The 72,089-nt window shown below is 36.0% G+C and overlaps 2 protein-coding genes and 2 long non-coding RNA genes across 9 annotated transcripts; 3 read left to right on the forward strand and 1 right to left on the reverse strand.

Moving 5' to 3' along the window:
• The first annotated feature begins 2,849 nt into the window (after nt 1–2,849).
• Nucleotides 2,850–3,650, forward strand: LOC104092273 (uncharacterized). The gene is made up of 2 exons (XR_685404.4): nt 2,850–3,337; nt 3,456–3,650. It is a non-coding gene; the product is annotated as an uncharacterized lncRNA (long non-coding RNA).
• A 10,646-nt stretch (nt 3,651–14,296) lies between these two features.
• Nucleotides 14,297–16,482, forward strand: LOC104092274 (uncharacterized). 5 transcript variants are annotated; one of them, XR_011414969.1, is made up of 7 exons: nt 14,297–14,562; nt 15,345–15,441; nt 15,529–15,653; nt 15,736–15,820; nt 15,994–16,050; nt 16,149–16,298; nt 16,387–16,482. XR_011414969.1 is itself a non-coding variant. In XM_070197558.1 (6 exons), exons 1-5 carry the CDS (start codon nt 14,358–14,360, stop codon nt 16,007–16,009), a joined length of 528 nt encoding a protein of 175 aa, XP_070053659.1. In that variant the 5' UTR covers nt 14,297–14,357; the 3' UTR covers nt 16,010–16,046; nt 16,387–16,482. The 5 variants fall into 5 exon arrangements, 1 of the variants encoding a protein (XP_070053659.1); XR_011414970.1 differs by having other exon boundaries at nt 15,994–16,046; XR_011414971.1 differs by having other exon boundaries at nt 15,529–15,610.
• Nucleotides 16,483–18,045: 1,563 nt separating this feature from the next.
• LOC138906887 (uncharacterized) lies at nt 18,046–18,995 on the forward strand. Of its 2 annotated transcripts, XR_011414509.1 has the most exons (3): nt 18,046–18,371; nt 18,454–18,504; nt 18,647–18,995. It is a non-coding gene; the product is annotated as an uncharacterized lncRNA (long non-coding RNA). The 2 variants fall into 2 exon arrangements; XR_011414508.1 differs by having other exon boundaries at nt 18,046–18,504.
• A 2,604-nt stretch (nt 18,996–21,599) lies between these two features.
• On the reverse strand, nt 21,600–22,729 carry LOC138908458 (uncharacterized). The gene is made up of 2 exons (XM_070199124.1): nt 22,595–22,729; nt 21,600–22,412 (listed from the first exon to the last, which is right to left on the reverse strand). Exons 1-2 carry the CDS (start codon nt 22,727–22,729, stop codon nt 21,600–21,602), a joined length of 948 nt encoding a protein of 315 aa, XP_070055225.1.
• Between the last annotated feature and the right edge of the window lie 49,360 nt (nt 22,730–72,089).

Genomic DNA, 72,089 nt, shown 5'->3' on the forward strand with positions numbered 1-72,089 from the left:
TGACCTCATCTTTTGCGGCCACTTCACCTTCGGTCCGAGCTTCTCTAAGGCGTGGACTATCTCTGTAGGTGACACACAAAAATTGTGAACGGATAATAAAAAGGGCATACCTCTCTCGTTTCGGTGAGTCCTCATTCTCGATCGGGGTGGGCCCTCTTCATGGCGGGATGAAGATGCAGCGGTGGTCCTGACATATGGGAGATGTCGTTCCCGGTTAGGTGGTGAGACCGCGAGATCCCTTCTGACATCATTTCTTCGATCCTTCCTGGATTCTTCCTGCACCGAAGTCAGTCGATGGGTTGGCCCATTGAGGTCGTCCTCGCCTGCTCGGACTTCGGCGCAATATGCATTATGTATTTCGTCTGAAGTCGTTGGGGGGGGGGGGACTTCATAAGCCGACTCAATAACTTTCTTGTTGCCCTTGAACCATTTCTGCTCAACCCGTTTTGGAAAGCTGCGACGGCCATCCCTTCCGATACATTCAGTAAGGTCATTCTTACTCGGTTGAATTGGGCGAGGAAGTCGCTCAATCCCTCTCCCAGTGACTATTTGATGGCGAATATGTTGTTTACTCTCGCCTCTGTCTTTTTGGCCCCAACATGGGCTGTTATGAACTTGTCAGCCAGTTCTTTGAATGTTTCGATGGAACGCGCGGGCAGCTACGAATACCACGTTAATGCTCCTCCAGTGAGGGTCTCGTCGAATATGTTTAGCAAAATGGAGGATACTTGTTATTTGGCGAGGTTATTGCCTTTCACGGCGGTACATAGTGGGTCACATGGTACTCGGGGTCGGTCGTGTCGTCATACATTTTCAAGTAGGGCAGCATTTTCAAGGTCTTTGGTATGACATGTGGGGCGGCGACGTCGCTATATGGCTGCCCTACGAACCGACTGGCGTCTCTCTTCGGCAAGATCTTGGGAGCGCCCGGTACTTTATCGACCCTCTCTTGGTGTTCTCTCATTTGGTCTCGAAGTAGCTTGTTCTCATTTTCCATTTCCTCCATCCTTTTCAGAACGCCTGTGAGAGCGTCATTGCCTGCATTTCCAATAACAGTGTGAGTAATATCTATCGTTGCGGGAAGAGGGGGAAGTTGATCATGTTGCTCGTCCACTGGTGGCATAACACAAGTTCTTGTGTTTTCTGTGGCCGTATCCCGAACGGACTTATGGAGGATGCTGGTTAGCGTATCAGTTAGCCAGGCCTCAAGGAGCTTCTTTATTGTTGGCGGCGCCTCCTCTACCGCGGATGTGGAGGCTGTCTTACCAAGAGATTTTGTGATGCTGCAGTGGGGAGGGGGTGACCCACCTCGCCTGGGGGAGGCATTGGGCGTAGCGTCCTCGTCCACTGCTTCAGAGCTCTCATGGATGATGTTTATGAGGTTGGTTGGGAGGTCGCTCATTATTCTCGGTCTTTCTTCTCTGTTACCTGCCATATTAGATCTATGTATGAAGAGAGAAGGAAAAACAATATTCTTGTTCTTGTTTTGTTGTTTTTATTTTTACGTTAGTGACTAGTGTCAGTTGTAGATCTAGAAGAAACTCAAAGAGTTAACTAGACACTCCCCACAGACGGCACCAAATTGTTTAACCAAAAAATATAACTTTCGGCTAAACTATTAAATTTATGTAATAACGGGTTAAATCTAGTTAATGATAATAACTCTAGATGTGAATTTTGAAAAAGTGTGTGAGATGGGACAGATCCAATGAAGTGTTGGCAATGATGAACACAAAACGTTCATAAAGAATTAACAATAAATAGCAATAAATGACATTTAAGTAAATATAAGAAATGATTCACTTAAAGGATAGATATTCTCCTGACAATGATGAATGACATATAAATCCAAGGTTTGTTCGAATTATTCTCGGATCTGGTGTAAAAATATGGAATAATATGGGTAAGAATCTTGATAAAAAGGTAGTCTTTGTATCTTTACCAGTGAGAGAATCCTCTTCTGAAAAGTGTTCTTATCAAGTGCATATAATGCCTCCCTCCCCTATTACATGCCCCCTTTTTCCTCCCCCTTTCCTATTTATTTGAGACATGTATCTAACAAACCCTAGTAGTACATGTGCAGAGAATATTTACTTTAATATCCTATTTCAAAAACTAGTTGTTGCTGTTTTGTCAACGATGCTCGACCTCGGCCATTGTTGCCATCTCTACCACGAACCTCGTTGTTCCATGGCCGACCTCGACTGATTCTTTTCTTAACGCTGTATTATCCTAAATATATTAGGGCGGATTTTGACCTATACAAGATTCAGCTGTCAAAACTATCTAGCTTAGTTGAATTTTATTTTGCCAACACAACCAGGAACTTATTTACATTAGAAAATATCCTTGTCTTTCTTTGTATATTTGATTTAATAAGTAGTATACTAATTGTGTTATAATCAAAACTATGTTTATCGCCTGAATGTTTGAAGTTTACTCAGGATTATCGATTTTCCAATGAACTGAATTTGAGAGCCAAAGGCACGAAGAAATGTACATGGGCATCAACTACCACCACACCGACACTTGCATTTTTCACGTTCTTTTAACATCGGCATTAATAAACAACAATATCTCCTCCTGACAAAACATCAGTCCCACGTTATTCCAGTAAAAGAATATTATTAGGATATTCTTTATTTCTTTTATGATGCTTAGTAAAATTTCATTTACCTATTGTTCTGACTCTCCAAAAGTGCTACTACATTCGTGTCGTATTCTTCAAAAATATATTAAATTTGAAAGATTCGACACGTACCCAACAATATTTTTAAAGAGTTCGAGTAACATAGCATTACAGGATTGCATTAAAACAAAGAAATCTTTCATCCTACTATATAAAATGTAGTAGTATATTAGAAAAACAGATTAACTTTCCATGATAGGGAAAGGGCAATAATAAAATGTGGGGGGACCGGAGTATTGAACAAGTCACGAATAAGAAGAGTACGAGAATGCTTATCCAAATGTCAAGTCCACACTATTAACAGGTCAGCTTCCTAGTCCTTTCCGCCACACCACACTTTGTGTCCTGGACCTGCACTCCTCCTTCAATTCCCTTATAAAAAGTCTCGCTTCTGCATTCATTAATTCACATACACAAAGTAGGTTGGGTGAGGTTGGGGGTGGGTGGAGATGTGAGTTTAGCAGATCTGAAATGGGAGATGAGTTTATCCGGAAAACTACGGGGATTGGTGGGTTGGAAAGCTTTTCACTTCTGATTAAACGCTTTCCAATTCCACCCATTCCTATGGTTTTTCAATAATCTCTCCCTTTTCTGATGCTTTGGTTTTCTCACTTCAGAGATCATACCGATGAGCTTTGAATGGAAAAGGTAAAATTTAATTCTTCGAAAACACATTTTTTTTTTCACCTTGGCCATCTAACAAGTATCGATTGAGAACTAATTAAGCTGTCCTTATTGAAACATTTGAACATTCATGTGTTTGCAGATACTGTCATTTTCTTGCCCTCTAAATGTGATGATGTACATTCGTGTATTTCGGTCTCTCAAACAAACACATCTAAGTTTACTGGGATTGTTGTAGAAAAATCGTTGGTTTTCCTTACAATATCGTTATCTTGTGATCACTTTGTTACGCTCTTTATTTATTAAAGGTTAATAGTACTCTATTTTAATTTTGCAAGTGATATTGTGAAAGCAATCTTATATCGGGGTGGGCGTTCGGGGAGTGTTGATTGCTTGTGAAAATTTCGGTTTCAGATCCAATCCAACTAAGTTCGGATTAGATCGTATTTTTCTAGTTCGGTTTCGGATTAATCGGTTTGGATATTTTTTGAATTTTCGATTTTGAGGTTATAATAAGTTGAGATGTTGGGCCAAATATAACCCTGTACTTTCGAAAATGGTCTAAGAATATCCCTCGTTATACTATTGGTACCCCTCCCGTCATACTTTAGAACAAAAATACTTTTATTTTGGATGGAGTGCCACGTATCAGTACCAGATGAAAACGACTCATTTTTTTTTTACCCGATCCGTTTTAAAAAACCTTTTTACCCGAGGCTAAACTTAGCATCTTTTGTTCTAAATAATTTTTTTTGTAAAAACTGAAAAGAAAATGCTTTAAAAAAATATTTGACAAATGCATTGGTTTTAAAAAAATAATATTTTGTATTTTTTTTTTTACAAAACAAAATGCTTAAAACAAAACTGAAAAAAATGAAAAATATTTTTTTAAAGTATTTTTTTAAACTGAAAAATAATAATTAAAAAGACCCATATTGTCACGGCCCGGAATTTTTTACCGACGGGACCGTGATGACGTCTAACATTTCACTTGCTAGGCAAGCCAATGTTAGAGAATTATTAAACTAATTCTTTATTTTCATTCAGTGATTAACAATAATTAACTAAGATGAAATATAATAAATGCGGAATATCATAAAACTGTATTCATTACTACCACCCGGATCTGGAGTCACAATTCACGAGCATTTTAAAGTTTACTACAAGTAATAGTCTGAAAGAAATACAACTGTCTGAATGAAGGAAACAGTAAAACAGAAAAGATAGACGGGGACTTCAAGGTCTGTGAACGCCGACAGATCTACCTTGAGTCTCCGGACAGCGGACCAATAGCAAAATTTCGATCAACCCGAACCGGTATCAAAATCTACATAGAAAGTGTAGAGTGCAGTATCAGTACAACCGACCCCATGTACTGGTAAGTGTCGAGCCTAACCTCGACGAAGTAGTGACGAGGCTAAGGCAAGGCACCTACAAATCAACCTGTACAATTTAACAGTGTATATACAAATAACAGAAATGAAGAACTAAACAGAAAATGTCGGGAGAAAAATATACTGAGGGGAATACGAGATAAAGAATTACAACAGAATGATAACCGGAGCAGTCAATATACCATGAATCAACAGGAATCGTGAAAACAGTAAAGGAAAAATGCACGGCATCACCCTTTGTCCTTTTACTCTCAATCTCGCCATAAAATTAATAGAAATAGCACGACATCACCCTTCATGCATTAACTCTCATATCATGGCACGGCATCACCCTTCGTGCATTAACACTCACAATATAGCACGGCATCACCCTTCGTGCATTAACACTCACAATATGGCACGACATCACCCTTTGTGCATTGACACTCACAATATGGCACGGCATTACCCTTCGTGCATTAACACTCTCCCTTACCATATTGCAATACATAAATAACAACAGAGAGATAGAATAACAATTACAAACCTTACTTCAACATTTGGTTCTATAACATCAATCTCAACTTTGAAATAAAAACTCAATTATCACCAGAAAATCCGTAAACATGATAAGAACGATAAATTGAACAACACTAGTATAACACATAGCAATTAGGCATAAGAATGAGATAATATAAGAAAAACTGAGAAACATGGAAAACAGGCAAATTGGAAGCGCATAAGTACTCGTCACCTCACATATACGCCGCTCATATAAATTTCACTTAGCAAGTAATCTAAGGTTCCTAATTCCCTCAAGTCAGGGTTAGACACAACACTTACCTCGCTATGAAGACCACTTAATTCTCAATCACAGCTTTTTCTCTAGAAGTCACTTCCAAACCACTCGTATCTATTCAAAAATGACTCAATAATATCAAATATTGCTAAAGGAATCAATTACATTACATAAATTTAGATTTCCCAAATTTTCCTCCAAAAAGTCGAAAATCGACCCCGGGCCCGCTTGGTCAAAACCCAAGGTTCGGACCAAAATCCATTTACTCATTCACCCCCGAGCCCGAATATATAATTGGTTTTGGAATCCGACCTCAAATTGAGGTCTAAATCCCCAAATTTCTGAAATCCCTAGTTTCTACCCAAAACCCCTAATTCTGCCATGAAAACCTTAGATTTTAGGTTGAAATCATGTAAAATGTAGTGAAAGATTGAAAAAAACCAGTTTAGAATCACTTACCTATGATTTGGGGAAGAAATGGTCTTTGGAAAATCGCCTCTTGTGTTTTAGGTCTTGAAAATTTGGGAAATGAATGAAATTTCCCGTCCAAAAGTCATTTTGATCAGCTGCAGATGTCGCATTTGCGATGAAAAGCTCGCAAATGCGAACCTCTCAGAGGTCGCAATTTGCGATGCCTGATCTCGCAAATGCGAGATCAGAGGCCTGCAATAATATCAAATGCCCAACAGTGTTTTCCAAGCCAAATCTCACCCCGTAGCCTATCCGAAACTCACCCGAGCCCTCGGGGCTCCAAACCAAACATGCACACAAGTCTAAAAATATCATACGAGCTTGCTCGCGCGATCAAATCGCCAAAATAACACCTAGAACTACGAATTTAGTACCAAATCAAATAAAATTCTCAAGAACACTTTAAAAATTCTATTTTCTCAACTGGACGTCCGAACCACGTCAAATCAACTCCATTTCTCACCAAATTTTACAGACAAGTCTTAAATATCATAATGAACCTGTACCGGACTGCGGAACCAAAATACAGACCCGATACTAACAATGCCAAATATCGATCAATTCTTAAAAACAAATAATTTTCAAACTTTTAATTTTCATCAAAAAATTATAACTCAAGCTAGGGACCTCCGAATTCGATTTCGGGCATATGCCCAGGTCCCATAATTCGATACAGACCTACCGGGACCGTCAAAGTACGGATCCGGACCCGTTTACTAAAAATATTAACCGAAGTCAACTAAAATTAACTTTTAAGGCAAAAAAATTTATTTTCATTAGTTCTCAACATAAAAGCTTTTCGAAAACCGGCCTGAACTGCACACGCAAATCGAGGAGGGTAAAAATATAATTTTTAAGGCTTAAGAGCGCAGATTCAAGTTCTAAAACATAAGATGACCTTTTGGGTCATCACACATATCCATAACCATACACATTACCCATAAACGAAAAGTAATTTTTTAAATAAATTATTTTGTAAAAACTGGAAAAAAAAATCAACAAAATATGTTCGTTTTTAAACTAATGCACCTGTAGTTCACTACTTTAGGAAAGTCTTTTTGTTTTCCAATTTTTACAATTTGTTTTTAGTTTTTACAAAAAAAATACTTTAAAAAACTGGAAAAAAATATATTTTACAAATTCTTTTTTTTTTAGTTTTTACAAAAAAAAAATCCAGTTTTTACAAAATATATGATTTAAAAAAAACTGAAAAAACTGATTTTGTTTTTTATTTTTTGTAAAAACTGAAGAAAAAAAAAAGACTTTCTTAAAGCAATGGACTACAGGTGCATTAGTTTTAAAAAAACGCAAATATTTTGCAAAATCCTTTTGTTTTCAATTTTTACAAAAAAATTGCTTTAGAACAAAAGATGCTAAGTTTAGCCTTGAGTGAAAATTGAGTCGGGTAGTAGGTTTTTAAAAACGGATCGGGTAAAAAAAAGAAATGGGTCATTTTCATCTGGTGCTGCCACGTGACACTCCATCCAAAAAAAGATTATTTTTATTCCAAAGTATAACGGGAGGGGTATAGATAACCCAATATTATAACGAGGGGTATTCTTAGACCATTTTCGAAAGTACAGGGTATATTTGGCCCTTTGCCATTACAAAAATGAATATCCAAATGAAGCATTCGTATTAAATTGCCCAATAGTTTCTCATTTTTATCGCAATCAATCAAATGAAATATTCAAGCAATGGAATTATTATCTAAAAAGATATAATAGACACATTAATACGGACGATAAGAAGTACAAATATTAAAAACATATCCAAATAGAAATTATTTTCACAGTAACTTAGTGGCGTTTGGACATAGAAAATGTAAAATTCCAAAAAAGAAATTAAATTTTTTTAAAAGTGAAAACAGTATTTGAAATTAGAATTGTGTTTGGACATGAATATAATATTGAGTTGTTTTTGAAGTTTTGTGAGTGATATGAGTGAAAATTTTAAAAAATAACCTTTTGGAGTTTTTCAAATTTTTAAAAAATTTCAAAATTATCTTCGCGTGAAAATTAAAAATTTTATGGCCAAACACCGATTTCGAAAAAAATAAAATTATTTCGGAAAAAAGTAATTTTTTTTATGTTCAAATAGGCTCTTAGTAATTAATATGAATATATAGATAATATCTAATGAGTATGATATTAAACTTATTACTATCGACATATCGATAAAGAACTAAATATAAAATATAAGAATTTCAGATTTTCGGATATTCAAAAATTTGAAGTACCAAATCCAATATCCAATTTGAATCCAAAAATTTTAAAAATTAAATTCAAAATTCAATCGGTAATCCGAAAATTCAAACCAAAAAAATCTAAAACAATTACGATTTTGGTTTTGATATCGAGTTTACCGAAACTATTCCCACCCCTAATCTTATCTCCTATAAAGATGTACTAGTATACGTACACGCACGATGTGCGGATCAATTCAAAGAAAACAAAAGAGCGAAAAAGAGATAGTAAAAACATATGTATATTGCAGATTTAATTTAGTGATCGCAATCAAAACAATTAAGAGAAAAAACAAATAGATAAATTTCATGAGGTTGTCTCTATATTATTTTATTGCCAAGGACTACCAATTACAAGTGGCTTGTTAAAAAAGGGCAAGAGTTAAAAACTTAGCAGCAAGAGAAGAAGAAAAAGAAGAAGAAAATTAATCTCAAAAAGTTTAATTTCTTCGTAAGACGAAAAACCAGCTAACTCATTTAGCTTTGCTAATATATCCAGTGGCTTGCCACTTTCTTTTAATAGGCTACCTGAAAACAAAAAAAAAATTAAAGAGAGACAAAATAAATACTCCCACTAATCCATAAGGACTTAAAGTATGCTTCTACATTAGTTGATCAAATAAATCGACCAACTTACTTGAATTACCATCAATAGAATTTTTAAGTACCTCAAATATCAGGGGTTAAATTGGATAAGAACTACTTCATTATAGTCTGCTATATTGAAGGCTATAGTCTACTTAGAATCTTGTAACCACAACAACTGCTAGTGGCATATGGAGCATATCCGATATTAAAGAATAGATGTGATTTACTGGAGAAGACGAATCTCCAGTAAATCATCCAACATTTTGCAATTGTCTTTTCAATCCATTCTTCATCAACGATATCAACTAACGTTGAAAGAATAACACTTGTCTGCAAGAAATACTCTGCAATTTGTGGAAAGCAAAAAACATGATTAAATAACAAATAATACAAGACTGCAATTTGCAATTCAGTCTATAACATAAGATTTACATCACCATCATTCAATTGGAATACTAAAAATATGAAGCAAATGAATTGGTTTAATAGAATTGCAAATAAATAGTCCAGGATGAGATTTAAACCTCCAACTTCACTTGTAAAGGTGCACCAAATCTATATTTACTTAAAAGGAAGAAAATCAGCCCTGAAATTTTGCCAAGTGTCATGTGTATAAAATGCCATGTAGCAATTTAGGACAAATCAGTTAATATAGTTAAAATTAGTTTCTCTTTCAAAATTTTGAATTTGAAAACAGTTAAATAGGTATATTATTTTTTAAATAGTCTGTAGTTTCCACTGTTTTTAAAATTCAGTAATTTCTACTATTTTTAAAATACTGTATTGTTTTTTATAAGAAAGAGGAATTGGGACTTCGGTGCTTCAATCCCACGCCATTAGTTAGTTTAGGTCAAATTAGTTTCTTTTTTAAAATTTTGAATTTAAAAATAATTAAATATGTATATTATTTTATTAAAGAACAAGTACTTTCTACTGTTTTTAAAAACCTGTATTTTTTTTATAAGAAATAGGAATTGGGAATTCGGCACTTTAGTCTCACGCCCTTCTTTCGCCTATTTGCCCTACAAATAGTCCTACAAATTCGGCTTCAATCACACGATATCTCACCACGATTTCAACTCCTCGACCACGAATTCTTCTATCTTAGATTCTCAGTAACATGATTTCACAGTTTTCTCAAATCAGTTTTCTACTTTTACAATATATACTTCTATTCTTTCTCCCCATGTGCATATCAAACTGCAACTCTGGACTATAAGAGGTGATTGATATGATTTGTATTTCATGAACAATCTTTATTCATGTTGAGATTGTATTACTGGAACATATTATTTCTGTGAAGTTTGTTGACGGCGTAACTTCTATGGCAACTGTTGTTTACCAATCTTAAGGTTATACCACAAATTCTTGCTGATGACTTTTTGGAGAATCATCAGCAATAAGTCAATTATTTCACATGATCTCTTGCTTCATATTTCACTAGTGGTGAATACCCTCCACTTCCAACTAAGAGGTTCTGAGTTCGAGTCACCCCAAGAGAAAAATGGGGAGTTCTTGGAGGGAGGGAGCCGAGGGTCTATCGGAAATAACCTCTCCACCCTAGGGTAGGGGTAAGGTCTGCGTATACACTACCCTCCCGAGACCCCACTAGTGAGATTTATACTGGGTTGTTATTATTGTTGTTGATCTCTTGCTTCATATGTGTTTCTATAAGCATTTTGTTTGAGTTTCTACTTATATTTATGAATACCTTTCTCTATTTTCAGGACTTAATGGTGGCTGAAATAAATTTCGTTAGCGAAATTAACATCAAGTCAATGAATTAAAAATTAAAGGATCGTGTTGTCAGGCTTTAGAAAAATCCAGATCGCGACTGATACCCTTTTTCTATTGAGATTATTATTATGGATGAAAAAGTATTGTTTTAAACTTTACGATTACTTTCTATTTTGCATTGTTTACATATGCGTAAGTATATTATAGTCATATACAAATAACTTAGAGGGTGTTTGGATAAGCTTATAAGCTGGTCAAACTGGCTTATTGTCACGACCCAAAATTCTAACATGTCGTGATGGCGCCTATCTCAATACTAGGCAAGCCGACAACCTCAATAAGCCACATTTTCTCTTAAGTTTGAAAACATAATATTTGAATTTCATAGAAAACCACACAAATCACTCACATAAAATACATTCCCAAAATCTGATTTCATTGAGTACATGAGCATCTAAATGATAATAAAGTCTGACTAATAAAAATATTGACTGAAAAATATAGAACAATACAACAACTGAAAAGAAGAGAGTCAAGGTCTGCAGACGCCAAGAAGCTACCTCGATAGTTTTCACAAATAAAGCTCCGAAAAACTAGCGACCGTCGTGTCCGGAGGTACCTGGATCTGCACACGAGGTACAGGGTGTAGTATAAGTACAACCAACTCAGCAAGTAACAATACTAAATAAAGAGCTGATGATAGTGACAAGCTTCACAACTGAGTCCAATTACAGTAATTTCTAACATAAAATTTAGGGCATGCTTTCATGTTCAACATTTAACACTCAACAATAATTTCATATCAAGTTTGACTGAAAAAGAAGATAATATCTTTGAGAAATCTCCAACACAGTAATATATGATAATTGTAGTGCAATAAGAATGAAATCATATGCATCCTCTCAAGACCACGATCACTCAGCCATTTCATTCACTCAGCACTCATCACTCACACTCAGTATGTGCATGCGCTCACTGGGGGTGTACAGACTCCGGAGTGGCTCCTTCAACCCAAGCGTTAAATCAGCACGAATAATTCACGTGCTGCATGAACAACTCATGTGCTATAGTATAAATATCTGGACCCGCACGGACAACTCAGTGCTATAATATCAATATCTGGATCTTCACGGACAACTCACGTGCTGCACGGACAACTCACGTGCTATAATATCAATATCTGGATTTGAACGGACAACTCACGTGCTGCACGGACAACTCACGTGCTATAGTATCAATATCTCACAATCAGGCCCTCAGCCTCACTCAGTCATAAATCTCCCCAATCTCTCGGGCTCTCAGTAATCATGAAAATCGGCCCAAAATGATGATATGATGTATCAATAAATAGCAACAGAGATTGAGATATGATATGAAATGAATGAACATGATTGAGTGTGAAATTTACAATTTAAACAATTAATTTAACAGAAATATGACCTCTGTGGGTCTCAATAATACTGGCATATAGCCTCAACATGATTTTTAACATGATTCTCGGCTAAATTTCTTTAACACATAAAAGTACATTGACAATGTCAAGATTATTTGACTATACAATTCCATAAAATTTGACCAAGTCTCAATTCCTACGGTGCGCGCCCACACACCCGTCACCTAACGTGTGCATCACCTCAAAACCAATTACATAACACAAAAATCTGGGGTTTCATACCCTCAGAACCAAATTTAGAACTGTTAGTTACCTCGAACTGTGTAATTCTTTATTCTGCTATGCCTTTGCCTCGCGAATCGGCCTCCGAATGCTTCAAATCTAGCTACAGTTAATTCAATTCAGTCAATACTAATTATAGGAATTAATTCCATATGAAAAGACTAATTTTCCAACAAAATCCAAAATTTAACTCAAAAACGTCTCGGAATCCGATAAAACTCACAAAATCCGACAACCCATTCGATTACTAGTCCAACCATACCAATTTTATCAAATTCCGATAACTCTACCTCCAAATCTAACATTTTCATTCTTGAAAAGTTTTGCAAAAAACTTGATTTCTTCCATTTAAATCCGAAATAAATGATGAATCTAACCATAGATTTATGAAATATAATCACTTTTGGATATTGAACACTTACCCAAGTCGAAGTCGTGAAGAAACCCTCAAAATCTCTCAAGAACCGTGCTACAAAAATCCAAAATAAAATGAAGGAAATGACCATTTTTGGTCCTTAAGTTTCTACCCATCCGTCACTAAAAGTCCATTTTCCGTTACTAAAAGTTCACACTAGAATTTGCTTGCACCAACAGTTATTTTGTTTCACTAAATGGCTCTAAATCCATCATACCAACTAGGAATCTTATTTCTATGAGTCACAAATAATAATACGAACCTAGTCGTTCAATCGAAACTCAATTCAGAGCTCATTTGCTCAATGCGATACCAATTTTGCTCGTTAAACAATTAGCTCATGTTTCGCGCTAAAAACCCAATTGCGACTTGATGAAATTAGACAAAACTTTTCAGATTACTCCTATAATTCATTATCAAAATCCAGGAAGTCTCGAAATCGAATTTCGATCTCTAAAACTAAAAATGGACCTTTGGATCATTACATGCTTATTCTCAAAATACCAAACTCTTTCAAAAACTCATCCGAGCCCATGTGACCCCAACCAAGTATACTAGCAAGTCCCATAATATGACACAAACCTAGTCGATGCCTCAAATTATATTGAACAACACTAAAACACGAATCAGACCCCAATTCAAGCATATTCAAAACTAACAAATTTCAAATTCTACATTCGAAGCAAAAACCTATCAAATCAATTCCGATTGACCTCAAATTTTGTACACAAGTTATAAATGACATAACGAACCTATTCAAATTCCCAGAATCGAATTCCGACCCCAATATAAAAAAGTCAACCCCCCGGTCAAACTTCCCAAAAATTCAACTTACGCCATTTCAAGCCTAATTCTACTACGGACCTCCAATAAATTTTTCGGACACGCTCCTAAGCCCAAAATCACCATACAGAGCTATTGAAATTATCAGAATTCAAATCTGAGGTCGTTTACACATAAGTCAACATCCGATTGACTTTTTTCCTACTTAAGTTTTCAATTTTTTTTTAGATTAAGTGTCTCATTTCACTTCGAAATCCTTCCGGAACCAAACCAACTAACTAGGTAAGTCATAAAGCAACTGTAAAGCATAACTTGAGCAGTAAATGAGAGAACGAGGTTATAATATTCAAAATGACCGGCCGGGTCGTTACATTTATAAGCATTTTTTGGCTTATTTACGCGTTTGGTAAATACCCAAAGTGCTTATAAGCCAAGTGCTTATAAGCTAAAATCGGACATAGGTTGGTCAACCCCAACTTATGGCTTTTTAGCTTATAAGCACTTTTAGTTTGACAAGGCTTTTACTAGTTTATCCTTAATAGCATTTTCTAATTCACAAAATATTTTTCTCAAAATAAACTTTCTAACTTTCTTTTCATTTCATATTCGTTGTTATATTTTTCTTTACAAAAAAAACCTTTCAATTTATAATCTTTTGTAAAGTTTTTAAAGATATTTTAATCATTTTAATTAATAAAAGAATTACTTATCAGTTTTTTTCTACCAAACACATCAACTGCTTATTATCAGTTTCAGCACGTCTATCCAAATTCCAAACACATAAATACTTATTTAAAAAATCAGTTTCAGCACTTCAAGCTTATCAGCTATTTAGAATCAGCTAATTCAAAAGGGGTTCTTAGTCATTTTAACTAATTGACTATTTTTTTAGGGCGCCCGCATTCACGCAAGTATTGGCAAGTCTTTTATCCAAAGGTTCCAACAACAAATTAAGAAAATGGGTTTGTACATCATGAAAAATTTCGTGGTTTATCCAAATAATATGAAACTGAAGACTAAAGACCACAAGTTTAAGTTGATGTTCACGCATAAGACTACTTTTGAGGATATGCATGATCCACATTTCAACATGTATATCTTCAAATTTAGAACCTATGAGCAGCTGTCAAATCCCCAAGAATTTGACAATACTGAGTTATTCGGTAATTACATTTCTCTCATTTTTTCCAGTTTCAATTTACTTTTCCTTATTTGTTATCTATCTTATGAGTGCTAAGTGAGAAGTAAATCAATACTAATTACAGTACATAAGATTAAAGCTTAAGTTTTAGATTAAAGCTGAATTTGTTGACATTGAGATACAAGATTATGAGTAAGGTTTATGTGAATCAAAACCTTCTGATTAATGTCTGTTTTCGTTACATCAAAATGTGTTCAAACAAAATATTCAGGGCGATGTTCTCTTCACATGGAATTCCACTTCTGTATCTGACACTAATTTATTTGAAGAGAATTAACAACTATCTAACTTAACTAGCATCTTTTCTGACAAGTAAACTAATAGTTCGGTTCACCTAAGAATGGCACCCATTGCCTTAAACTAACAGCTTGGTTCACCTAAGAGTAAATGCAGATGGTATGTTAGGCAAGATGCTCATAGTCAAATTCCTGCCAAATATTTTACTTAAAGTTGTTATACATATCTGAAAGCTAACTACTTGCTTTTGTTGTAACCGATGAAAAGTAATTGTAAAATTGAGGCGTCCTCTATCAAAAATGACAATCTGATTTCTGTCTTATAAGAATACAATTTTCAGTTTCAGTTAATATTCTATAATCTCTTTTCTTTCTTATATGTTTGGTATACCAATTGCTATATCTTAGGTATTTCATATAAATTTAATAATTCTTTTATAATCTTCATTTATATTGTCCATAATGATTACTAATTTTGTACATATTTCCTTGGTCAATGTTATTGTAGATGTTATTGGCGAAATTGTGAGCTATGAGGACATACAATCTATCAAACAAGATGATAGCATCCGTATGTTCATGAACATTGAGATACAAGATTATGCGTAAGCTCGCCACAATTTATTAAACTAAGTAAATATTTCAACAATTCTTAATTTTGATGTCTATGCTTAACCTTATAATAATTGTAGGAGCAATAACATTTCTGCAACTCTTTGGGGAGACTTTATCGAACAGGTCAAGCCACATTTGAATGGATCCAATGATAAGCCTGTTGTCGTCGTCACGCAGTTGATTAGAGCACATCCATATCGAGGTTATTAAATTATCTACTTACTTTACAATACAATTTTTCTATACAATTAGTAAACTCTTAAAAATTACTTTTATGTGTGCAGAACAATATTCGGTGAGGAACACTTGGCACGCATCGAAACTTTGGATCAATTCAAATCTTCCTCAAGTTGTTGACTTTTGCTCCAGGTCTATAAGTTATACTTAATTTAAGGATATTTCAAATTAAATTTTAGTCTTAATATTTATTAACGTATCTCAACTTAAAAAATAAAACAAAATAGTTTCTGTGCGTGGAGAAAGCTCATAAAGAATTACTCAAATTTCATCTCACAAAACTCATTCTGTTGCTGATGACCTAGCATCCGGAAGTATTGAAGTTAAAACTATTGAGGATTTGAGTGACTGTAAGCATGTGAGTACCTACTTTTTAATTTTGTTAATTTTTAATTTATACAACTTTTATCTTATCTTTCTCTACATAACATTTGTATATATAATTTTTATGCGCATCCAGGAAATTTCTGGATTGTAGCAACTATTGTACACGTAGAATTAGACCGTGGATGGTGTTATTAGCATACAAAAATTGCGCAAAGAAAGTAGAGAAAGAGGGGGAAAAATTCTATTGTAAAAAATGCGAGCAAATTCAATCTGCCACTCATAGGTATGGCCATAATTTATAGTTTTTTTTTTAGTTTTTTTTTTTTACTATTATTAAAAATTAAAAATTTAAAAACACAAACTCTTTCTAGGTACAAGCTACAAGTTAAGGTGATGGATTGCACCGGTACAATTTCTTTGTTGTTGTGGGATAAGGATGCAACTAAGATTATCGGAAAGTCGGCAAATTATTTAAAGGATGTTGTATTTGAGGTATAATACAATTGCTTAGAAAAATAAGACCATCAACGTTGAAAGAAGTGGTACATGATCCATTCCCCTGCATCTCCTTTCCATCTTATTTATGGGATAGTTGACTTTGTGTCTATATGCATGTGAGGTCTGATATACTTGAAAGAACTTTAGGTTAACAAATAACGTCAAAGTTCTTTTAAGTGTAAGTTACAAAGTCATTAAGATATGATTTTTAAATTTCAAATGAGCTTATTGCTAAATCTGTATGCCTTTGCTCTTGTTAGATTTACTTGAGAGGTTTGATAAGTTTGAACTTTGAAATGATGGTAATAGTTCTCTGATTTTAGGTGTCCCTAGTTTCGCTAAATTTAAGATAGTTGTAGTTAATCACTGAAAAAGTTAAGTTCTGTTTTTAATAGTTCTCTGATTTTAGCTTATCGCTAAAGTTTCACTTTGTTTTGAAGTTCTTTAAATATGGGTTTGTTCTTTTGCAGTTAAACACTTAAAAAGCAATATAGACTCAAAAAATCTACTTTTGTTTACAAGTGTTGTATGAAAGCTAGAATAATTTTGACATTAACACTAGCTATTCAATCTTTATAAGACAGTGATTAACAAACAAAACAAGAAAAAATGGTTCAATCTCTGATGACGATGGTGCTGAATTTGAGGTTACAAAATATTATTAAAATGGTTGGAGTTTGGCGGCAGCACAGTGCAAAATTCAGCAAGTATTAATGAACGAAGAGGCATTTTGCATCAGAAAATTTATGCTTATATTTTAGTTTCCCATCTTCTGCTTTAGTCTTTTTATATTAATAGCTTTATTTAGTGTATTATTCCTCACATTTAGCTTATGTTTAATAACACACTTACTATGAGAATTGAAGTATGGGCGTATCTAGGGGTTCCATGGGGCACATGAACCCATGCTCCCGCCCTAAATAATGTATAGAAATATTATATATTTTTAAAAAATATTAAAATATATGTGTGTGCACTCATACTCAAAGTATTATATGCTGTGATGATTATTAAGTGTAATTCTCTAAGTGAGATTGTGAGTTCAAATCTTATGTCAATCTTGTTATTTTTTCCTTCTTTTTTTTCCTAGAAGTACACGCCCATGGGAGATGGGCATGTCTGGTGTTATTTTTTGCGTATTAATTAAGTACTTTTTCTTTTTATTTCTTTTTTTATTTGGTTAATTCTTTCAAAATTTTCAAACATTGAAATTCCTATTCTTCTTTTGTCGCTGTAAAATCTTATATGATTAAACAAAATGTGTATATTAAAACTAATAGCAGTGTATGATGTAGCATATAGTCAATGGGTTCAAGTAATCTCAATATTTTCAGCATGAAAAATAGATATAGATGTAAGAATATTACTATTTAAAAAAAACAAAAATTTGAACTATAATTCCAAAAGTGAAATGGGTACGCAATCGTAAGAATTAAAGGTTAAAGGTTTAACACGTAGAATTTCTATTCTGAATCCAGTTCTTCTTAATAGTGCACCCACCCTGCCAAAATCCTGAATCCGCCTCTGAATTGAAGCATCATCTTTTTAACAATTTAATCCATTCTAATAAGGAACAAACAAAATGTGTACACCGTATTACATTTACTTTTTACTTTAGTTGTTCTAGCTTCTATTAACCACAGTCATTATGTCTTTTTGTTAGACTTCTGGTGCTGCAGGCGATTCTTTATGTCCAATGGAGATAGAAAATATTGTTGAAAAAAGGTGCATGTTTAAAGTTGAGGTTAAGAGTTCCAACAATCAGAATAAAGATAAAATCTTAAAAGTTATTATGCTTAGTGACGACGAGTAAATTATAAAGAAATATATTCCTTCTCCACAAGAAGAGACGTTCAAAGTATGTTTATATACTCAATTTTTCTCGATTTTCCTATTTGTGATTGAATTAAATTTTAATTATGATACACATTTTTTTGTAGGATCCATATTTCAATAAAAACGAAGTCAGTCATGAAGATAACGAAATCACGGTGATTTTACAACTCATTATAAATATTATTTTACATAATTCATTCTTTTAATTTAATGATTGGCAGGTTGTAAAATAATAAAGCAACAAGAACTATAGATTAGGTATTGATTTTCACAAGTTTTTGTGTTTTAAATATGTAGGATTCCACCAAAGATAATGAGTTGATCGATGTTGCAAATACACCTGCCAAGATAGGTATAACTAATCCTGCATCAGTGGTTGAAGAAGATTCGAATGCACAGTTATCTGGATATAAGATCAAGAGAGTATTTAAAAAGAAGAAGATAGCATAAGTTGTTTGCATATGTAACAGTTGGAGAATTAAGAACTGTCTGATTAGTTAGTTTATTAGTTTTATTAGTTATGAACAAGATGTTTGAATCATTTCATGTTTTTCTTGGTATTGAACTTTTCCTGTTTAGTTAGTTTGGTATTTTCATTTGCTATGGACAAGATATTTGAATCAGTTCATGGTTCTTTCAGTTGTTATATTTTTCCTATATAGATACGTAAGACAGTCCACAGAGTTTTAAAGCTCCATTGATTTTTTACTTAGGCTATGAAACAGTGTTGTTTGTTTTTTGACCCATTTCACTGTTATGTTGGTTTTATATGTAGTCGAAGCATTTTTTTTTGCATTCTTGGTTGATATATTTCTCCATTAAGCTATCTATAATTGATGTGAGAGTGAAGCTTTGATGTGCGACAAGCAATCTTGAATTCATGTGAGTGTGAAGTTATCTCATTTTGTTGATAGATTTTTACATTAAACCATTGATAGCTTGCATCTCCTCCGGGGATGGATCATAAAGTTAATTCTACATGACTCGAAAAAAGGAAGAAATTTATTCTCTTCATGTCAGGTATATTTTCTTAGGTCTGGTGAGAGCTTTGGAGTCGTTACAATCAGTACTGATCTCAAGGCTACTGGATCTAATTTGTATTAAATAGTTTTAATTATTTTTCTATTACTTGATAGGACCATATTTTGTAAAATCAACTTAGAGTTAGAGATACTCTAAGTTGGTCATGACACCAAGTACAATTGTGGTGGAAATAGGAGATTCTGTTTCAAGAAATTCAATGGCAACATGTAAACGACAAGGAGCCAGGCCAACAGGTTGAGATGGGGGTAAAAGTAAAGATAGTGTCTTTTTTGCATTCGTAGTTGCTTATTTTATTCATCCAAAATACAAAACACCAAGAAAAAATATTTATCATATTTGAACCACATAAATGAACAAAATGTAACTTTTTCTTTTGGATAGGCAACTAAGAATTGTAAAAGTTGACCTTAAGAGAACATAATGGACACATAGATTCAGCATAAAACTAGCCAAACTCTTAATTGAGCACAAGGCATCACTTTGATCGACCATCCTATCATAATCAGAAAGAGGGCTGATCTTCGACTTTCTGTTGTTGAATTTGGTATTGCTATGTTTCGATGAATTGAGGATCTAAAAAAAGGGTAGCATATTGGTTAGTAAGAGGAAGCCAAAGGAATTGACTTACCAAGTTTTGGGAGCTAAACTGTAATCGTGCAGAAAACTATTTAAGATCAGTATAAGAATTGACAATCATTACTAACATAGAATGATCAATAGACGATGCACCTTTTTAATGGCAGTATCAATCAACATCGATGAGTCCATTATTGTCTTAACATCAAGTTGACATCTAAAGACAATAGCAAAGAAAAGAGGAGATTATGAGGTTCTATGCCAGGCTTGCTTGTTATGATACAAGTGAATTGTAAAGCTTCTTCTCTAAAGCCTTGGAATTACATTCTTTACCAGATTCTTATGCTCTGTCTTGCATCAACTGAAGCTTCATCTCCTTTGTAGCTTCTGAATTTAAGTTTTGAACAAACTGTCAAGAAAGAAAATTTGTTATATATTTTAAAGCTAGAGGAAAAAAGTAAAGTTGCAGTTGTAAGTTTAAGCACAAATATTATGACAGTGAAAAGATGAGTCAGTACATCTTTACGGACATAACATTCAAGGGAATTTCCAAATCTCTCGGTAAATACACTTCTTAGTTGGCATAATTCTGACACATCGGCGAATCTTGCTGCTACAAAAATCAAGGATGATACATCTTCTCTACACTCCTCAGGACATTCCCTATGAACAAAAAATGGCAAGAATGAACTAACAGGTGATAAATCATCTTGTATTGAGAAGGGAAAAAAAGGTAGTTGAAATCAGTTATGAAAATTTTCTGCACAACCTTTGTATAAAGCAACAGTCATTGTACCTAAATCTTGTATTGAATTTGTTAACTAAATCTTCTACGTATGAGATGAAAAGATACTCGATCATTTGTAACATGCTCATGTAGGACAACATCAAGACAGAACTCATACTTCTTAATAAGCAGTGAAGCCCACCTTCTATAATACAACCAAACATCAGTTCCTCTCAATAGCAATCTCTGTTCCACGATTATTTTGATCTATCAGCAGTATAATTTATGGTGTTTTCATGTTCTCTGGCCTTGTCCAACATTCATGATCTTTTATTAGATCTCCAACCTTAAAAAAATGCACAATTAAATGTTTAACATTTAACAAACATATGTTGCTGGAAACTTAGAATAAAATTAATTCTCAATATTCTTGAAAACTATTGGGACTAACATGGATATAGAGGCGATTATGCTTGGAACTGGATTTCAATAAATAACCAGTGCCCCATTTGATGCCATATTGAAAATATTTTAGTTCCCCAGCAGCTTGGAGTTGTGATTGATAAGCGATAGTATTACTCCTTTTATATATTTTTTAATAAAATTCTTTCCAAGTAATATTTCATACCTAGTAGCGGCCGATGAATGGAAATGATGGTTGGTAATCCATATTCTTGTAACTCCACAATTTAATTGAATTGATTGACTGAAAATATAGATAGATAATTTAACAAATAAAAGTACATGTGACTAAAAAACAGTTAAGCTGCAACACATATCAAAGTAAAGTAAATTTAGAAGAATGTTTACCCCATTCAACTTTATCTTTCTCTGTAGTATGAGCAACTATATACTGAGTATGTACACTGAACTTGTTGTTGCTGCTGCTCATTTTATATTTACTCATTCAAAACTTCTATCCTCTAAATTTTGGAAAACTTCTTTATAAACTATATTTGTAGCTTCATTTGTTATTTTCCCATCTTCATCATAACATAAGATCTTCAACCCTTTTCTACTTGTTGCTCTTGAAAGTGCAACATATAGTTGTCCATGTGCAAACACATGCTTCTTCAAAAATAATCCCACATTACATAATGATTGGCATTGACTTTTATTGATTGTCATGGCAAAAGATAGAATGACTAGAAATTGCCTTCTTTGGAACTTAAAAGGAATTCTTGTATCGGATGGAGTAAGTGTCATTCTTGGTATAAAAACTTTGTCTCCAGCCATTTTTCCTAATAATACTTTGGCTTCAATTACCCGATTTTCAAGTTTTGTGATGATCAATCTTGTACCATTACACAATCCTGACGATTGATCTATATTTCTTAACAACATCACAGGAACACCTACTTTCAAAGCGATAGAGTGATTTGGAATACCTGAACATTTAATACTATTTAGGAATTCAGGTGCATGTACATGTTCCAAAGATGTAAATGCATGATCAGACATGCAAATTGTATCCGAACTTAAATATGATTTATCATGACTATTGTTGAGAGAAACCATGTAATCATTCACCGACTCCACCATCTGAAGAGTTGGCGCAAGAATTGCTCTTTCTTGAAGGTATTTTATATCTGTGAAATGTCTCAAGAAATCAGAATATGTACTTTCTACAATTCCATGTATTGGATCATCACAATTATGTGTGAGCAGATCGTCAGGTATTTCTACTTTCTCAATGCCATCAATGGAACATCCAATCTTTCCATCACATATTGCCAAAATCCAATCAGAAAATTATTTTAAATCATCCAAATCTTCACCGGATATATTTACTTGCAATCTCATATTTGTTGTTAGCTTTAAAATCTGGCAGTGGGGCCACACATATGAAGAATTTAGAGTCGTTTTAACATCTCTTGCCTAGTACCTTTTGTAATTACATGCAAGATTTGTCTGAAGTCACCTCCAAAAATAATTGTTTTACCTCCAAATGGCCGATCTAAAATTGACGGATCTTTAAATCTTAGAATATCTCTAAGAGTTTGATCAAGAGCTGCAAAACAGTATTTATGCATCATTGATGCCTCATCCCAAATGATCAATTTTGCCTTCACAATTTACTTTGCTAAAGGACTACCTTGTTTTATATTGCATGTTGAATCTTTAGTTGGATTTAGAAGGATCGCAAATCTTGAATGTGCAGTTCGACCTCCTGGTAACAAAAGAGAAGCAATACTACTTGAAGCAACATTTATCACTATATCGCATTTAGATCGTACGCCAAAAGACAATGTTTTCTAGATAAAAGTTTTGCCAGTTCCTCCATGACCATATAAAAAGAACGAAAAAGGGCCAAAACTACCCTTGAAGTATCGAAATTGGTACAAAAATGCCCTCCGTCCACCTATTTGAATAAAAATGCCCCTATCGTTATTTTTTTGGCTCAACATTGCCCTTATTACTAACAGAAAATTCTAGAAGAAAAAAATATTTAATAAATATCCATGTGTCACCGTTCCATTGACCTAACTTAAACTTCAACTAAAATATAACTAAACTTACCCTTAACCCGTCCGAATATTGAATATAACAATCAAAATAAGAAAATAAATACTGAAAAAATTATCTTAAAAAATTGTTAACTATTATTAGTACATCATATATGAACCCAGTGTGTATGAAATGTGATAATTGCACAATACTCATTAACGGATAAGAAAAGCTTACATATTAATTGAATAAATAGTGAAATAAATAAAAAATAAAAATACACATCACATAAATAATAAAAAAAATTGAAAAACAAATCCTCAAATTTTCACGGAGGAATGACAAAAAATAGTGAAGCAACCCTCCCACAAATTTCAAATAAAGAATACCCATTGCATAAACAAAAAGAATCTAAACTTTTTGCATAAGAAGAATATGACAATTTCTTCCATCTTCCATAAAAATAATCTAATAGAGAGCTCAATTTTGAGTTTGCCTCATGAATAATAGTAGACATATACTCGTAAGTAAATGCTCACTAATAAGAAATAGCGAAGAACGAGAGAGAGAGAGAGAGAGAGAGAGAGAGAGAGAGAGAGAGAGAGAGAGAGAGTTATGCTTTAAATTTGGGGCGGGTCAATATTTGGGCGAGTTACGGGTTGAGGTTTATGTTAGACCAATGGGACGGTGACACGTGGATATTATTTAATTTTTTTTTTATTATGAATTTTTTGTTAGTAATAAGGGCAATGTTGAGCCAAAAAAATAACGATAGGGGCATTTTTATTCAAATAGGTGGACGGAGGGCATTTTTGTACCAATTTCGATACTTCAGGGCAGTTTTGGCCCTTTTTCGTAAAAAGAATAACCCTCCTTTGTCTTCATTCACTACAGATATAATTTTATCATAACCAGACTTCTGCTCGACTGTTAATTTCATCACTAATTATTGATGTTCATGTGTCAAAGAGCGCCTATTATGGTACAATTCCTCATTAATTAGTCTGTTAGCACCATCAAATTCTTCCTCATCGTAATATAGTCTTGGCATTGTCGGAAAATCGTTAAAGCTTTTTTCACAACTTTTTAAAATCCTGTCCAGCTTTTTCAAGCAACGAATTTTCAATTCATCATCTGTTAACTCTGCCTCTTGACATAAAAATGTTAGAGTTCAAAATAAAATATACACTCATATTTAAAACTCAACCATGTAGTTTGTTCATGTTAGCATCCAGATCATTGATTTTTTTTTTTTAGAATAACATATCTAAGCATTGATCGAGAGTACTATATTTTAGTTCTTTTAACTACATGTATTACAATAAGTCAAAAGAGAAAGCTGCAATTTGTGATGTCGTTTAGAACATTAAAAAACAAAATGTAGTGAGAAAAAATTGTTATTTTAAATTAATCAAATTAACTTTATCAATATTTAAAAATAGAGAGTTGTCTTCATCTATATGAATACCAAATTCAACAAAGTAGAATATTATAGAAGTTATCATGTATTAACATTTCTTCCTTGTTTAACATATAGCACTAAAAAAATATTTTAATCTAATAATTTTATCTTTTAATATCTGGATTACTCAATACTTGCAAAATAGATCAATTATGCATGATATGAGGAATGCGACATCTCAGTGAAAAGACCTCATGTGCTACTGATTACAAATCATTTGGTCATTCGGTACTGTTTATGGACAATCCATACCAGGTATATTCCATCCCATATATATTTACACATCAACTAACAGTCAGTAACTCAGTACCGTATAAGGCCAATCCAGCCCTGTGGTAATTTATCCCGAAATGTAAATGATATAGACAAGATCCATGTCCAAGAAAAATTCATCACAATATAAATAAGTAAGGTAAGTCCATGCCCTGGAAAATCCATCCTGAGTATATAATCATCTACGCTCACTGGGGGGTGCGTACAGACTCCGGAGAGGCTCCTTTAGTCCAAACGTGATATAAAGTCGATGTGGCCTGCTGCAGGTGGGCAGCCCCGATCCATATAATAATAAAGCCAATAAGGCCTGCTGCGGCGTGCAGTCCGATCTCATAATAATAAAGCCTATAAGGCCTGATGCGGCGTGCAACCCCGATCCAGAAAAATAAAACCTATAAGGCCTGCTACGACATACAGCCCGATCCCATAATAATAAATAATATATATATATATATATATATATATATATATATATAGCTGATATGGCCTGCTGCAGGCGAGCAACCCCGATCCCATAAATATCCTCACAATTGGTGAGCATGACTGAGTATGAAATGTACATTTTAAAATAATTAATTCAACAGCAACACGACTTTATGGGTCCCAAAATATCGGCACGTAGCCTAAACATGATCTTTAATACGAGTCTCGACTCAATTTCTCTAACACGTGGAGGATACGCGGATAATAACATTAATTTTACAACTCCACCGCATTTTATTTAAGTCATAATTTCTATGGTGCACGCCCACACGCTCGTCAACTAGCATGTGCGACACCTCCAACAATTGATATAACACAAAATTTGGGGATTCATATCCTCGGAACCAAGATTAGCAATGTTACTTACCTCAAACCGTGTAATTTCTTACTCTGCAATGCCTTTGCCTCGCGCATCGGCCTTCAAACGCCTCGAATATAATCATAAATAATTCGGTTCAGTCAAAACAAATTATAAGAATTAATTTTATATGAAAATAAAGATTTCCCATCAAAATCTGAAATTTTACCCAAAATTCTCCCGTGGGGCCCACATCTCGGAAACCGACAAACGTTACAAAATTCGAAAGCCTATTCAACCACGAGTCTAACCATACCAATTATACCAAATTCTGACATCAACTTGAACTCCAAATCCTCAAATCTTATTTTCAAATCCCTAGGTCCAAATCCCCGATTTTCACCTCAAACTCATGTAATCTAGTCGGATTGTTCGATGATAATTTAATTTTATGGAGTAAAAATGATCACAAGTGACTTACCTCAAGATTTCTTGTAATTTCTTGCTCAAAAATGCCCCAAAAATTTTGAAATGAGAAAAAAAAAAACAGAACTGCTTAATAAAAATACTATTCTAGTCGCTAAAGGCCCAATTCTCATCGCTAAAAGTGCCAAATCTAGTCGCTAAAGGTGCGCAGTAGAACCTGTTGCACCACCAATATTTATTTTAACTAAAAAGTCTCTAACTCCATCATACGAACTCGAAATTCGACAATTCTTGTTCCTTTGAGTCAAATATAATAATACGAACATAGTCTTTCAATCGAAACTCAATTAGGAGCTCATTTTCTCAATGCGATACCAATTTCGCTCGTTAAACAATTAATTCATGTTTTATGTTAATAACCCAATCGCGACTTGATGAAATTAGAACAAACTTTCCAGATCATTCCTATAATTCATTATCAAACTCTAAGAAGTCTCAAAATAGAATTTTGATCTCTAGAACTAAAAAAATGGACCTTTGGATCATTACATGCTTATGCTGAAAACATCAAACTCTTCCCCAATAGCTTGTAATATATCAACCATAACTTCTTTTACCTAACTCCAACTGCCAAATGGTTTAAATTTCTGAAAACTAGATACAAAGGGTTACAACTTTTATTTTTGGATCATTGCCAAATTCATTATAGATTACGAGATATAAGCTTCCAAAGTCAGTCTTGTGTAACAAATATTTCTGTGATGCACACTGCTGTAGCAGAAAAACAATTAGTTAAAAATGGCTTAGAAATGGTCCGAAACCACTCTGAAACTCACCTGAGTCCCTCGGGACCCCGTCCGAACATACCAACAAGTCTCAAAATATATTACGGACTTAGTCGAGGCCTCAAATCACATCAAACAATACTAAAACCACAAATCGCACCCAATTCAAGCTTAATGAAACTAAGAAATTCCAAATTCTACATTTGATGTCGAAACCTATCAAATCAACTTTGATTGACCTCAAATTTTTCACACAAGTCATAAATAACATAACTGAGTTGTTTCAATTTCCAGAATCGAATTTCGATCCCGATATCAAAAAGTCAACTTCCCGATCAAACTTCCAAACTTAAATTTTTTATTTTCGTCATTTCAAGCCTAATTTAGCTACAGACCTCAAAATAAATATACGGACACACTTCTAAGACTGAAACTGCCATATGGAGCTATTGAAACTATCATATTTCCATTTCGGGGTCATTTACACATAATTCACCATCCGGTCAATTATTTCAACTTAAGCTTCCAAAACTAGAATTGTTCTTTCAATTAAATCCTGAATCATCGGAAAACCAAACTTGACCACCCTCGCAAGTCATAATACACATTTCAAATCTGCTCGAGACCTTAATCCACCGAACGGAATGCTAATTCTCAAAATGACAAGTCGGGTCGTTACATTCTCCCCCACTTAAACATACGTTCTTCCTCGAACGTGCCAAGAGTTGTTTCTAAACATTCAAATCACTATTTCATCATATCACGCACATACTCGGGGTGATCCCACGCCACCTTATTCCATATATAGGCCTGACGATACCACATAACTGAAAATTACTTATTTAGCATTACCCATAAACCTTGGAATCTAATTTCCAACATCCAAAAATTTTTTTTCAAGACCCGAATCTCACATCTACACTCTATATGAGTCTTAACAAGCTGTATTAAGCCTTAGCCATAACTCCAGATGTAGTCACATGATATACCATACAACCCGCATACTCGCAATAGCTTCTAATCACTGTAGCTGCTAAAAAAAAACTCGATACCGGTATTAAACACTATATCAAATCACACCTCATTCCAAAACCTTCGTACACTGTCGATAATGAAAGAAACACGCGAAATTTCATGACCACTTACCAAATCAACAAGTCACGGAGCTTTCCCTCGTTCAACAAGTACCATAGCAAATTATTTAAGCCGAATTCTAAATTATTCTTCCAACACGCTGTAATCAAACCTGATAGCATCCATTCTAGGTCCAATGACCTTATATCACCAAACACAACTATGCTATTCTGGTGTAATCTTGCCTTTTCGGCACAGAACATTATTTAAAACCAACTCATCAAATTTTGTGAGAAGAAAATGTGTGTGTGCATGTGCACATTTTTTTCCTTCTCAAATTGCCCTGATTAGGCGATAGCATAGCATGTAGAGGAATGAAACAATTAATCAGATAAATGATCAAGGAAATGGAAATTCCATACACTGCACGGACAACTCACGTGCTAACAATAGAACCCGCACGTATAACTCACGTGCCAATAATATAATCCGCCTGGTATAGTCCAAGGCCTCCAGTCCAAATATATCATATAAGAGCATTTAAATAGGTATACATGTATATGATGAGTATGATAAGATTCTCATGTTCCTGGACTGTTATAAATGACATGCTAAAGTGTATGCATGTACACAGTGTGCTATCGTAGCTCAAATCGAAAATCTTTTATTACTGAGGTATTTATCAAGTTCATTCAGGGATTTTAACTCCTATGTAGCTTCAATCACGACCTAAATAGCTCGCTCAATGTTACATATATGAGAAACATCATAGCTTAAAGCTCAACGGTCGATTCCAGGCTTATTATAGCCCAAGCACAATCTGAGCATGGATAAATAGCCCTATAAAAAGTCCTCAATGACTTAACCATAACACATACTATTATCTAGTTAACTTGGCCACACCTTCACAGTCCGCAGCCCCGAATCAATTCTCTTTTGAGAACTCCCAATCCCCAAATTTGTAGAACACATGAACCACCGTAACTGATCACAACTCCAGCACTCGAATGACTAAAACATCCTTCATGCGCGATCATCCCACTAGGAATACTTCCATAATTCTTCTGTGCCACATAACAATAATTTAAATATAAGAAGGCTATCAACCAGGTGAGTACCGCAATACCAATGAATATCCGTAAGTCAAAACACAATGCACCTTCTGAAATGCGCACCATTCTCAGGAATTACCGAGCAGTTATAACATTCATCTAAATGTCTGAAACTGGCCATGTTGTCTATAATTCATGAACTTCCCTTCGAAACTGAACTGCCACCTTGTACATACAATTCTCAGTCCCACGGGATACACCGCCTCTATTAGACCACCATACAAAACGTACGTGAATTTCATATCAACTCGGAGTCACCGGTAGAATACATACCCGATTAGTTAGAAATATTCCATTTGCTCCCTCCCATGAGGAAATCACAATACACAACATGTTCCTCACACCGGTAGAAAATATGTAGATCAAACCATGGTAGAAACCATCAAGAACACTTTGAAATCTGTTTGCACATAACCAATCTATCAAAACTGAATTCCTCTAACTCGACCAAGCCACGCAGGTTACCAAACCCAAGAATATTGCCACCAAAATATCTGTAGAGCCTTACCACATCATAATTACCCCAAAAGAACCATCATGCCATTACCATACTGGTCTAGCCTACTACCCAGTTGCCCTATTTACTTCGAGTTTCTTCTGAATTACCCTCAAGTTGATACTTCTCCTTGTCAGAACTCCACGATCCTTACCCAAAGCTCAGTACAAGACATCCTAAACATAAAGCCACACCGCCCTAATACCCATAAGCCATTGTATTCTTCTTAAGCACCACAAAGTATCACAACTGAGACACCTACTCTGAAGGACCTTATGTGAATTTAAAATTGTTTTTCTTTCCTTTCTTATATTAAAATGTAGAATCTATAGTCATACATAATTACCGCAAGTCCCGACACCATCCAATGTAAATAACCGATTATAGCGATATACGAATTCGAAAAATTTTCAATTGCCACATATACATTTTGAATCTATTAGAACCCTCTCGAAAGTCACCCACTTTGCTCAAATCCAAATTGCACCGCCCAAACAGGCCAAAAGACATGTACCTCATTAGCACAACAACACACAAAGAAGTAAACCTGCCTTAATACTACCAATCAAATTCATACTTTGTGCGCACTACATCCTTCAAATAACAACTTATTCATTCCATAATTTTCATATACTCATAAAATGCAATATAACCTGTATTTAGGAATTTCTTTACTCGAGTTATTTTCGATCTCAATCTCTGCAAGTCATAACCGATTCACATGTATCCCTCAAATTGAAACCAGTACAACACAACCATGAAATCAAATCGTCAATAGCAGGCTCCCCCACTTGACTCAAAGCCATAGAACAAAACATTTCATAACTCACAATATCCATACTCTATAACTTCCATAATACTACAGTCAGTTCAACGAAAATTCTTCAGAAGCTCAGGTAACACAAATCATAAAATACCGCAATCATCTGCTAAGCTTACATTCATTCTCTTGACACTCAAGTCAACTTTCTCAACCAGATTCAGATTCAAATCTCATCACCTACGCTCCGCTGGCAGAAAAGAAACTCTCCACTCAATATTATAAGGAACACACCTACGTAGATTACTCCGCAAGAGATAACCCACATGCTTAGTCTCAAATTGGCATCTTGTTATACCCTTTCGCAGCCATAATTACTACGCAATCACTTAATCTTTCTGAGTCTAAACTCATTAACAAGACATGAGAATTTAATTTGTCCCACAATTTAACAACGTGAAAGATTCCTCAATATACTCACAACTCAAGACTATACGTCAAATCAAGACAGAAATCAAGTACCCAATAGCAAACTCTTGAGACACAAGTAAACTTTATTCGTCACATTCAACCCATCTGAACACATCCCGCAATCACATTATACTTATCATATAGCCATTTAACCACTCATCATGCCATAAATTCTACTCATAGGGACACTACCGGACTTATGAGTCCAAATGTACAAGTTCACACAACTGAAGCTGCTGACCTTAAGCTGCGGGCTAACCCTGGCTTCAAGTCCTCCAGACTGGCCCATCACCAAAACACAGAATACATATCATGAATCTCATTCATGGAATCACAAGCCGGTGATGCACAACTGATATCGAGCGCTCACATGCGCACACGGATGCGTGAAAGGAATTCAAAGAGTTATATTTCAAGTAGAATTAATTCCACACGATAGAATACAAGAAAGTGAAATTTTCCTAAGGGTTCGACAACCTCTCGAAGATAAGTATAGACGTCTCTGTACCGATCCGCAAGATTCTACTAAATCGGCTCATGACTCGTGAAACCTATGTAACCTAAAGCTTTGATACCAACTTGTCATGACCCAAAATCTCACCTGTCGTGATGGTGCCTATCTCAATACTAGGCAAACTGACAATATCAATAAAACGCCATATATTTTAAATTTGAAAACATAATATTTAAATTCAGCGGAAGAAATCTCACAAATATAGATATAAACACTCCTAAAACCCGGTGTCACTAAGTACATGAGCATCTAATATGAATACAAAGTTGGACTGATAAAAACACTGTCTGACAGTATCGAACAATACAATAACTGAGACAAAGAGAGAGTCAAGGTCAGCGGACGCCAGGCAACTACCTTGATAGTCTCCAACAGATTGCACTCTGAGATCTAACCGTTGCCGTGTCCGAAAGCACCTGGATCTTCACACGAGGTGCAGAGTGTAGTATGAGTACAACCAATTCAATAAGTAACAAGACTAACCTCTAGGTTGAAAGTAGTGACGAGCTCCACAGGTATAGTCCAGTGGAAAGACCTCATGTGGTACTAGCAAAATAGATCAATTATGCATGATATGAGGAATGTGACATCTCAGTGGAAAGACCTCATGTGGTACTGATCACTAATCATTCGGTCACTCGGTACTGTTTATGGCCAATCCAGCCTAGGGATATTCCATCTTGTATATATATACATATCGACTAACAGTCAGTAACTCAGTATCGTATAAGGCCAATCTAGCCCTGGGTAATTTATCCCCAAATATAAATGATACAGACAAGATCCATGTCCAGGGAAAATTCATCACAATACAAATAAGTAAGTTAAGTCCATGCCCTGGGAAGTCCATCCCGAATATATAATCATATACGCTCACTGGGGGGTGTATACAGACTTCGGAAGGGTCCTTCAGCCCAAGCGTGATATAAAGCCGATGTGGCTTACTGCAGGCGGGCAACCCCGATCCATATATTGATGAAGCCAATAAGGCCTTCTGCGGCGTACAGCCCCGATCCAGAATAATAAAGCATATAAGGCCTGCTGCGGCATGCAGCCCGATCCATACTAATAAATCCTATAAGGCCTGTTGTGGCGTGCAACCCCGATACAGAACAATAAAGCCTATAAGGCCTGCTGCGACGTGCAGCCTGATCCCATAATAATAGATAATATATATAAAGCCGATATGGCCTGCTGCAGGCGGGCAACCCCGATCCCATAAATATCCTCACAATGGATGAGCATGACTAAGTATGAAATATTGGCACACGACCGTATGGGTTCCAAAATATTGGCACGCATCCTAAATATGATCTTTAATACGATCCTCGGTTCAATTTCTCTAACACGTGGAGGATACGCGGATAATAACATGATTCTTTAATTTTACAACTCCACATCATTTATTTAAGTCATATTTTCTATGGTGCACGCCCACACACTCGTCACTTATCATGTGCGTCACCTCCAACAATTGATATAACACAAAATTCGGGGATTCATACCCTCGAAACCAAGTTTAGAAATATTACTTACCTCAAACCGTGTAATATCTTACTCTACAATGCCTTTGCCTCGCGTATCGGCCTTCAAATGCCTCGAATCTAGTCATAAATAATTTGATTCAGTCAAAACAAATTAAAGGAATTACTTCCATATGAAAATACAGATTTCCCATCAAAATCCAAAATTTAACCCAAAAGGCATCCATGGGGCCCACGTCTCAGAACCCGACAAAAGTTATAAAATTCGAAAGCCCATTCAACCACGAGTCTAACCATACCAATTTTACCAAATTCCCACATCAACTTGACCTCCAAATCCTCAAATCTTATTTTCAAATTCCTAGGTCCAAATGCCCGATTTACACCTCAAAATCATGTAATCTAGTCGGATTGTTCGATGATAATTCAATATTATGGAGTAGAAATGATCACAAGTGACTTACCTCAAGATTTTCCGTGATTTTCTGCTCACAAATCACCCCAAGCCGTGGTTTTTCATCCAAAAATGTTGAAATGAGAAAAAAAAAAACAGAGATGCTCAATAAAAACAATTTTTTGGTTGCTAAAAGCCCAATTCCCGTCGCTAAAAGTGCCCAATCTGGTAGCTACAGGTGCGCACCAGAACCTGTTTCACCAACAATATTTATTTTCACTAAAAAGGCTCTAACTCCATCATACGAACTCAGAATTCGACGATTCTTATTCCTATGAGTCACAAATAATAATACGAACCTTGTCCTTCAATCAAAATTCAATTAGGAGCTCATTTGCTCAATGCGATACTAATTTCGCTCATTAAAAAATTAACTCATATTTCGCGCTAAAAACCCAATCGCGACTTGATGAATTTAGACCAAACTTTCCAGATAATTCCTATAATTCATTATCAAACTCCCAGAAGTCTCAAAATAAAATTTCGATCTCTAGAACTAAAAATGGACCTTTGAATCATTACATGCTTATGTTGAAAATATCAAAATCTTCCAAAACTCTTCTCCGATTGCCTGTAGTGTATCAACTATAACTTCTTGTACCCAACTCCAACTACCAAATGGTTTAAATTTATGAAAACTAGATACAAAGAGCTACAACTTTTATTTTTGGATTATCGCCAAATTCCTTATAGATTACGAGATATAAGCTTCCAAATTCAATCCTGTGCATCAGACATTTCTGCGATGCACACTGCTGTAGCAAAAACACCAACAGTTAAAAATAGCCTTGAAATGGTCCAAAACTACTCCGAAACTCACATGAACCCCTCGAGACACCGTCCGAACATATCAACAAGTCTCAAAATATATTACGGACTTAGTCGATGGCTCAAATCATATCAAACAACACTAAAACCACGAACCACACCCCAATTCAAGTCTAATGAAACTAAAAAATTCCAAATTCTACATTTAATGCCGAAACCTAACAAATCAACTCCGATTGACCTCAAATTGTGCACACAAGTCAGTAATGACATAACAAAGTTGTTCCAATTTCCAAAATTGAATTTCGATCCCGATATCAAAAAGTCAACTCCCCGGTCAAACTTCCAAACTTAAATTTCCTATTTTCGCCATTTCAAGCCTAATTTAGCTACAAGCCTCAAAATAAATATCCGGACACACTTCTAAGTCTGAAATCACCATACGGAGCTATCAGAACCATCAGACTTCCATTCCGGGATCGTTTACACACAATTCACCATCCGGTCAATTATTCAACTTAAGCTTCCAAAACTAAAATTGTACTTTCAATTAAATCGTGAATCATCCAAAAACCAAACTTGACCACCCTCGCAAGTCATAATACACATTTCAAAGCTGCTCGAGACCTTAAACCACCGAACGAAACGCTAATTCTCAAAATGACAAGTCCGGACGTTACAATATGAGCATGAGGCAGTCTTTGTTTTTGGAACTCAATGGTATAAATCATTGCATTGGAAATTAAGCAAGTTTATTAGAAAAGAAATTGTCTGAATCATATAAAAAATCATATAAATTATCATCTTTATTTAAATTAAAATGTAAATGTTGTATACCTGCTTTTACATGTCCAAAAACTTGATTATCTCTCTATTCCTTTATTAAGCGGTCCAATTTGATTTTGAACACCCTACTTAAAATGTCTGGACGATCTTCAAGATTCAAGTTTTTGCTCTCCACAAATATAGTAATCTCTCGCCACTTAGGATTGCAAGTAAATGTGATAAAAAGATGAGGGTACCCATCCCATTTACATATTGCCATAGTATCTTGATAATTCTGAACCATATATGGTGCATCCCCTGTAAATCTTGAAGGTAGAATTATCCTTTTACCTTGGGATGAAGGATAGATTTCACCATGCAAAATAGCATCTGCTAGGACTTTATAAGAATCAACTCTTAATTGCTTTTGATGAGTCTTGATAAACTTCAACCGAGAAGATTCTATCATTGTATAGCCATCAACTAAAAATTGTTGAAATAATCTTCCTAAAGATACAATGGTGGGAACTTCATCTTTTCTTTCCTGAATTCTATAAGCGAAAAATTCTCGCATGCTAACACATTGCCTTCCTCTCGATGATTCATCGCCTTGACTTAAAGAAATATCCTCTCTGTACCCATCTTCACCATAAGGAAAAAGCAAAGGATATTGTAGACCTAAATATGCAGCATTTAGTTCATTTATCCTTTGTAGCTTTCTAGATTGTATTTCTATAATGATATCGCGATCACTTCCAGAAACTTCAAAATCACCAACCACCAAAGCAGCTACTTCTGGTATTGTTGGTAAGTTGTATCTTCTGCCATCAGTACCTCTTTTCCCTATTATTTTGAGCTTAACATTGGAGTCTATATTCTCATGGAATCGATCTCTAACCATCCTAAATGTCTTTGCCAAAACATTATTGTCATTAAGCATTTGTTTCAGATCAGAAACAATTTCAGCATGAAGTTTATTAATATCTTGGCCACGACTGAAAAAATATATGATATCAATAAAGGTTTTTAAATTAATTGTTATTTTCATAGTATTATATAATAATTGTATAAGACTAACCTGATAGCGTTAATTCTATTTGTAACTTCATTCTCTGTATCATATGACAAGGTGGGTTACTCTGATGGTAAGCGCCCTCCACTTCCAACCAAGAGGTTGTGAGTTCGAGTCACCCCAAGAAAGGTGGGAGTTCTTGGAGGGAAGGATGTCGAAGGTCTATTGGAAACAGCCTCTCTATCTCAAGGTAGGGGTAAGGTCTGCATACACACTACCCTCCCCAGACCCCACTAGTGGGATTATACTGGGTTGTTGTTGTTGTTGTTGTTGTTGTTGTATTCTCTGTATCATATATATATATATATATATATATATATATATATATATATATATATATATATATATATATATATATAACTGTGCAAATTTTGGAGTAGATCCTTCAGGAGGTAGTAAGCTCCCAATTTGATGATAGTTTTGACCACATAATATGAACGTTCTTGGCCCTCTTTTCTGGTTGATAGAAACACCAACCTTACCCCATTGACGTAAATGAGAAGATAGAGTTATAACTCCTAATATTTTCTCGAAAATGGCTACCTTTAGGACTTATATTAAAACCATTGCAAAATGATAAATGTGAATATAAGCCGATTTGAACATGTTGATATTAAAAGTTATAATTCCTCTAACCTGGTCCAAATAAAAGTTGTTCCAACACTTCAGGAGGCTTCTTAAAACCTGGAAGCTTTATTTTTCCACGATCACAACACATTGTGAAAATAGGTTTTTTGAGTTGTAATGCTTGCGGATTCTTTCTTCATACCAAAAAAGAGCACCGCACTTTTCGCATTCATATGTAGCATCTCCTATATCCCAGTAATCTATACTTGCAATAATATATAAAATCAAAGATAGAGATTATTCATTTGTTTTATCCAACTGTGTTGAGTGAATAAGGAGTTTCTCATAAGTACCTTCAGTATAGATTTCGTCACATTCAACATCCACATCCACATCTAAGAAAGTATTAGTTAAATCAATTAATAGGGATGGAGTATTAATATATACATCTATGTTTGTCAATATAGATTCTTCTTTAATAATAACAGAAACGTGCAAAGGTATGGTTGTCATACCTGGATACTCTTCATCATCTTCATATCCTATGTTATTTTGCAACTGCCCTATTACATGTATAATTTGTAAGTGTATATTGATCTAAGACTATTACTACTGCTACTTCTACTCCCCTGATCATCCATAGGCTCTCCTAGAGAAGCTTCCCCTCATTGCACACTCTACTTGTAGTCTATACAGACATACTAAGTTGTCTAGTCAGTTAAGACTTCAATGGAACCCTGCCATTCTTTTTAATTTACAACGATTCATAAACATTAGAGGACGAGACGTGAAAGTTGAATCCAGAATTCAAGTATTGGTATAGACCACTCAACAGTCTCCATTATTACATCAAGATGATACAGTTCGTTAAAAGAACATCCAATCACGTACAGTATCTCGACATATACTCCTAAACTTACAACTTTTAGTTGCCAATTCACTTCTTAGTATACTGTCATTCTGAAAACAAATAGTTCCTATATTCCGGGTGTTAGAACTTGAAACAATGCCAAAATATTTCTCTTGAAGATAGTCAATTAAGTAACTTTATATTCATATATCCACATCCTGTAACGACCCGATCGGTCGTTTTGAACATTTGCACTTCGCTCGGCAGTTAGAGGGCATGAGTAGCTTCGTATGATGAATTAGGACTTGTGTGAATCATCGGTTTTGGTTTTTAGATTATTCAGAATTGATTTGGAAAAACGATTCTCAACTAGGAAGCTTTAAGTTGAAAGAGTTGACCAAGTTTAACTTTTACGAATTTGACCTCCGAACAGAGTTTTGATGATTCCAATAGCTCCGTATGGTGATTTTGGACATAAGAGCGTGTTCGAAAAATTATTTGGAAGTCTGTAGTTAAATTAGGCTTGAAGTGACTAAAATAGAAATTTAAGTTTGTAAGTTTGACCAAGGAGTTGACTTTTTGATATCGGGGTCGGAATCCAGTTCTGAAATTTTTTATAGGTACGTTATGTCATTTATGACTTGTGTGCAAAATTTGAGGTCAATCGAACTTGATTTGATAGGTTTCAGCATCGAATGTAGAAATTGGAATTTCTTAGTTTCGTTAAGCTTGAATTGAGGTATGATTCGTGATTTTAGTATTGTTTGATGTGATTTGAGGTTTCGACTAAGTTTGTATCGTGTTTTAAGATTTGTTGGTGTGATTGAATGGGGTGCCGAGTGGCTCGGGTGTGTTTTGGATCACCGGTTGAGAAACTAGTTAAGGATTTGAAGTTTGACCATGGTAAATATCAGGTCAAGATGACCTCTTTTCGGTGTTTTTAGTGCGCGATCAGGTTCGTAGCATGTTTTATGATTGAAACTGTAACACACCGAAAAAAAAAATTCGAAGAGTTTTAAGACCATTAAGGAGATTGGTGGGTGCTAATTATATTAATTCGGGTATGAACAAGACTGATAATTTGAATGATATCAATTGATAATGATAATATATGTATGAGGTGCATTAAAAATGATTTATGGTCTAAGAAGAGCCCTAAGGCTAAGTCAAGTTGAGAATTATATGATGGGATAAAGTTTCAAATGAGTTCGCACACGACCTAACTTCAAACGCGCATAACTCTCAAGATATGAGTTATATAGTGTATAAAAAAGGAAAGGTATATGTGTCTAAGTTTTAATGCTTCAAACCGTTTATCATTTGGAGATTTCTACAAAAAGTTATGATATTTTTACTAAAGGGTGGCAGAACAGCTACGCGAGTCTTGCGTAGCCTACGCACCATTGCGTAGGCAAATCCAGTAGCTTCAAGGGTCATTTTAAGAGCTGAAAACATGAGTTTAGAGAGAGAATGTGTTAGTTCTTCATCTTGGAAGGGATTTCTAAAGAGAAGGAGGAGATCTTCCACTATGGATACACTTCAAGGCAAGTTATTTTGGTATAAGGATGATTATATAACATCATTTAGTGATAACACTAATATTATTATGGATCAAATTCATAGGAAATGTGTTGAATCTTCAAGAACACCAAAAAGAGAAAAAGTTAGATTCTTCCACCAAGAGGTAATCCCTTCACTTGAGCTTCATATATGTCATATTAGAGTATGGGTAGCATATTTATGAGTTTTATTTGAAGTTGTAATGGGATATTATTTGAACCCTAAGGGAGGGCTATCCTTATACAAATTTTGACAAGATACAACACTAGTTCTTGAAATGGGTATTCTTGAACATAGGGTTTTATTGGAGAAGACAATGAATAGTGACTTAATGATGTTGGGTAATTAACATAGTATTATTAATTACCCCAAATGAGTATTAAATGATAAGAATGGAATTGAATAGGCTAATAGATGAGCCTATTGGATAATTTGGGGTGGTTGAAGGCTTGTTGCCGAATTATGAAGCCTAAATGGATATTTATGAATCTTTTCGTATTTATTTTGATGTAGTTGGGATATCTAATGATAGGTATTGAATTGTGGGTGATATTTGGACATTTTAATCAATTGGAGTATTGTAGTATTTTCGGAGCTTGAAGATTTGAGGGTCGAGTTGAGGTCGGATTTTGGTAAAATTGGTATGGCTAGACTCGTGGTTGAATGGGCTATCATATTTTGTAACTTTTGTCGGGTTCCGAGATGTGGGCCCCACTGATGATTTTTGGGGTGTAATTTCGGATTTTATGAAAAATATTAGTATTTTGATATGGAATTAATTTCTATAATTTTGTGAACTGAATCAAATTAATTGTGGCTAAATTCGAGCCATTCAGAAGTTGATACGCGCAGAATGGAATTTTTGGAGCATTGTTTAGCTTGCTCGACATTGGATTCGTCTTGTTCAAGGTAAGTAACTCTTCTAATCTTGGAGATGAGGGTATGAACCCTGAATATACGTATTATGTGAGTTATTTGGAGGTAACGCACATGCTAGGTGACGGGCATGTGGGCGTGCACAGTAAAAATTGTGACGTAATTGGTTCCGAAAAATTTTGTAGTCAAATAATCTTGGCATTTTCTATGTAGTTTTATGTGTTAAAGAAATTGAGCTAAAAATCATATTGAAAATCATGTTGAGACTATGTGTCAGTATTATTGAGACCCACAGAGCTCATATTGCTGTTAAATTATTTATTTAAAATGAAATTTCATACTCAGTCATGTTCATTTATTTCATATCATCTCTCAGTCTCTGTTGCTATTTATTGATTAATCATATCATCATTTTGGGCTCGTTTCATGACATTGTGAGCTCGAGAGACTGGAGAGATTGATGAGTGAGTGAGGCCGAGGGCCTGATTGTGAGGATAATTATGGGATCGGGTTGTACGCCGCAACATGCCAGATTGGCTTATTATAGTACGTGAGTTGTCCGTGCAGCACGTGAGTTGTCCGTGCGGATATAAATATTATTATAGCATGTGAGTTGTCCGTGCAGCACGTGAGTTGTCCGTGCGGATACAAATATTATTATAGCATGTGAGTTGTCCATGCGGATACAGATATTATTATAGCACGTGAGTTGTCCGTGCAGCACGTGAGTTGTCTGTGCAGCACGTGAGTTATCCGTGCGGATCCGGATATTATTATAGCACGTGAGTTGTCCGTGCGGATCCAGATATTGATACTATAGCACGTGAGTTGTCCGTGCAGCACGTGAGTTGTCCGTGTAGATTATAGCGCTTGGGCTGAAGGAGCCCCTCCGGAGTCTGTACACACCCCCAGTGAGCGCAGGTACCTACTGAGTGCGAGTGCCGTGTGACGAATGCCGGGTGATTGGGAGGACTGAGTAAATTTGATACTCTGAGAGTATGCATATGGTCTTTATCACTGATTTGCATCGCATTTGGCATGTACACTTGACATGCAGGCATAAAGATGCATTTATTTCCTCATGCTGTATAGTATCACATCATTTATGACTTCTCACACATATTGGCATATGGGCATAGTGATACATTTTTCACTCGATATCTGTAAAGGAAATGAAACATTTTATTTATCGTTGACAGGACTTTTGGTAAAAATTATTGTTCTCAAACTTACTCATATTTTTGGTAACTTCGGTAAACAACTTGAGTTTTCATTGATACACCAGAAAGGCAGAAATATTTTTCAAAAATCATGATTTAAGATGAGCATTTTATCTTTGTGTTACTTCTTTTATTACTTGCTTTAGGTTATTATTAACTGTTGTTGGTTAATAGAGTTGGACTCTAACCTTGGTACAAGCTCGTCACTACTTTCAACCTAAGGTTAGGTTTGTTACTTATTGAGTACATGAGGTAGGCTGTACTCATACCACACTTCTGCACCTTGCGTGAAGATGTTGGCTGCTGATATTGGTGTGTTCGTTGGGAGCTGGATCTGAAGATGTATATGCGTTCCAGTTGTAGCTACCTCTTGTTCATGGTAGCCTTAGATTCATAAAACTCTGTTTATGTACTTTTCAAATAGATAATGTATTTACTTCATACCAGCTTTTTAAACTCTATTCTTGGAAGCTCATGATTTGTACTACCAGTCCTTGGGGAGTGTATTAGAGCCATTTAAATATTAATTGAATCGTATTATTGTTATTTGGCTTACCTAGCGAGTGAGGTTAGGTGCCATCATGGCTAGTTGGATTTTGGGTCGTGACAACGTGGTATCAGAGCTCTAGGTTCATAGGTTCTACAAGTCATGAGCAAGTGTCTAGTAGAGTCTTGAGGATCGGTATGATGACGTCCATACTTATCTTCGAGGGGCTACAGGACATTTAGGGTAATTTTCCATCTTTCTTTCCTTATCGTGCGGAATTGATTCAGCTTGAAATATAACTCTTTGAATTCCTTCCACACATTTGTATGCGCACATGAGCTCTCGGTATCAGCTGCGCATCATCGGCTTGTGACTCTATAAATGAGGTTCGAGATATGTATTCTGTGTTTTGGCGATGGGCCAGTCTGGAGGACTTGAGGCCATGATTAGACCACAACTTAAGCTCGGTAGCTTCAGTTGTAACTTGTACATTTGGACTCGTATGTACGGTGATGTCCCTACGAGTGAAATTTGTGGCTCGATGAGCGGTGGAATGGCTTTGTGATAAGTATGATGTAACTGCGGGATGTGTTAAGACGATTTGAATGTGAGGAGAAGTGTTTCCTTGAAATGTAAAGGAAGGCCATTGGGTGCTTGATTTTCATTTTGATGTGACATACAGTCTCGAGTGTGAATGCTTTGAAGGATCTTTCACGTTGTTAAATTTAGGGACAAATTAAATTCTCATGTCTGGTTAATGAGTTTGGACTCAGAAAGATTAAGTGATTTCATAGTAATTGTAACTGCGAAAGGGTATAACAAGATACCAATTTGAGGCTAAGCAAGTGGGTTATCCCCTGCGGAGTAATCTATGTAGGTGTGCTCCTTTTAATATGAAGGGAGAGTTTTTTTTCTGCCAGCGGGGCGTATGTGTTGAGATTTGAATTTGAATCTGGCTGAGAAAGTTGACTTGAGCATCAAGACAATGAATGCGAGCTTAGCGGATAATTTGGGGTATTTTTATGGTTGGCGTTGTATGAGCTTGAGAAGAATTTTTGTTGAACTGACTGCAGTATCATGGTAGTAATACGGTATGGGTATTGTAAATTATCAAGTGTTTTAGTCTATGGCTTTGAGCCAAGTGGGGGAGCTTGCTATTGACAATTCAATTTTATGGTTATATGTTAAACATTAGTTTTTGTCTGAGGCATACTTGTGGATTAGTTATGACATACAGATATTGACATCGAGGATGACTCGAGTACTGAAATTCCTAGACACGGGTTATATTGAGCTTTATAAGTATATGAAAATTATGGGATGAGTGAGTTGTTATTTGAAAAGATGTAGTGTGCACGGATTATGAATATTTCATATGTAGTTTAAAACTCAAGAGCTCGTAAGCGATAATAGTACACGTGTGAAGTTGATGAGTTACAAGTGATCCAAGGCTACGTAGTGATGCCACACGAATCCTAGCATGTTATCTACTGCAAAGAGATTAAAGACACCTCGAGATATGAAGGTGATTGAGTACCCACGAGTAGAATCCATTGAATAATGGAAAAACAAGGAGGTAATATTAATTGAATGGGGCATGATGACGTGAAGGTGTGATGTTAACTATAGTCACAAAAATTTATGTTATGATGAGGACATAAAGATAGATTGCAAGTTCTTACATCTAACATTATGAAAATAGTGTATGTTATGGAAAGTTATATGAAAGTTATACGGGTATAGCCTGAGGCAGTTGTATTTACTAGAAATGTAATTGAGCATGGACTGAATGGCAAGATGCTAGAAAAAGATTTCTTAAAGTAAAACCGGCACGAAAAGGGATATGCTAAATTTATTGTTGTTGTAAGGACATGAAAGGATGATACTTTGCAATATGAGTTACGGCTAAAAGTGCCATGATACTTGGGTACGAGAAGGGGCAAAGAAATCCTTGATAAGCATAACTATTTTTTTCTATTGTCAGAATAGTAGGTACTATAAGTGTAATTGCAAAAAAAAAAAAAAAAAATAGAAGTCAAGGCTTCATGAAAATTTGAAATAATGAATTATGATTTTGAGTTAGGGAAATAAATAACTTGTAGTAATATATGGGCGTGTGTATAATCAGATGGAACGAGGTGCGAGTTATTAAAATCTTTGAGTGTCAGGTTCGAGCTTTAGATTTGGGTTTTGCGCCTAAGTGAGGAAGTATCAAAGTAAGTTAAAGTCACCTTAAGGGTGATGGTTGGAAAAATAAAATGGAGAAAGTTTTATTCATAAAAGAAAGATTAAGGACACATCTTCGATAAAATTCCTGATGAAATGAGTAAAATTATCATACAATGCTGGTATAGGGATCACATGTTTATCACGAGCAATAGTTCCAGTATTCAATATTGGGGTTATTAAAAGGTGTTATCTAATAGTCAAATATTTAATGGGCTATTTGAGTAGATTCTTATAACTTTGAGGCATGTGTCATTTGAATTAAATTCAAGCAAGGGCGAAAATAAGGAAGTACTTTGGTCATATGTTGGACTTAGTAGAACAAATGAAGGTTATAAATGAGGATAAAGTATATGAACACTTGGTATGAAATGAGGCAAGAAAAGGTTATATTATGCGCATTCCCAAATACGAAATACTTTTGCAAACCAAAATAATGTGCTCAAATAAGAAGCACGGGGTCAGAAAAGAAAAAAAGACTAAACGATGCAAGTATTATCCTAATAGAATTGCCACTTTGGGAGTTGAAAGCCTATAATCTATGGTAATAAGCCTACGGTAGGCATAATAACAAATACAATATGAATTTATGGAAGAGAAATATCAGACATGGTGGTATCTATGAGTTGGCTAAGGTTAAAAAAATAGAAATATATACATTGATGTTCAAGAATGGATGATAAACTTGCTTCACAAGGATGAAGTGATATGAATATTTGCGTAGTGAACTTGTAAGATATGATGTTATTCAAATTGAGATCTAAAGGAAGCTCAAAAGTTACAAGTACAAGTGAAGGTATAAATCACCCACGTGATGGATGGACCTAAGCAAGACAAATATCTTGTTGGTATTTGGTTGGGATAAAAGAAATATTATGGAAGGAGTTGGTAACTAGAGAATCAAGGGTCCTATGAGGACAAACTATTCTTAGAAGTAATTTTATATTAATGAGAAAGACTTCGAATGGAAGAAATAGAATTTTAATGTATGCAAGAAATGCTCTTTCATGTGGGACTTGATGTATACATAATAAAAAGAGAATACAGATATGCATGATAGTAATATGTGTTGCAATATAGAGTAACCGGTGTTGGAATGAGCGAGGTATAGATGTGCAATTGTTTAAAATAATAAAGAATTATTTGATGCAATTTTGGTATATGCGCAGCCATGTGAGACTTAGATATTTTGTTGTTATATGTTGATGACATATGTGTGGCCGTGCGGGTCCTAAATAGTTTGTTGTTGTACATTGAGCATATATGTGCAGTGATGTGGGGCCTAGATATCATATTATGTAAAGATATATGGTTGTTGAATTATGCTGAAATTAGTGCCCGTGTGGGGGCTTGTTTTGAACAGGTTGAATTATTTGGATGGTCACAGTTACAGGGGATACTCTGCCGAAAATGTTAAGAATTTAGAGAGTTAGCCAAATTTTGGGGCCTTAAGGATGTCGAAATTTTGGAAGAATATCTAAGACCCATATGAAGTCAGAAATGATTAAGAATGATGGTTAAGGTGAAAGGAGGATAATGATGTTCCTAATAATGACTTGCAAAACATTCGAGGAAGAATGTTCTTAAGTGGGGGAGAATATAATACCCCGAAAAAAAAAACATTCGAAGAGTTTTAAGACCATTAAGGAGATTGGCGGTTTTAAGACCATAAAGGGAGGGTCTTGAAAATGATATTTTGGGCAAAGAAGAAGATGAATAGTGATGAATTGATATAAAATGAATTGTTTTGAATTTCTAATAATTCCAATAGACTTGATAACTTAATTGATGAACAGATTGAATAGGGAATCACCATTTTGACAAGATACAACACTAGTTCTTGAAATGGGTATTCTTGAACATAGGGTTTTGTTGGAGAAGAGAATGAATAGTGACTTAATGATGTAGGGTAATTAACATAGTATTATTAATTACCCCAAATGAGTATTAAATGATAAGAATGGAATTGAATAGGCTAATAGATGAGCCTATTGGATAATTTGGGGTGGTTGAAGGCTTGTTGCCGAATTATGAAGCCTAAATGGATATTTATGAATCTTTTCGTATTTATTTTGATGTAGTTGGGATATCTAATGGTAGGTATTGAATTGTGGGTGATATTTGGACATTTTAATCAATTGGAGTATTGTAGTATTTTCGGAGCTTGAAGATTTGAGGGTCGAGTTGAGGTCGAATTTTGATAAAATTGGTATGGCTAGACTCGTGGTTGAATGGGCTATCGTATTTTGTAACTTTTGTCGGGTTCCGAAATGTGGCCCCCCTGGTATTTTTGGGGTGTAATTTCGGATTTAATGAAAAATATTAGTATTTTGATATGGAGTTAATTCCTATAATTTTGTGAACTGAATCAAATTAATTGTGGCTAAATTCTAGCCATTCAGAAGTTGATACGCACAGAATAGAATTTCTGGAGCATTGTTTAGCTTGCTCGACATTGGATTCGTCTTGTTCAAGGTAAGTAACTCTTCTAATCTTGGAGATGAGGGTATGAACCCTGAATATACGTATTATGTGAGTTGTTTGGAGGTGACGAACATGCTAGGTGACGGGCGTGTGGACGTGCACAATAAAAATTGTGACGTAATTGGTTCCAAAAAATTTTGTAGTCAAATAATCTTGGCATTTTCTATGTAGTTTTATGTGTTAAAGAAATTGAGCTGATAATCATATTGAAAATCATGCTGAGGCTATGTGCCAGTATTATTGAGAACCACAGAGCTCATATTGCTGTTAAATTATTTGTTTAAAATGAAATTTCATACTCAGTCATGTTCATTTATTTCATATCATCTATCAGTCTCTGTTGCTATTTATTGATTCATCATATCATCATTTTGGGCTAGTTTTATGACATTGTGAGCCCGAGAGACAGGAGAGATTGATGACTAAGTGAGGCCGAGGGCCTGATTGTGAGAATAATTATGGGATCAGGCTGCACGCCGCAACATGCCAGATTGGCTTAATATAGGATGTGAGTTATCCGTGCGGATCCAGATATTATTATAGTATGTGAGTTGTTCGTGCAATACGTGAGTTGTCCGTATGAATTCAGCTATTATTATAGCACGTGATTTGTCCGTGCAGCACGTTAGTTTTCCGTGCGGATACAAATATTGATACTATAGCACGTGAGTTGTCCGTGCAACACGTGAGTTGTCCGTGCAAATTATAGAGCTTGGGTTTAAGGAGCCCCTCCGGAGTCTATACACACCCCTAGTGAGCGCAGGTACCTACTTAGTGCGAGTGCCAAGTGATTGGGAGGACTGAGTGAATTGATACTCAGAGAGTATGCATATGGTATTTATCACTGATTTGCATCGCATTTGGTATGCACACTTGACATACAGGAATAAAGATGCATTTTGTTCCTCATGTTGTATAGTATCACGTCATTGATGACTTCTCACACATATTGGCATATGGGCATAGTGATACATTTTCCACTGGATATCTGAAAAAGAAATGAAACATCTTATTTATCGTTGAAAGGATTTTTGGAAAAAATTATTGTTCTCAAACTTACACATATTTTTGGTAACTTCGGTAAACAACTTGAGTTTTCACTGATACACCAGAAAGGCAGAATTATTTTTCAGAAATCATGATTTAAGCAGAGAATTTTATCTTTGAGTTACTTCTTTTATTACTTGCTTTAGGTTATTATTAACTGTTGTTGGTTAATGGAGTTGGACTCTGACCTTGGTTCAAGTTCGTTACTACTTTCAACCTAAGGTTAGGTTTGTTACTTATTGAGTACATGGGGTCGGTTGTACTCATACAACACTTCTGCACCTTGTGTGCAGATGTTGGCTGCTGATATTGTTGTGTTCGTTGAGAGCTGGATCTGAAGATGTACCTGCGTTCCGGTTGTAGCTGCCTTTTGTTCATGGTAGCCTTAGATTAATAAAACTCTGTTTATGTACTTTTCAAACAGATGATGTATTTACTTCATACCAACTTTGTAAACTCTATTCTTAGAACTTCATGATTTGTACTACTAGTCCTTGGGGAGTGTATTAGAGCCATTTAAATAATAATTGAATCAGATTATTGTTATTTGGCTTACCTAGCGGGTGAGGTTAGGTGTCATCATGGCTAGTTGGATTTTGGGTCGTGACAGAAATGCATATATGATTTGTGTCCGGGAGGTTCCGAATGAGTTTTGGGTGCTAAAACAAAAATTCTTTCGTTGCTGATTTTCTTGTGTAAAATAATTACGAAAATGTCATTTTTTATCCTTTAAATTTCTAGACTTCATTTAAATTTGTAAAATATTATATCTCCCTCATTTTAAGGCTAAATTGGGTGATTCAAAAGCCTAACTTGACTGAACATTCACAAGGAATCCATTGGAGGAATCAGACGAGAGTTTCAGGATTTTTTGGACCACGGAACAAGGCAAAACAACTAGGCAAAATAATATTTAATATCGAGGGTTTGTTCATTTTCCATTTTTGACGAATTGGAGCTCGGGAATAGGCGATTTTTGGGAGATTTTCAAGGAATATATCGGGATAATTATTCTTAACTTATTATTGGTCAAATTACCCGAATTCATGATTGTTTTTAACATTTAATTGGTGAATTAAGTTGAAAATTTTTAAAACTCTCTTAGTTTAATTTGAGGATTTGAGGGTCGAGTTGATGTCGGAATTTGGTAAAATTTGTATGGTTGGACTTGTGGTTGAATTAGAGTTCACATTTTGTAACTTTTGTCAGGTTTCGAGACATTGGCCCCACGGGCGATTTTTGAGTGTAATTTCAGATTTTAGGAAAGATTAGTATTTTGATATGGAATTAATTTCTATAATTTGTGTTTACTGAATCGAATTAATTGTTACTAGATTCGAACCATTTGGAAGTTGATAGGTGCATAATAGAATTTCTGGGGCATTGTTTAGCTTGCTCGATATTGGATTCGGCTTGTTCGAGGTAAGTAACATCTCTAATCTTGAAGTTGAGGGTATGAACACTGATTATACGTGTTATGTGAATTATTTGGAGGTGACGCACATGCTAGGTAACAAGAGTGTGGGTGTGCACCGTAGAAATTGAGACTCAGTTGATTCTGTAGAGTTGTTTAGTCAATTAACTTGCATTCTTCCATGTATTTTTATGTGTTAGAGAAACGGAGTTGTGACTCACGTTAGAAATCAAGCTTAGGCAAATGTTGGTATTATTGGGACCCATAGAGGTCATTTCTACTGTTGAATTATACGTTTAAACTGTAATTTCATACTCAGTCATATTCATTCATTGCATATCATATCTCAGTGTCTGCTGTTATTTATTGATACATCATATCATCATTTTGGGCTAGTTTTATGACATTGTGAGCCCAAGATACTGGAGAGATTGATGACTGAGTGAGGACGAGGGCCTAATTGTGAGGATAATTATGGGATGGGGTTGCACAAAGTAGCAAGCCAAATTGGCTTATTATAGCACGCGAGTTGTCTGGGCAGCACGTGAGTTGTCCGTGCGGGTCCATATATTGATACTATAGCACGTGAGTTGTCTATACAACACATGAGTTGTCCGTGCAGATTATAGCGCTTGGGCTCGAGGAGCCCCTCTAGAGTCTGTACACACCCCCAGTGAGCGCAGGAACCTACTCAGTGCGAGTGTCGAGTGGCGAGTGATTGGGAGGATTGAGTGACTGTGAGGACTGAGTGACCGGGAGGACTGGGTGAATTAATACTCTGAGAGTATGCATATGGTTTTGTTACTGAGTTGCATCGTATTGACATGCACACTTGACATACATGCATAAAGATGCATTTTTCCTCATGCTGTATGATATTGCGTCATTCATGACTTTACATACTCATTGACATGTAGGCATAGAGATGTATTTTCCTCATGCCATTTGAAAATGAAATATCCTATCAGTTGTTGAAACGTTTTTGGGAAAATTAACAATTTTACAAAATGTACTCATATTTTTGTGATTTCGGTAAAAGATTTGGGTCTTCACTAATATATTTGAAAAGCAGGCCTATTTTTCTGGAACTGTGAACGAGCTGAGCATTTTATCTCTGAGCTACTTCTTTTATTACTTCTATTATGTTGTTATGAACTATTGTTGGCTATTGGTGTTGGACCCTGACCTTTGTTCCAGGTCTTCACTACTTTTAACCTAAGGTTAGGTTTGTTACTTATTGTGTACATGGGGTCGGTTGTCCTCATACTACACTTCTGCACCTTGCGTACAAATATTGGATGCTGATGTTACTGTGATCGACGGGAGCTGGATTTGAAGGTGTACATGTGTTTCGGACATAGCTGCATCTTGTTCATGATAGCCTTAGATTTATAAAAATCTGTTTATGTACATTTCGAACAGATGATGTATTTATTTCATACCAGCTTGTAAATTCTAATCTTAGAAGCTCATGATTTTTATTACCAGTCCTTGGGGAGTGTATTAGAGTCAGCTAAATATTAATTGAATCGGATTATTGTTATTTGGCTTACCTAGCGGGTGAGGTTAGGTGCCATCACGGCTAGTTGGATTTTGGGTCGTGACAAGTTTATATCAAAGCCCTAGGTTCATATGTTCTACAAGTCATGAGCAAGTGTCTCGTAGAGTCTTGCGGATCGGTATGATGATGTCCATACTTATCTTCGAGAGGCTACAGGGCATTTAGGATAATTTTCCATCTTTCTTTCCTTATCGTGCGGAATTGATTTAGCTTAAAACATAACTCCTTGAATTCTTTCCACGCATTCATGTGTGCATGTGAGCACTCGGTATCAGTTGTGCATCGCCGACTTGTGATTTTAGGGATGATGTGCGAGATGTGTATTCTATATTTTGGTGATAAGCCAGTTTGGATGACTTGAGGCTAGGTTTAGACCGCAGCGTAGACTCAGATGTTTCGGTTGTGAGAACTTGTACATTTGGACCCATATGTCCGGTAATGTCTTCACGAGTGGAATTTATGGCTCGATAAGGGATTGAATGGCTATATGATAAGTATGATGTGACTGTGGGATATGTTCAGATGGGTTGAATGTGACGAATAAAGTTTACTTGTGGCTAAAGAGTTTGCTATTGGGTACTTGATTTCTATCTTGATTTGACGTATAGTCTTGAGTTGTGAGTGTATTGAAGGATCTTTCACGTTGTTAAATTGTGGGACAAATTAAATTCTCATGTCTTATCAATGAGTTTGGACTGAAGAAGGTTAAGTGATTACATAGTAGTTGTGGCTGTAAAAGGGTATAGAAAGATGCCTGTTTGAGGCCAAGCAGGTAGGTTATCACCTGCAGGGTAATTTACGGATGTGTGATCCTTATAATGTTGAGTCGAGAGTTTTTTTCTACTAGCGGAGTGTATGTGATGAGATTTGAATTTAAATATGGGTGAGAAAGTTGACTTGAGTGTAAAGAGAATAAATGCAATCTTAGTGGATGATTGAGGTATTTTATGGTTGGTGTTGCCTGAGCTTGAAAAGAATTTTTGTTGAACTAACTACATTATTATGGCAGTAATAGAGTATGAGTATTATGAGCTATCGAGTGTTTTAATCTATGGCTTTGAGCCAAGTGGGGGAGCCCGCTATTGACAATTCAATTTCATCGTTATATGTTAAATTTTAGTTTTGGTCTGAGACATACTTGTGGATTAGTCATGACTTGTAGAGGTTGAGATTGAGGATGACTTGAGTAAGGAAAATTTTGGGTTACACTGCACTTTATGAAAATATGAAAATCATAGAATGATTAAGTTATTATTTTGAAGAATGTAGTGCACACGAATTATGAATTTTATTGATGGTGTTAAGACATGATTACTTCTTTGGGTGTTGTTGTGATAATGGGGCATGTGTATTTCGGCCTGTTTGGGCGGTGCAATTTGGATTTGAACAAATTGTGTGACTCTCGAGAAAGTTCCAATGGGTTCGAGGTTTATATATAGAAATTGAGAATTTCTCCGGACATGTGTATGGATAAAATCTGAGATTTGCATTTGATGGTTCCTGGACTTGCGGTAATTCTGTATGACTATGGTTTCTACATTCCAGTATAATAAAGGTAAAAGAATAATTTTAAATTCACATAAGATACTTTGAAAGTGGGCATTTCGGTTGTGGTACTTATGAGGTGCTTAAGAGGAATGCAGTTGCTTATGGGCCTTAGGGCGGTGTCGTTTCATGTTAGGAGGTCTTGTAGTGAGCTTTGGGTAATGATCGTAGTGTTCTGACAAGGAAAGGTGTCAACTTGAGGGTAATTCAGAAGAAACTCGGAGAAAGTAGGACGACTGGTAGTAGGCTGGACCAGTATGGTAATGGTATGATCGGTTCTTTGGGTACCTATGATGTGGTGAGATTTTACAAATGCTTTTGTGGCGTTTGGCAACTTGCGTGACTTGGTTGAAATAGAGAGATTTAGTTCTGATGGCCTGGTTATGTGAAAATGGGTTTCGAAGAGTTCTCGATGATTTCTATCACGGTTCGAGGTGGATATTTCCTACTGGCGTGAGGAACATGTTGCGTATTGGGATTTTCTTCTGGATGAGATCAAACCGAAGGTTCCTGGCTAATTGAGTATGTAGTTTGCTAGTGATCAGAGTTAATTATGAGATTCTTGTACCTTTTCATATGATGGAATGATAGATACAGTGTGTTGTGTAGGATTGAGATTTGCATGTGCAAAGTTACGATTCAGTTTTGAAGGGAAGGTCATGAATTCTTAGACAACATGGATTGTTTCAGATGTCTAGATAAATGCTATTACTACTTGGTATTGCCTAAGAGGGGTGCACATTTCAGAAGGCGTATTGTGTTTTGACTTATGGATTCTTCATTGGTATTGCGATGCTCGCCTAGTTAATCGACTGTTGATATTCAGATTTTGCTATGTGGCACGGAAGAATTAGAGAAGTATTCCTAGTGGGATGATCGTGTATGAGAGATGTGTTAGACATTCGGGCGGTGGAGTTGGGATCAGATATGGTAATTTATGTGTTATACTTCTACAATTTTCCTTAAATAGTATGGATCAGCCGAAGAAAATATTATAGTGTCGTCTGCGTAGGCCAAATGATTCAACGGATCCATCCATTTAGGCATCTTAAATCCCTTATACCTCGTGTCTTCAAATAGTTTATTTAATGACCTAGACAGTACTTCTAAAGAGTGTATGAACAGGGCTGAAGAGAGAGGATCTCCTTGCTTGATCCCTCTTGTTGAGTGAAAGAATCCTGAGGCTTGACCATTAATCAGAATAGAATACCACTTGTTGGAAATTAAATCCCATATCATGTTGATGAAGAATTCTGCAAATCCCATTTTCCTCAACAACATGTATTAAATACTTCCATGAGACCCTATGATATGCCTTTGCCATGTCAAGTTTGATAACTACATTAGCAGATTTTCATCTTAATCTTATGTCAGTAACAATCTCCTGTGTTAATAGAATGTATTCAAATATACTTCGCCCCTTGACAAATCCTGACTGATTGGAAGAGATCAGAGAAGGCAGTATTTTTTCCAACCTATCATGAACAACTCTGGAGATAACTTTATTTATAAAATTGCTTAATCTAATAGGCCTTAGGTCATTAAATGTTTGAACTTGTTATTTTTTTGGTAGCAAGACATGGTTTGTGTGAGTTATAGACTTAGGTAAGGAACTTCCTCCATAAAATAGTTTCAGCATCTCACGTATGTCTTCCCCTATTATATCCCAGCATTCTTGAAAGAAAATGCATATGAAACCATCTGGCCCACTTGCACTTTCACCACTCAGTGCAAACACCGCTGCCTTTACCTCCTCTATTGTAGGAATTCTATAAAGTTCTATATTTTGATCACAAGACACCATTGAGGGCACATTGTTGAGGAGCTCAGAACTTGTATGATCAGCTTCATGGGTGAACTGTTTCTAGAAAAATTCAACTGTTGCGTCAGCCGTCAGTTCTTGCGACTCAATCCAATTACCATCATGGTTCTGGATCCTCTTCAATTGGAGTTTTTGCCTTTTACCATTGATATGGTTATGAAAGAAACTAGTGTTTCTGTCTCCTTCTGCAAACCAAGGCATACCTGCTTTTTGTTTCCAATATTGTTCCTCTATGCTCAAATATCTCTTTAATTCGGATTGTGCCTTCTGAAGTACAATTCTATTCTCAACTCTAGGTTCTTCTTCAAAAAGTATTTCCTTTATTCTGACCACATCTTCCCTTAAAGCTAGTTGCTTGAAGATGTCCCCATAAGTGAGCCTACTCCATTTTCAAAGAGCAATCTTAACTCTTTTTAATTTCTATTTGAACATCCAGATCTGTGAAGTCAGCTTGCCAATTTTGTCAAACCACCTCCCTAAAAGTGGCATGTTTTGTCCAGAAATTCAAAAACTTAAATGGTTTAGTAAATGTGGTTGTCGTGTCACCACAGGTCATAAACAGTGGTGCATGATCCGAGCCTGTTCTAACAAGATATTCGACCTCTGTAGTTAGGAATAGAGATTGGAATGGGGAATTAACAAAGATTCTGTCCAGTCTTTTAAATATGCATTCTGCATTTGGCCTCCCATTCCACCATGTGAAGGGACTTCCTTTTGTAACCAGTGTCAAAGAGTTCACATGAGTTTACACAGAAGGCAAAGCCTTCATATTCTGGAGGATAGACTGGAAGCCCTCCAATTTTCTCTTCTTCATTCAAAAGCACATTAAAATCCCCTCCAACTAGCCATGGTAGTTCCATGTCACTTGCAAGGTAGTATAAACTGTCCCATAATTCTAATATGTCAAGTGATGAGCACTTAGCATATACGAAAGTCATCATGATATATTTACCAATATCTTGATGATAGACTCTGATAGTAAGTTGTTGTTCCGTGTCAATTAATAAGTCCCACTGCACGACTGAATCCAGAAAAATCCATATCTTGCCATTGACATTTGAAATGGCAGCATCCATGCCTAGTCTCCTCCTATAGTTTTGAATAAATCTTTGATTTTGAAAAGGTTCCATAAATGCTATAACAAAAAAAACCATGTTCCTTTTACACATTGATAACTCTCTGAAAGGCATGCTGTGTCTTAACATACCTAATATTCCATATGTGTGTTTTAATCATCATCTAGTTGTGGAGGCTACCCTTTTGGGCAGTATTCTTGTATGTGGCAGCTGTTCCTTTAATTGGTTTTGCTTCTTTCCTTTCTTCCCATTTTTATTAGATAACCTAGGTGACAAATCTCCTTCTCTTGCAACAGCCTTGAAGTTCCCAACAATAGATTCATTGTCACCTTCATCTTCTAGTTTCTCTTTATTGACCAAGGGAATATGAAGTTCCATTGGCTGTTGGTTGTGTGTAATAATGTCATGCATTACCTGATTTAGAGATTTCAATGGTACAATTACTTGTATCTGTATTGGAGATCCTGTATCTGATGTACAAGCCATAGCCAGTACGTTAATTGCAGTTGACTCCTTTGGTACAGTAGTTGTACCATTATGTTCATATACAACGATAGCATCCTTCCCAACCATATCTTGGGGTTCTGGAGCATCATCACTGACTTTGTCATTTGGTATGGTTGCCACTATTGGTCCTTGAATAGTGGCGAGAAGTTTTCCAGTTGTGTTGCTACTCAAAGCATTGTTGGGTAACACATTGTGAAGCTGTTCTGGAATTGGCTTTTCCTTATGGTCATCAACTCTGGGTATTGTTTGTTTCCCTATTCCATAACTTTTTAGTTCGGTCCCTAGTTGTACAGATCCTGTTCTATTGCCATTAGGCATAGGAGATTCCATACATGTCTGTGAGGGAATATCCTGACTTGAGTGGTTGAGTGTAACATTAAGGACTTCCTTGTTCATTTCAAAACTCCTTTGAACTCATTCAATAGTATTTTCCTTTGTCACAGCTGGTGATACCCCAGAAATTGTAGCAGTATTGTTTGTACTAATTCCTGGATCTTTTGGATTGTCACTGGATTTGTCAGCAGTCCTGATATGTTGGTTCTCTTGAGTTATGTTTGTTTCCACTGTTTCATGCTTGTGCTATTTTTCGTTTATCTGGTCCCTGCCATTGTTATCTCCATCAGTTGCAGTATCAATACCAGTAGTCCTGGCACTTGATTCTGCCATATTCTCCAGAGCACTTGCCGTGTCAGTTTGTGGATTGGTCTGTGAACCATGCTTTTGAGTTTTTGTGGTTATATGTTTTGCATTCATTTATTCATAAGGCTATTTGTGTTTCTCTTGCTTGTTTTTTTGGTTGATACCCTTGAAGTTCTTCTTCTTCTGAGATTGCCATTGATCCTTGAAGTGGTTTGCATTTATTGGTTGTTGTGCTGTAGGTTTGATTTTGCCCTGTTGTTATTCATTTTGGTCTTGTACCACTACTTTTTTGTTATAGTTTTGTTCTTTATGCTGTCCTGGTATGATCTGCTCCTTTTGATGTTGTATTCTATTTGCTCTTTCAGTATTGTTTGATATCTGTTTGGTTTGAGTTTGTGGGGTTTCAGCAGCTGCTTTTTTCTTGTCTTCTTCTTCTTCTTCTCTTTCTCGAATATGGCATAGGTAGTCTCCATGTCCTAAGTGCTTGCAATGTGAGCAATATGTTGGGAGATCCTCATATACCACTTCTAGACACTGTCCATCCCCATTAACATCCTGATCTTCATCAAAGCCTAGCCAAACATGATGAGGCCTGAATTGAGTCAAGTCAACCTGTATTTTGACTTTAGCTACACTCCCTCTTGTTTTCTGCATAGAGGGTAGGTCGAGATGCAATACCTTACCAATAGGAGATAAGAATACAGATAGGACCTCCATGTAGTAGAAATGCCATGGTAGTTCAGGAATGACTATCCAAACAGGAACAATTGGGTTATCCTCATTCGGGTTGAAGTTAGGTGTCCAAGCTTGTAATTCCATTCTTTGACCTTGTATGTACATGAAGGTTTTTGTCTAGGCAATTGTGTAATCGTATTCATTGTCTAGATCAATATAGACTGTGTGAGCATTGAAATGGGCTATTTTAACTCCTCCTCTTAGTTCTGTTTGTGCTATGAAGCTTCTCCTGATCACCTCCATTCGAGGCATTGTATTAGGGAATTTCCCTACAATTGCATATTGGCATCTGGATGCAATTGTGATCATGTAGTCCTTCCTAGTAAATATGACAGCTGGTTGGCCCTGTTTGGAAGTTATTTTTGGGGGTGTGAACTCTATTGGGTCTATTTCTGCTGCATGCCTTGCTCTTAATTTTGTAGCAAGTGAATGAATTATGGTAGAAGGTGATGGGCATGATAGTTAGTTGGTTTAGGTGGCTGGGCAGTAGATTCTATTTGGTTTAGTTTGGTTGCTGAATTTGTTGAGTAAAACTGGGTACTTTGGTGGACATTTGCAGATGGTTGTACGAAATGTGTGTGCTTTGGTATATAAAAACTGGTTAAGATGCTTGGATGTGTGTTTGCAGCAGATGTACTGAGTGTTTGACTATGGTGTTTGGTATGTTTTTTTTTTGGTGTTAACATCTGAGCGTTAGTGTGATGATGCTTAGTCTTAGTATTATTTTTATTCTGGAAAGTAGGTGCTTTGTCAAAGTTGGTGGAGATCTTAGGAAAATTTGCTGGCATTGATATTTGATTGAGTTGGGGATTAGTTTGAGCATTGACATTCCTAGGTAAATCAGTATTTGTTGTATTAGACACATGTGTTGCAGAAATATTACCCGACGATGCCAAATTTGCTGTTGTAGTGATTGGCTGCACTTGAGTAGTAGGAGTGGTTGCGATTTCCTTTTCCTTATCAATAGAGATTATCTCGACAGGTGAAACACAATGAATTCCATGGGCAGTCAGTGAGACACTCAAGTTTTCTGCCAGTGGTCGAGTATCAATGATATCAATTGGAGTTTGAGATTGGACTTGCGGGTGACCTTCAGCAACATGTGGATAATGTTTTCTTTCCAGTTGAGTTTCAACTGGGGTTGGCCAGTTAAAAAACCAGGAACTTCATGGGCGTCATGTGGCATTGTAGGTGACTGCCTTTTATCACCCTCATTTTTTGTGTTTTCTTGCAACTTCTCTTGATGACTAATCTCAACATGACTTTGTGAAGCAAAATAATTCATATATTCATCAACATTAACACTAAAACTGACCCTGGCATTTCGTCAAACAGATGGTATGTGTGATTCTGTGTGTACTGTATTTTGCCATGTTGGATCAAGTTGTTCATCGTGGTTGTTGTTTGAAGAGTTGGGATCAGTATCCAGATTAATTGGAGTATAGTGGCATTGGTTTTGACCATTTTGGATATTTGTCACTCTAAGTGCAATCAACAGCTGATTGTTGTCGTTGTACATCGGTGTAGCATCGTTGTTTAGTATGTTGATGTTGTCTGAAACTATTTGTATCAATTCTAATTAAGGTGTTGAGTAATTTCCATGGCTTTGAATCAACTTATTTGGTTCAGAAATAGTGCAGTACGTTGCAGCTGTCTCCAATTATTTTTTGGCATGTTTACAGTTTCGCCATTGTTGACAGTTGCAGCAGATGGGGAAGAATCAGTGAGAGCACCCATATGGGGTTTGTGCGCAGAGTTGTTATGCGACTGTTGGATATGGTTCGGTGGCTTTTCACCACCGGACGATGGCACAACGACCATTTTTATGTGTGGTGTTACTGTTGTTGTTTGTCGCCTCTCTAGAGAGAATTAGGGCTCCGCTCGTTTTTAACATTTAATTGGTGAATTATGTTGGAAAATTTAGAAAACCCTTTTAGCTTAATTTGAGGGTCAAGTTGATATCGGAATTTGGTAAAATTGGTATGGCTGGACTCGTGGTTGAATGGGCGTTCATATTTTATAACTTTTATCGGGTTCCGAGACGTGGGCCCTACGGGCAATTTTTGAGTGTAATTTCAGATTTTTGGAAAATTTAGTATTTTGATATGGAATTAAATCATATAATTTGTGTTGACTGAATCGAATTAATTGTGACTAGATTCGAACCGTTCGGAAGTTGATACGCGCATAATGGAATTTCTGGAGCATTGTTTAGCTTGCTCGACATTGGATTCGGCTTGTTCGAGATAAGTAACATCTCTTATCTTGGAGCTGAGGATATGAAACCTGATTATACGTGTTATGTGAATTGTTTGGAGGTGACGCACATACTAGATGACAGGCGTGTAGGCGTGCACTGTAGAAATTGAAATTCAGTTGATTTTGTAGAGCTGTTTAGTCAATTAACTTGTATTCTTCCATGTATTTTTATGTGTTAGAGAAACTGAGTTGTAACTCATGTTAGAAATCATGCTTAGGCAAATATTGGTATTGTTGGGACCCACTGAGGTCATTTCTACCGCTGAATTATATGTTTAAACTGTAATTTCATACTCAGTCATACTCATTCATTGCGTATCATATCTCAGTCTCTGATGTTATTTATTGATATATCATATCATCATTTTGGGCTAGTTTTATGACATTGTGAGCCCGAGAGACTGGTGAGATTGATGACTGAGTGAGGCTGAGGGCCTGATTGTGAGGATAATTATGGGATCGGTCTGCACGCCGTAGCAGGCCAGATTGGTTTATTATAGCACGTAAGTTGTCCGAGCAGCACGTGAGTTATCTGTGCGTATCCAGATATTATTATAGCACGTGAGTTGTCCGTGCAGATTATTGTGCTTGGGCTGAAGGACCCCCAGTGAGCGCAGGTAGCAACTGAGTGCGAGTGTCGAGTGCCGAGCGATTGGGAGGATTGAGTGAATGTGAGGACTAAGTGACTGTGGGGACTGAGTGACCGGGAAGACTGAGTGAATTGATACTCTGAGAGTATGCATATGGTTTTGTTACTGAGTTGCATCACATTGACATTTACACTTGACATACAAGCATAAAGATGCATTTTTCCTCATGTTGTACGATATTGTGTCATTCGTGACTTCACATACTCATTGACATGTAGGCATAGAGATTCATTTTCCTCATGCCATTTGATAATGAAACATCCTATCTGTTGTTGAAAAGTTGTTGGGAAAAATCATAGTTTTACAAAACATACTCATATTTTGGTGATTTCGGTAAAAGATTTGGGTTTTCAATGATATACTTGAAAAGCATGCTTATTTTTTGGAACTATGAACGGACTGAGCATTTTATCTCTGAGCTACTTCTTTTATTACTTCTATCATGTTGTTATGAACTGTTGTTAGCTATTGGTGTTGGACCCTGACCTTTGTTCCAGCTCGTCACTACTTTCGACCTAAGGTAGGTTTGTTACTTATTGAGTACATGGGATCGGGTTTACTCATACTACACTTCTGCATCTTGCGTGCAGATATTGGATGCTAATGTTGCTGTGATCAACGAGAGCTAGATTTGAAGACGTACCTGTGTTCCGGTCATAGTTGCCTCTTGTTCATGGTAGCCTTAGATTTATAAGAATCTGTTTATGTGTATTTCGAACAGATGATGTATTTATTTCATACCAGCTTGTAAATTCTAATCTTAGAAGCTCGTGATTTATACTACCAGTCCTTGGGGAGTGTATTAGAGTCAGTTAAATATTAATTGAATCAGATTATTGTTATTTGGCTTACCTAGCGGATGAGTTTGGTGTCATCACGACTAGATGGATTTTGGGTCGTGATACATCTAGTATAAGGTCATTATTTAAAGGTTAACCAATATCTTCTTGAAACATATTGAATGACAATGTTGTTTATTGCAGCCTCAAATTCTAGTAAGAGAGTTGCACTAATTAATTTTCATTAATCTTAACATTGTATTTTACTATTAACTAATAACAATGATGTGATGATCCAAAAAGTCATCTTTAAATTTAATAAATAATTTTGTATTCTAAGACCTCGAAAAGTACTATTTGTCATTTCTCGACTTGCGTGCGTAGTCCGTATAATTTTCCAAAAAATTTTTATGTGAAAAATGGATTAAAATGTGAAATAGAGCCTTAAAACTCAACTGAGTTGACTTCGGTCAACATTTTGATCAAACCAACCCGGATCAGTATTTTGACAGTTCCGGTAGGTCCGTATAGTGATTTGGAACTTGGGTGTATGCCCGAAATTTAATTTGGAGGTCCCTATCTCAAGTTATGGCCATTTAACGGAAACTAGAAATGTAAAGGCTAAAGATTTCTAAAGTTTGACCATGGATTTGATTTTTTGATATCGGAGTCGGAATCCGATTCCGAAAATTAGAATAGCTCCGTTATGTCATTTATGACTTGTGTGTCAAATTTGAAGTCATTCCGGATTCATTTAATATGTTTTGGCACGAGTTTTGCAAAGTGAAAAGTTAGGAAAATAAAAAGTTTGAATCGAGGTGTGAATTGTAATTTCGATGTTGTTTGATGTGATTTGAGACCCCGAGTAAGTCCGTATTATGTTACGAGACTTGTTGGGATAATTGAACGAGGTCCCGAGTGGTTCGGGTGAGTTTCAGACATGTTTCAGATTATTTTTGCAAAAACTATCAGTTCTGGTTCTGGTGTTTCGCACCTGCAACTTTTGGAGCACATGTGAAGCACCACTTCTGCGGCACTGCCTTCGCGAATTCGGAAAGCACCGCTTCTACAGCTCTTTCATGCGCTTCTGTGCAGCCGTAAATGCGGCTCAAGTTCCGCAGATGCTGACACATGCTAGGCATGCCCATTTCGCATCTGCGGACCTTATTTCGCAAATGCGAGCTCGCATATGCGAAAATGCTGGGCAGAATGCTTAAAAATCGGGAGTTAGCCATTTTTACTCATTTTTGAGTATTGAGTCTCGGATTTAGGCGATTTCAAAGGAATTTTTTACGACTTTAAATTGGGCAAGTGTTCTATAACTAAGAGTGATTATATTTCATAAATACATGTCTATATTCATCATTTATTTCGGATTTAGATGGAAGAAATTGGAATTTTTGTAAAACTTTCCAAAAATGAAAAATTAAGATTTGAAGGTCCATTTGACATAGGAATTGGGTAATTTTTGTATAGTTGGACTCGTCTCGGAACGGGTGTTCGGATTTCGTAAGTTTTTTCGAGATTCGAGACGTAGGCCCCACTGTTGATTTTGGAGATGAATTTCGGATTTTAATCTGGAAAATTAGTAAATTCATATGGATTTAATTCCTACGATTTGTATTGAGTATATTGAATTGTTTATGACTAGATTTGAGGATTTAAGACACGAATTCGCGAGGCAAAGGTTTATTGGAATCTTGAATTTGGTTGCAAGTGAGGTAAGTGTCGTGGATAATCTTGACTTGAGATAGCAGCATTTAATTGTCTATTTGCTACGTGATTTAATGTGCAGGTACAACATATATATGAGATGACGAGTACTTATGCATTGTGGTTGAGTCAAAGCATGCTGGAGGATTTTATTTAATTTTGAATAATTGCCTATTTAATTAAGATATTCCTATTTAAATTTATTATTGATTATTTGATCATTATTCATGAAATATTTACTGATTTAATTATTGTTGAACATGGTGAGAAGGAGTGTAAAAGCACGAAGGGTGATGCCGTGCCATTTTATTATTTATTCTATCATTGTCATGGTAAGAAAGAGTGTAAAAGCACGAAGGGTGTTGCCATGTCATTTTGAGAGTAAAAGCACGAAGGATGATGCCGTGTCATTTTCAGAGAGTGTAAAAGCACGAAGGGTGATGCCGTGCCAAAAGAGAGTTAAAGTACGAAGGGTGATGCCGTGCCAATTATTATTTATTTATTTATCAGTTTATGGGAGGAATGAGAGTAAAAGCACGAAGGGTGGTGCCGTGCCATTTTCATATTATCATTTGCTAATTTTATTGTTGATGAATTAATTGGTTGCTAAGTGATACTTCTCATACTGAAATTATTATATCATTTTCCTTTGCATGTTCCCTCCCAATTTATAAATTGTTATTTATTGTATTATTGTTGCTTCGTATTTGTTTATACTTGTACAAGTTGTTTACGTACGTGTCTTGTCATAGCCTCGTCACTACTTCGTCGAGATTAGGCTCGACACTTACGGAGTACATGGGGTCGGTTGTACTCATACTATACTCTGTACTTCTTGTGCAGATTTTGGAGTTGGTCACAGCGGCATACCGTAGACGTGCTCAGATTCAGTTACTCAGAGGAAACTTAAGGTATAGCTGCACAACGTTCGTAGTTCTGAAGTCCCCTTCTATCTTATCTTAGCTGCGTATTATTTTTCAAACAACTTAAATTTTATTCAGACCTTTATTTGTATTATTCTAGTAGCTCGTGCACTTATGACAGCAGTTATGAGATGGTATTTGGACATCACTATTATTATAGATTATTCACTCTATTTCAGACTTTATTTTCGTATTTGTTTCTTTTTTATTAATTAATTTAAAATTGTTTTGGCTTGCCTAGCAAGTGAAAATATTAGGCGCCATTACTGTCCCGAAGGTGGGAATTTCGGGTCATGACAAATGAGAATTTCAAATGCTTACCTTGCATTACTGGAGTTTCATTTAAATCTGGCAGAGAATTATGCATTTGCACATCTACAATGTAGTATGATTGTTAGTATTAATTGAAAGATTTCCTATTAAATAATGATTTTTTTAACTTTTGGTATACTTCAGACGAAAAATTAATATGACAATCAAACTTTTAATACCTTCTTCAGTTGGAGTGTCATTTAAATCAGGCAATATGTTGTCAATGTGCGCACCTATGATGAGAATGTATAATTTTAAAAGTAATACAGATAGAACAAAATGCGTCAACAAAAAATGTATATAATAAAGGTCTTAAATAAAGAACACCATTGAGGAACTAACCTTGCCATATAAGAATTGTGTTTAAATCGGAGAGAAGCTAATATATTTGCATGTCTGCACAATGAGTTTTATATGCATCATTAGTTATAGAACTATTAATCAACTTAGCCAAACATTATAATAAGAATAAATTATGATAAAGTAAGATGTAACAACACGATTAATATATTAAATAGATGATATTGTCACTCACCATTTGTTATATCGGACAAAGAAGGAACTCTTTCTTCACTTTCGATGGAATAATTTGTATTGTTGGAGGGTTCAAGATGATGTATTCTCATGTCTACAAAATAATATTTAATATGCATCATTAGTTATATAACTAATAATTAACTTAACCAAACATTCTAATAAGAATAAATTATAGTAAAATATAAAAATATAAAATGCAGAATTTTGAAGGAGGAGACTTCAGAAATGTTCTTATGTATATAAAGTTTTGTTTTAAAATAGAGGCAATAATATGCACAACTTTCCTAATGATCAGTGAAACAGAGAACTAACAGAATACAAGCTATCTAAATTTTTCGTTTCTTTTAGTTGTTCTTGTTGAACCCGTACCTCTAACCCCTTTCTTCCTTTGAACCACATGTTTCTCATACTTCGGACTAAACTATCTATATGTACTCACACATCAAAACAGAATGAACCACATAAATTGGAGGCACCAGAAGATTATTATTAGAAAATCTATAATCTCATAAAACAACAGATGCTAAAATTCAGAGCAATTATAAATTACACAAGGATAAAGATGATAGGAAAAGAAATTTGACGACAAAATAAACTTAAGCAGATATTTAGATGATCAAGATTTCCTCAAAGACCAGCAAAACTTGCTAGCGCATCTAGCACACGAATCCAAAGGAATTCATGATTTTGGATATAAATTCAAGAATAAATCAATTATCTTAAAATTTAGTCTCAGTACTTGAATACGGACGGGAAATAACCTAACACTATAGTTCCACTCCCTTCTATAATTTGCAACTTTTGAATTGCAAATGTAATGTTTAGAACTCGATTACTGTTGAACTTCTTCAACCAACTACATGTTGTCAAGTCCTTTTAGAAGCTAAATTTATATGAATACTTCTGTCTACTCTTTTACAGTAGATGTTTCACTATAAATACTTCATAACTTAAACCTGAAATTTATACACCATAATCAGCGCCAAAATTATCTTTTTACCCCATTTATCTACAAAATTGATCAGAGATTATAAATTTTTTACTCTATTTGATCTTATTACTTATAAGCTTGCAATCAAAAAAATATATAAAAAGTATTTCAGATATGATAGTGGTAATAAAAGAACATATGTCACGACCCGAAATTCCCACCTTCGGGATCGTGATTGCGCCTAACATTTCACTTGCTAGGCAAACCAACGTTAGAATAATCTTAAGCATTTTTAAACAAATTAAATTAAACAGAAGTCCATTACTAAAATAAGGTGCGGAAGACCATAACAAACGAATCATCCAAATACATCCCCGAATCTGGTGTCACAAGTGCACGAGCTACTAGAATAATACAAATAAAGGTCTGAATAAAATTTAAGTTGTTTGAAAGATAATACACAACTAAGATAAGATAGAAGGAGACATCAGAATTGCGGACGCTATGCAATTATACCTCAAGTTTCCTCTGGGTAGCTGAATCCGAGCAAGTCTATGGTACGCCGCTGGGACCAACTCCAAAATTTACATAAGAAGTACAGAGTATAGTATGAGTACAACCGACCTCATGTACTCCGTAAGTGTCGAGCCTAACATCGACAAAGTAGTGACGAGGTTATGATAAGACACGTACGTAAACAACATGTACGAGTATATACAAATACGAAGCAACAATAATACAATAAATAACAATTTATAAGTTTGGGAGGGAACATGCGAAGGGGGATGATATAATAATTTCAGCAGGAGAAGTATCACTTAGCAGCCAATTATTTCATCAACAATAAAATTAGCAACTGATAATATGAAAATGGCACGCACCACCTTTCGTGTTTTTACTCTCATTCTTTCCATAAATTGATAAATAAATAATAATAATAATTGGCACGACAAAACCTTTCATGCTTTTACACTCTCTGAAAATGATACGGCATCACCCTTTGTGCTTTTACACTCAAAATGATACGGCATCACCCTTCGTGCTTTTACACTCTTTATCACCATGACAAGGATTATATAAATAATATAAATGGTACAACATCACCCTTCGTGCTTTTACACTATTTCTCACCATATTCAACAATAATTAAATCAATAAAAATTTCATGAATAATGATCAAATAATCAATAATAAACTTAAGCAGGAATATCTTAATTAAACAAGCAATTATTCAAAATAAAATAAATTCCTTCAACATGCTTTGACTCAACCACAACGCATAAGTACTCGTCACATCACATATACGTTGTACCCACACATTAAATCACGTAGCAAATAGACTAATAAATCCTACTCCCTCAAGTCAAGGTTAACCACGGCACTTACCTCGATTTGTAACCAACTCAAGATTCCAATACACCTTTGCCTCGCAAATTAGTGTCAGAAAGCTTCAAATCTAGACACAAATAATTCAATATTCTCAACACGATTCGTAGGAATTATTTCCACATGAAATTACTAATTTTCTTAATAAAATCCAAAATTCATCTAAAAAATAAACAGTGGGGCCCACGTCTCGAATTTCGGAAAAACTCATGAAATCCGAACAACCATTCCGGGATGAGTCCATACATATAAAAACTATCAAATTCCGATACCAAATGGACCTTCAAATCTTAAATTTTTGTTTTTGGAAAGTTTTACAAAATTCCAATTTCTTCCGTCTAAATCCGAAATAAATGATGAATATAGATATGAATTTATGAAATATAATCATTTTTTGTTATATAACACTTACCCAAGTCAAAGTCGTGAAAAACCCCTTTGAAATCGCCCTAATCTGAGACTCAAAACTCAAAAATAAGTAAAAATGGCTAACTCCCGATTTTTATGCATTCTGTCCAGCACTTTCGCATCTGCGGACTTAATTTCGCACCTGCGAGCTCGCATTTATGAGACAAGGCTCACACTTGCAAAGCCAAGAGACCAGCCCAGTGATCGCACCTGCCCAAGAAATGTTGCACCTGCGACTTCGCAAATGCATCCCAGTGACCACAGAAGCGGTCTGCCTCGCAGAAGCGGCTGGCCCATCGCTGAAGCGATTGCGCATCTGCGCAAAAGATCTCCGCAGAAGCGAAACAACAGGACAATGCCAAGGTCACAGAAGCGACGTCTTTCATGCAGAAGCGGAGCCGCACCTGCACTCTAAGCTTCGCAGGTGCGAAGCACCAAAACTAGAACTGTCAATTATACAAAAATGATGTGAAACATGTCTGAAACTCACCCGAGCTACTCGAGACCTCCTCCAATTAGACCAACCAATCCCGTAACATAATGTGGACTTACTCGGGGGTCTCAAATCACGTTAAATAACGTCGAAATTATAATTTACACCTCGATTCAATCTTTTGAGTTTCAAACTCTTCTATTTACAAAACACGTGCCGAAACGCATTAAACGAATCCGGAATGACTTCAAATTTGGTGCACAAGTCATAAATGACATAACGGAGCTATTCAAATTTTCAGAAATGGGTTCCCACCCCGATATCAATAAAGTTAAATCCGCAGTCATATTTTGGAATCTTTTAGCCTTTAGATTTCTAGTTTCTGTTAAATGACGATAGTTTGAGTTAGGGACCTCCGAATTCGATTCCGGGCATACGCCCAAGTTCAAAATCACGATACAGACCTACCAAAACTGTCAAAATACTGATCCAGGTTGGTTTGCTCAAAATATTGACAAAAGTCAACTCAATTGAGTTTTAAAGCTTTATTTCACATTTTAATTAATTTTTCATATAATAACTTTTCGAAAACTTATACGGACTGTGCATGCAAGTCGAGGAATAATGAATAGTGCTTTTTGAGATAACAAAATATAGAAATGAATATTTAAAATAAAAGATGACATTTTGAGTCATCACATTCTCCACCTCTAAAATAAATATTTGTCCTCGTTCGGGATTAGAAAAGTAACTGAGCTGGTGAAAAGGTGTGGATATCTACTCCGCATGTCGAACTCGAACTCCCAGGTAGCTGCCTCAATTGACTGACCTCTCCATTGTACCCGAACTGAAGGATAACTCTTAGACCTCAACTGTCGGACCTGTCGGGCTAAAATAGCTATCGGCTCCTCTTCATAAGTCAAATCCTTGTCCAATTGGACTAAGCTGAAATATAACACATGGGACGGATCACCATGATATTTCCGGAGCACAGACACATGGAACACCGGATGAACTGCTAATAAACTAGGTGGTAATGCAAGCCTGTAGGCTACTTCATCCATCCTTTCAAGAATTTCAAAGGTTCATATATACCTAGGGCTCAACTTGCCCTTCGTTCAGAACCTCATTACGCCTTTTATAGGGGAAACCCGGAAAAATTCTCTTTCTCCAACCATGAATGCAATATCACGAACTTTACGGTCGGCATAACTCTTTTTCCTAGACTGATCTGTGCGAATTCGATCCTGAATAATCTTGACCTTATCCAAGGCATCCTGTACCAAATCAATACCCAACAACCGAGACTCTCCCGGTTCAAACCAGCCAACTGGCGAACGACATCGCCTCCCATATAATGCTTCATATAAAGCCATCTGAATGCTCGACTGGTAGTTGTTATTATAGGCAAACTCCTCAAGTGGTAAGAACTGATCCCATGAACCTCCAAAGTCTATAACACAAGCGCGAACCATATCTTTCAATATCTGAATAGTGCGCTCTGATTGTCGATCTGTCGGTGGATGAAATGCTGAATTCAACTCAACCCACATGCCTAACTCACACTGTACAGCCCTCCAAAAATGTGAGGTGAACTACGTACCTCGATCAGAAATGATAGACACATGCACACCATTAAGGCGGACAATCTCGCGGATGTAAATCTCTGCTAACCGCTCTGAAGAATATGTAACCGCTACTGGAATAAAATGTACCGACTTGGTCAACCTGTCTACAATGACCCATACTGCGTCGAACATTCTCTGAGTCCGTGGAAGACCAACAACAAAATCCATAGTGATACGCTCCCACATCCACTCAGGAATTTCTACCTTCTGAAGCAAACCACCAGGTCTCTAATGCTCGTACTTGACTTGTTGACAATTTAGACACCGAGCTACATATGAAACTATATCCTTCTTCATTCTCATCCACCAATAATGTTGCCGCAAATCTTGATACTTTCTGGCGGCACCTGGATGAATAGAATACCGAGAATTGTGGGCCTCTTAGAGAATTAATTCATGAAGCCCATCCACATTAGGCGCACAAATACGACCTTGCATCCGCAGAACTCCATCTTCTCCCACAGCAACATGTTTGGCACCACCATGCCGTACCGTGTCCTTAAGGACAAGCAAATAAGGATCATCATATTGTCTCTCTCTGATATGCTCATATAAAGAAGACCGAGCTACTGTGCAAGCTAGAACCCGATTGGGCTCTGAAACATCTAACCTCACGAACGGATTGGCCAAAGTCTGAACATCTACACCTAACGACTTCTCACCAACCGGAATATACGCAAGGCTGACCATATTCACAGCATTTCTATTCAAAACATCGACCACCACATTGGCATTTTCGGGGTGATACAAAATGGTGATATCATAGTCTTTCAACAGCTCCAACCATCTTCTCTGCCTCAAATTGAGATCTTTTTGTTTGAATAGATACTGTAGGCTACGATGATCAGTAAATACCTCACACGAGAGACCGTAAAGGTAATTCCTCCAAATCTTCAGCGCATGAACAATGGCTGCCAACTCTAAGTCATGAACATGATAATTCTTCTCGTGAACTTTCAACTGCCGCGATGCATATGCAATCACCCTGCCATCTTGCATCAATACTTCACCGATCCCAATGCGAGATGTATCACAATACACCATATATGATCCTGAACCTGTGAGTAATACCAACACTGGTGCCGTAGTCAAAGCAGTCTTGAGCTTCTGAAAGCACAACTCAGATTCGTCTGACTATCTGAATTGGGCACCCTTCTCGGTCAATTTGGTCAATGGAGATTCTATAGATGAAAATCCCTCCACAAACTAGCGATAATATCTTGCCAAACCCAGGAAACTCCGGATCTTTGTAGCTGAAGTAGGTCTAGGCCAATTCTGAACAGTCTTAATCTTCTTAGGATCCACTTTTATGCCTTCTTCTGATACAACATGCCCCAAAAAGGCCACTGAGTCTAACCAAAATTTACATTTTGAAAATTTGTCATATAACTGATTATTTTTCAAAGTCTGAAGCACAATCCAAGTGCTCATGCTCCTCTCGACTGCTGGATTATATCAAGATATCATCAATGAATATAACCACAAAAGAATCCAAATAGGGTTTAAATACTCGATCCATCAAATCCATAAATATTGCTGGGGCATTTATCAGCCTAAATGACATCACTAGGAATTCGTAATGCCCACACCGAGTTCGAAAAGCTGTCTTAGGGACATCAGATGCCTTAATCTTCAACTGATGGTAACCAAATCTCAAATCATTCTTCGAAAACACCTTGGATCCCTGAAGATGATCAAATAAGTCATCAATTCTTGGCAACAGATACTTGTTCTTAATAGTAGCCTTGTTCAAATGTCGATAATCTATACACATCCGCATTGAACCATCTTTTTGCGTTACAAATAACACTGGTACACCCCAGGGCAAGACGCTAGTCTAATAAATTCCTGATCAAGCAAGTCTTATAACTGCTTCTTCAATTCCGTTTTCTCTGGCGGGGCCATACGATATGGTGGAATAGAAATGGACTGGGTGCCCAAGGCCAAATCAATATAGAAGTCAATATCTCTGTCGGGTGGCATCCCCGGCAAATCTATAGGAAATACATCTAGAAACTCACGGACAACTGATACTGAATCCATAGAAAGAATATCCGCACTAGAATCGCGAATATGAGTCAAATAAGCTAAACAACCCTTCTCGACCATATATCGAGCCTTCATATAAGAGATAACCATGTTGGTATAATGGCCAAGAGTCCATTTCCACTCTATTCGAGATAACCCCGATATAGCTAAGGTCACCATTTTGGCGTGACAGTCCAATATAGCATAATAAGGTGACACCCAATCCATACCCAAGATGATATCAAAATCTACCATATCAAGAAGTAGAAGATCCACCCTAGTCTCAAGACTCCCAATAGTAACCACACACAAACGATAGACATGATCAACCACAACAGAATCTCCCACCAGTATGGACACACACATAGAAGCAGTCAGAGAATGACAAGGCACATCTAGATATGAAGCAAAATATGAGGACACATAGAAATAAGTAGATGCTGGATCAAATAGAACTGAAGCATCTCTATGGCAAACTGGAACAATACTTGTGATCACTGCATCGGATGACTCGTCCTCAGGCCTAGCTGGAAAAGCATAAAATCGAGGCTAGGCCCCACCACTCTGAACCGCGTCCCTGGGACGGCCTCTAACTGGCTGGCTATCATGACCCAAAATCTCACGTGTCGTGATGGCGCCTATCTTAATACTAGACAAGCTGACAATCTCAATAAACCACCATATCCTTAAATTTGAAAACATAATAATTAAATTCAGCGGAATAAATCTTACAACCACAAATATAAAAAAAATCCCAAAATCCGATGTCACTGAGTACATGAGCATCTAATATGAATACAAAGTCCGAATGATAAAAATATTGTCTGAAAGTATATAACAGTACAATAACTGAAAGAAAGAGAGTCAAGGTCAGCGGACTCCAGGCAGCTACCTTGATAGTCCTTTGAGATTTAACAGTCGCCATGTCCGAAAGTACCTAGATCTGCACACGAGGTGCAGAGTGTAGTATGAGTACAACTAACTCAATAAGTAACAAGACTAACCTCTGGGCTGAAAGTAGTGACGAGCTACGCAGGTACAGTCCAGTAGATAAATAATGATACAGAAATGAAGGCATGCTTTCAAGTTCAACAATTAACTCAGTACAAGCAAAAATAGATCAATACTACATGATATTAGGAATATGACATCTCAGTAGAAAGACCTCATGTACTACTGGCCATAAATCATTCGGTCACTCGGTACTATTTATGGCCAATCCAGCCCAGGGATATTTCACCCTGTATATATATACACATCGATTGACAGCCAGTCACTCAATACCGTATAAGTCCAATCCAGCCCTGGAAAATTCATCACAATATAAATAAGTAAGGCAAGTCCATGCCCTGGGAAGTCTATCCCGAATATATAATTATCTACGCTCACTAGGGGTGTGTACAGACTCTGGAGGGGCTCCTTCAGCCCAAACGTGATATAAAGCCAATATGGCCTACTCTAGGCGGGCAGTCCCGATCCGTATAATAATAAATCCTATAAGGCCTGCTGCAGGCGGGCAGTCCTGATCCATATAATAATAAAGCCTATAAGGCCTGTTGCTAGCGGGCAGCCCCGATCCACATAATAATAATAATATATATAAAGTCAATATGGCCTGCTGCGGTGCACAACTTGATCCCATAAA

Source organism: Nicotiana tomentosiformis, chromosome 3 (genome assembly GCF_000390325.3).
Source record: "Nicotiana tomentosiformis chromosome 3, ASM39032v3, whole genome shotgun sequence".
Taxonomy (NCBI): domain Eukaryota; kingdom Viridiplantae; phylum Streptophyta; class Magnoliopsida; order Solanales; family Solanaceae; genus Nicotiana; species Nicotiana tomentosiformis.

Excerpts from the sequence above, each read along its gene's own strand:
- LOC104092274 (XM_070197558.1), top strand. The coding sequence starts at position 14,358 with ATGGGTTTGTACATCATGAAAAATTTCGTGGTTTATCCAAATAATATG. Across the intron at positions 14,563-15,344 it reads TGACAATACTGAGTTATTCG|ATGTTATTGGCGAAATTGTG; the intron begins GTAATTACATTT and ends ATGTTATTGTAG. Across the intron at positions 15,654-15,735 it reads TAGAGCACATCCATATCGAG|AACAATATTCGGTGAGGAAC; the intron begins GTTATTAAATTA and ends TTATGTGTGCAG.
- LOC138908458 (XM_070199124.1), bottom strand. The coding sequence starts at position 22,729 with ATGCATAAATACTGTTTTGCAGCTCTTGATCAAACTCTTAGAGATATT. Across the intron at positions 22,413-22,594 it reads ACTTCAGACAAATCTTGCAT|ATTGGATGTTCCATTGATGG; the intron begins GTAATTACAAAA and ends TGTGATGGAAAG.